The 70,273-nt window shown below is 48.0% G+C and overlaps 2 protein-coding genes across 4 annotated transcripts in view; both read right to left on the bottom strand.

Annotated features, from left to right (window-relative positions):
- Window positions 1-7,554, bottom strand: part of UPK3B (uroplakin 3B) — a 13,124-nt gene extending 5,570 nt beyond the window's left edge. Inside the window, exons 1-3 of the mRNA XM_074264137.1 lie at window positions 7,207-7,554; window positions 3,886-4,035; window positions 3,264-3,483 (exon numbers count right to left, since the gene is read on the bottom strand). Of these exons, the coding sequence (XP_074120238.1) occupies window positions 3,264-3,483; window positions 3,886-4,035; window positions 7,207-7,285 (449 nt within the window). The 5' untranslated portion in view covers window positions 7,286-7,554. The remainder of the gene's footprint in view (window positions 1-3,263; window positions 3,484-3,885; window positions 4,036-7,206) is intronic.
- An 8,205-nt stretch (window positions 7,555-15,759) lies between these two features.
- On the bottom strand, window positions 15,760-54,021 carry DTX2 (deltex E3 ubiquitin ligase 2). 3 transcript variants are annotated; one of them, XM_074264134.1, is made up of 10 exons: window positions 53,790-54,021; window positions 44,865-45,195; window positions 40,389-41,019; window positions 28,375-28,508; window positions 24,589-24,729; window positions 19,788-19,858; window positions 18,790-18,948; window positions 18,289-18,450; window positions 17,964-18,053; window positions 15,760-16,527 (listed from the first exon to the last, which is right to left on the bottom strand). In XM_074264134.1, exons 2-10 carry the CDS (start codon window positions 45,103-45,105, stop codon window positions 16,303-16,305), a joined length of 1,854 nt encoding a protein of 617 aa, XP_074120235.1. In that variant the 5' UTR covers window positions 45,106-45,195; window positions 53,790-54,021; the 3' UTR covers window positions 15,760-16,302. The 3 variants fall into 3 exon arrangements, with proteins under 3 accessions (XP_074120235.1, XP_074120236.1, XP_074120237.1); XM_074264135.1 differs by having other exon boundaries at window positions 28,375-28,505; window positions 53,790-54,018; XM_074264136.1 differs by lacking the exon at window positions 24,589-24,729 and having other exon boundaries at window positions 53,790-53,959.
- Window positions 54,022-70,273: the final 16,252 nt, after the last annotated feature.

The following is a 70,273-nucleotide window of genomic DNA, read 5'->3' as shown; positions in this document are numbered from 1 at the left end:
TAAGTATTTCAGGATCCCAAGTCTAGAGAAGGAGGGGTCTTAGGGATCTAGTCCATTGTAAGTATTTCAGGATCCCAAGTCTAGAGAAGGAGGGGTCTTAGGGATCTAGTCCAATGTAAGCATTTCAGGATCCCAAGTCTAGAGAAGGAGGGGGTCTTAGGGATCTAGTCCATTGCAAGCATTTCAGGATCCCAAGTCTAGAGAAGGAGGGGACTTGGGGTCTAGTCCAATGTAAGTATTTCAGGATCCCAAGTCTAGAGAAGGAGGGGTCTTAGGGATCTAGTCCATTGCAAGCATTTCAGGATCCCAAGTCTAGAGAAGGAGGGGTCTTAGGGATCTAGTCCATTGCAAGCATTTCAGGATCCCAAGTCTAGAGAAGGAGGGGTCTTAGGGATCTAGTCCATTGTAAGTATTTCAGGATCCCAAGTCTAGAGCAGGAGGGGTCTTAGGGATCTAGTCCAATGTAAGCATTTCAGGATCCCAAGTCTAGAGAAGGAGGGGTCTTAGGGATCTAGTCCATTGCAAGCATTTCAGGATCCCAAGTCTAGAGAAGGAGGGGACTTGGGGTCTAGTCCATTGTAAGCATTTCAGGATCCCAAGTCTAGAGAAGGAGGGGTCTTAGGGATCTAGTCCAATGTAAGCATTTCATTTATTTTTTTTTAGCTTTTTATTTTTAAAATATATACATAGTTTTCAACACTCACCCTTGCAAAACCATGTATTCCAAACTTTTTCCCTCTCTTCTCCCCACCCCTTCCCTTAGACAACAAGTAACCCCATTTTTGTTAAACATGTGCAATTCTTCTACATATATTCATATACTTTTTAAAAACTAATTTTTATTGATGCCTTAGTACTGATGCTTCCCAGTAAGAGAAAAGCAATGAAATATAACAATAACTATGCCTGACAATGAATATAACCTGTTTTCTCATCTGTAAAATGGAGCTAATAGTAGCACCTTATATGAGTAGAGCCTGTTCACATAATCATGGATTATGAGTTGGAATGGACTCCAAAGGCTAAAGTTCATACCCCTCAAATTTACAGATAAGGAAACTGAGGCAGGCAAAAGTCAAATGACTTTCTCAAGATCACACAGTTAATAAATATCTGAGACAATATTTGAAGTCAGGTTTTCCTGGCTCCAAATCCAGTAACCTCTCCACTATACCTGTGAAGAGCAAATGATATAGCATGAAAAAAGATATTGCAAGCCTTGAAGTGCTCTATAAATGTTGTACTGTCTCTTGGCAAAAATACTGGCGTGGCTTACCATTTCCTTTTCCAGCTCATTTTACAGACAGCTCAAGATCACACAGTACTAAGTATCTGAGAATGAATTTGAACTCAGGTCCTCCTGACACCAGAGCTGGTGCTTTAGTCACTGGGTCACTTAGCTGCTTCTTGATAAGTATTAGCTAGCTACTCTGTACATTAGTCTCTTTTCTGGTTCCTTATATTTCATTTTTTTTATCAGTTCATTAAAATTTTCCCAAGTGTTTTTAAGTTCCTCAAAGAAATAATTTTTCATAACACAATAATATTCCATTCTAAAATAGAGAATTTACTCAAATTTATAAGGATTCAAGCCATTCTCCAATTGATAAACGGTCAAAGAATATGAACAATTTTCAGATGAAGAAATTAAAACCATTGCTAATCACATGAAAAATGCTCTAAATCACTATTTATCAGAGAAATGCAAATCAAAACAATTCCGAGATATTTCTACAAAACTCTCGGATTGCTTAAATTGACAGGAAAAGATAATGATGAATGTAGGAGGGGATGTGGGAAAACTGGGACACTGATGCATTGTTGGTGGAGTTGTGAACAGATCCAACCATTCTGGAGAGCAATCTGGAATTATGCCCAAAAGGCTATCAAACTGTGCATCCCCTTTGATCCAGTAGTGTCTTTACTAGGCCTGTATCCCAAAGACCTCATAAAGGAGGGAAAGGAATCCACATGTGCAAACATATTTGTGGCAGCCCTTTTTGTAGTGGCCAGAAACTGGAACCGGAATGGTTGCCCATTGGTTGGGAAATGGCTAAATAAGTGATGGTATGTAAATTGGAATATTATTGTTCTAGAAGAAATGATTTCAGAAAGGCCTGGGGAGACTTACAAGTACTGATGCTGAATGAAGTGAATAGAACCAGGAAAAGAACATCGTACACGGCAACAACAACTGCCATGATCAATGCTGATGGATCTGGCTCATTTCAAAAATGAGATGATTCAGGTCAATTCCAAAAGGCTTGTGATGGAAAATGCCATCCACATCAAGAGAGAGAATTATGGAGACCGCGTGTGGATCACAACGTCGCATTTTCACTCTGTTGTTCTTTGCTTGCTTTATATTTCCTTTCTCATTTTTTCCTTTTTGATCAGATTTTTCTCGTGCAGTATGATAATTGTGGAAATATGTATATAAGAATTGCACATGTTTACCATACATTGGATTATTTGCTATCTAAGGGAGGGGATAGGGAGAAAGGAGGGAGAAAAAAATTGGAACATAAGGTTTTGCAAGGGTGAGTTTTGAGAACTATTTATGCAGGTATTTTGAAAAGAAAAAGCTAAAAAAATAATATCCCATTACATTCATATACAGACATGAAAGCCAGCATTTATAGAGCTTTAACTTGCAAAGCATCTGGCATGTGTTCTGTCACCTGTTCCTCACAGCAACCTGGGAGGGAGGTGCTTTAATTAGCCCCATTTTACAGATGAGGCATCTTTAAAATAGATCACAGTTTATTCAGCCATGCTCCAGTCAATCAGCATCCTCCTTGCTTCTAGTTCTTTGATAAAAGAAAAAGGCTGCTATGTATGAAATGGGGACCTTTTATTGTGTATGACAACTTTGGTGAAGATAAGGATTATTAGGTCAAAGGTGAGCTATTTTCTCCAACATTTCCAGAATGGCTGGGCCAGTTCACAGCTCCACCAACAATGTATCAGTTTGCCTTTTTTCCCACAGCTGACTATGGGAAGTCCAACACTGTATTTATTTTTACCTTACCTGCCAGCTTTCCTTTTGCAGAGGAGGAAGCTGAGGGCCACATACTTAAATCTGAACCAGAGCCCACATGTCCTGACTCTCTCAGGCTAGACCTTTTTTTTTTTTATTTTTTTTTATTTTATTTTTTTTTTTACTGTGCTTTGCAGAGCTTAAATGAGATACCGTAGAGCTGCCAGGGCTACAGAGAGAGGCAGGGCTGGTTTTCCCAGGAGAGCAGAACAGTGGGACTCACCTGTAAGGGCCAGGGGCCGGGAGAGGAGCGTTACAATACTCCTGACTTAGGTTTCCGAGGCAATTGGTATCACTGCCCACGCGGAGAATGGCGATGTCTTTTTCCTCGCATGGGTAAAAGTCAGGAGACAGCTTCAAGGTCATGTAGTAAAGGCTTGTTGGCAGCATAGTGTAGGAGGGGATCTCAGCTGCAGTTTTAGGGTTCTGGAAATTCTTGGTGGCTACAAGTAGGAGAGAAAGGGGAACCTTAGCAAGTCTCAGGATTGGCCCCATCTAGTTATGGTAGAGCCTCGTCCCTTCTCACTTGGACCCTCCATCAAGTACCCTTTTCTAGAGCCTAGATTAGGTAGAATTCAGCCACTAGGATAATCCCCTCCTTGCCATTGGATGATCTGGTTTTAAGATGCCCTCCCACATAGAAATTGCTGTGTATTATTTAAGGAGGAGAGAAATATCTTAAACTCTCAAAGGAATGAATCCCTAATGATTGAATTTCAGCCTTAAAAAAGTTGGGGCCTGAGGCCGTCCTCTGGCGGGCATCTGGCTACGTCAGCTTCTGGTAAGGCCCATCCAGTGCTGGGAGAATCCGCCTCCTCCCTCCCCCCCCAGCCCACCGGACATACCGTTGCTGAAGGCCACCACCAGCCAGATGGCATCTGTTGAGTTGGCGTGCTCTGTGAAGACGCATCTGGGCTGGTCCAGGGAGAAGGTGGCTGAAGTGACCTTCCCCTCAAGGGCATGGGAGGAGATCTGGGGAGTGTACAGGATCTGATCTGCAGAAAACCGGAGAGGGGCGTGACTCTGGGGAATGCTCCCAACCAAGAGAGATCTGGGGATCTGAAGGATCTGGGAGATCAAGGGGATCTGAAATTCCCAACTCCAGGCCCAGGGCATCATCCATGACACCGCAGGGCCTCCTCAGTGGACTCCTAGGTGCCCTGTAGGCTCAGGATCAGGGTTTCAATCCTGTCACCTTCTGAGCCAGAGATCCTCAACCACAAAATGAGGGATGGGTCCTTTCCAGCTTTGTCTCTGCCTCTGAACTCCAAACCACCTCATGCATGTTTGTGCCTCATCTCTCCCCCTGGACTTGTCCATCTGCTTCCTGCCTCAAACTGAGACCTGGGAAACCTTAATAAGGCCAACGTCTCCCACTGTCTCCAGGGCCATCTCCAGGCAGCTTGGTCTCTCTCTGGCCACTGGACCTGGATGGCTCCGGAGGGAGAAGTGAGGCTGGTGACCTTGCCCAGCCTCCCTCACTTCAGTCCAACCCACTCACATGTCCTGGCATCCCCTTCCCAATATCACAACCGAAGGACAAACAATATTCCCTCCATCCAAAGAAGAGAGCTCTGCTTCAGCACTTGCCGGCCGGGGACAGCTCCTCATTAGGACACTTGTGGGAGTCCCACCCAGGGGAGTCAAGTGTATGAGGTTAGATTCAAATTCAAGTCTAGCCTTTCTTTAATTATTATTATGACTAATAATATAATAAATAACATATAATATAACAGGATATAATATATATAATATAATCTGATATAATATAACATAATAAATATAATAAAAAATAAATAGTGCCTTAGTTCTAATATCACAGGAACTTTGAGCTGGAAGGAACCTTAGGGGCTACAAAATCTATCTCTTTCTACAGATATAGAAGCTGTCTAATCCTCTAGTGTTTATTCTACTCTTTTCTCCTTGTTGGGGAGGACTCAAGTGAAAGAAAAATGGAGGGAGGAAGAAGAAGAGAGGCTGAGAGGGCCCCTCCTAATTCTATTTTGCATGGCTGGGCAGCATGCACTTCCCCTGCCGCCCATAAATCTCCTTTAGAGCCAGTGGACCATGGGGCATGCACGGGGCAGCCCAGGAATCAAACACTTATCAGCGCCAACAACTGGACTTTCTTGTCCCTGTGACCCTCAGCCTACTTCCTCTCTGGTCTCAGGCACTTTGCAGAAAACACTTTGCAGGAAAATAGGATCTTGGATCTGGAAGGGACCTCAGAAGGCCGTCTGATCCAATCCCCTCATACAGATGGGGAAACTGAGGCCAGGAAGTCAGGTGAGATTTGTCAAAGATCACGCTGGTGGGCAGTGACAGAGACAGGACAATCCGGGAGGATGCACTTCAGAGATCCCAGACCCAAGGTATCCTAGGCTACCCTTGCGATGGTGATAGTGTTCAGGGATAATTTGGTGTCGTAGAAGGAGCCTCAGAAGACTTGGGAGTTCTGGGAGATAGTAGGTATGGGGTTTGGGTTTTTTAAATATATTTTTATCTTTTCTTTCTCTATCACCTTCACTCTGAATATCTCCAGGACTGTGCCAGAGCCAGATCAAACCGATTCAGGCTAATTGATTATTCAAAGTTCAGTGTAAACGAATACAGCCCAGAAACTGCAAATGCTCCAAATCCAGGTTTGCTTGGTCGCTTTCTTTAATGGTGTAGATTAAGCTTAAAAGTGTATTGTGGGAAAAAAACATGTATTGTGAAGACAACTAGATAGCAAAGTGGAAAGAGCAGAAGTAGAAAGTCAAGAGTAGAAACAGGAGGATCTGAGTTCAAATCTAGCCTCAGACACTTACTGGGTGATCCTGGGAAGGTCACTTAGCCTTAATTACCTTCCCCTAGAAAAGCATATTTTAGATACATTTTTGTGTTTACATTCTCTTGAATACATCCTTCCTAAGTCATCTACCTACCAAGGTACTCTCTGTAACAAAGATTTTTTTAAAGGTTACCAAAAGCGGTACTAAAATTGATATTGTAATATTCCACATCCCCCGCAAAGGAGGGAAGCAGATGCATTTCTTTGCTTCCTCTCCAGGGGACCTTAGATTCTAATTCCTGCTCTGCTTTTATCTCTGTGATCTTGATTGGGCAAGTCCCCACCATGTGCAGTGAAGAAGTTGTATCAGAGAATGCTTATGTTCCTTCTGGCTCACATAGTATGTGACCGAATGTGAACCTCATAAAACCTAGAACTGGTAAGAACCCCAAAATCCAGCTAGTCCTACAGCCTCGTTTTACAGTATTGGAACCGAGGCCCAGAAACTGCTGCTAATGACTAGCCTAAGGTCATGGAGCAGGTGGCAGAGGAAGGATTTGAATCCAGCCCTTTCAACTTAAAATCTGGTATCTTTCTGCTGCAGTAGGTTGTATCCGGTGGGCAGAAAGCATTAGCTCTTTTCTTCCAGATGGGAAGAAGGATTTTGTGCTTTGGGGGAACCTCTCAGAAGAACACTAAATCTGGTTCCCCCGGGGAATCTGGGTTTGGATACCTGTTATGTTCTTGAGCAAATCCCTTTCCTCAGTTTCCCCCTCTGTAAAATGAGAGGCTTGGACCAGAGAGCCTCAGTGTATCTTCCAGCTCTGGCTCTATTATCTTCTGAATCTAAAACTCAGTTTCCCCAACTGTAAAGTGAAGAGTTTGAACTGTATGAACTCCGATATACCCTCCTTAGCATACCTGGCTTGTCTACAGAGTTTTACAGACTACGTGACCTCTGGGACTAGATCCTCGGCACACCTGGCTCGTTTACAGAACGGTCCCATACAGGGATGAATTTAAACTGAACTCGACCAAGCTTGTGGAGACCCTGCATGGAAAAGAAAAACTAAAAATAATCTGTTTCCTTAAATAAAGCTCCTCACCCCAAGGTCATGTCTTCATAGCAGTTCAAAGTTTATAAAGCATTTGAGGAAAACAACCCTTGGGGTTAAGTAGCACAAAAATTATCCCATTTTGCAGGTGAGATACTGAGTTCCTTGTCCAGTCTCATTTTGTAAGTGTCAGAGCTGGGATTTGAACTCAGATCCCTCAGTCAGGAGGCCAATTGAGGCTTGGTAGGGGTAGTATTGGAGCCTTCCTTCCTGGATGGATTTCTCTCAGAGCCCCCCCAGCAGCACCAGCGCCTCCTCCCAGGTCCCAGCACACTCACCCAAGCCAGTCCCAGCATGGCTACCGATGAGCAGCAGAAGCAGCAAGAGGAGAGGGTCCTGGGCCCGTTCCCTGGCCATGGTGGACAAAGCTCTGAGGGTGGCTCCCTTGGGGGGGTGACGTCTGCTCCTGGCCGGGTCTTAGCCCGTGGGAACAGGCTCAGTCTGCCTTGAGGGGCCTCATGTGGCTCCCAAGACGCTCAGGGCCCCCTCCCCACAGACAGACACGCGCTGGGCCCGGAGGAATGGGGGCTGAGACAAGCTGGTCGGGCAGGTTGTCCGGAGGTCCGAGGCAAGAAAAACCTGTACGCAGCGCGCCTTCCCTTCCGCCTCCAGCTGCAGGAGGGTCTGAGAGAGGGCACTTGGGAGGGACCAGTACCAGGCGGTGCCATCCGCCTCCTGGGGGAGTGCCCTCGCTTTCCTGGGGACCCCTGGATACCCCCGCCCTGGAGCCCAGCTCTCCTTCTGTGCCTCTAGGAGGCTGGGGCCGGGCAGTGGTGGGCAGAGCCCCCCTCCCCCACCAGCCTCTGCCTTAGCCGGGCCTTCCTAACCCCGGGTTCACCTTAACCGGGCGTTACTGAAATTCCTGGACACTGGCACGGCGGGGCTCCGGGAGCTCTCCCTTTCACCTCCCATGACTGATCACTTCCTCTCGTCTGCTGCCCCACACCCTCATTGGCTGCTTCTCCACAGCTTCTCAGCCCTGGAGCCTCCAAAGTTGCTCCACAAGCATTTATTAAGCACCTACTATGTGCCAGGCGCCAATACAGAGAAAGGCAAAACCTCGGGGAGCTCTGGTCCCGATGGGAGATTGCCAGTACCTCCTGGGGGCTGCAAGGATCTGTTCTCATAAGTGAGAAACCTTGGGCAAGCCCCTTCATCAGACTCTGTTTCCTCATCTGTAAAATGGGGACTTGATGGCCTCTGGCGACCTCAAAATCTTGTGTTCTTCAATGGGCTTTCAACATCCCCCGTGCTCATCACATACAATCTGAGACCGCTGTGCTCTCTCACTCCGAGACTGACTTTGGTGGGTAAGGAACGCCATTGGGGGCTCTGCCCCCCGCCCCTCCCCCCATGCTGCCCCGACTGGCAGGGGCTCCCCCGGGAAAGCACTCAGCCGACTCGTCAACTCCCTTTAAAACAGGGTCCCCAACCCAGGGAAGGACACCAGTGACACTAAGGGAAAAAAGGCTGAGAAATCTCAAATCCTCTAAGTCACCTCATCAAAGTCGGACCAGCAAGAAAGGCCAAGGGCCCTTTCCCAGAATCAAGGAGTCTGAATATCCACCAGCTGCCAGATTCCCCAGGGATGAGTCACCCCACTCCCCAGGTCCTGGCTCCCCTCCCTCAATGCCTGGTTCCACTTCTCTCTCTCTCTCACCTTCTCCTCTCCTTCTCCTCTCCTTCTCCTCTCCTTCTCTCTCTCTCTCTCTCTCTCTCTCTCTCTCTCTCTCTCTCTCTCTCTCTCTCTCTCTCTCTCTCTCTCTCTCTCTCTCTCTCTCTCTCTTTCCTTCTCATCTGTCTGTCTGTCTCTCTGTCTCTCTCTCTGTCTCTCTTTCTCTTTCCTTCTCATCTGTCTGTCTGTCTCTCTGTCTCTCTCTCTGTCTCTCTTTCTCTTTCCTTCTCATCTGTCTGTCTGTCTCTCTGTCTCTCTCTCTGTCTCTTTCTCTTTCCTTCTCATCTGTCTGTCTGTCTGTCTGTCTGTCTCTCTCTCTCTCTTTCTCTTTCTCTTTCCTTCTCATCTGTCTGTCTGTCTCTCTGTCTCTCTCTCTGTCTCTCTTTCTCTTTCCTTCTCATCTGTCTGTCTGTCTCTCTGTCTCTCTCTCTGTCTCTTTCTCTTTCCTTCTTATCTGTCTGTCTGTCTGTCTGTCTCTCTCTCTCTCTTTCTCTTTCTCTTTCCTTCTCATCTGTCTGTCTGTCTCTCTCTGTCTCTCTCTCTCTCTCTCTCTCTCTCTCTCTCTCTCTCTCTCTCTCTCTCTCTCTCTTTCCTTCTTTGTCTGTCTGTCTCTCTGTCTCTGTCTCTCTCTTCCCCTTCACCATCTCTCCAGTCTCTCTCTGTTCCCCTCTCTTTCTGTGTTCCTCTCTTTGTCTCTCTCCCACTTTCCCTTTCCCCCTCTCCCTCTCTCTGTTCCTCCCTCTCTCTCCCTCTCCCCTTCCCCTCTCTCTATGTGTCTCTTTCTGTCCCCTTATTCTGTCTCTCTCTCCTCTCTCTATCTCTCCCTCCTCCCCCTCCCTCTCTCTTTGCTGTAATGTCTGTTTTATTGCAAAATGAGACCTGACAGCGATACACCAGAAATTCTTATTTTTGACACTCCCCAAAACAGTCACTCGGAAAACGTCCTTTTTGTAACAAAGTACAGAAGTTTCGGCCACACTGAATCATTGAGAACTAGAGAGAAATACTATTACAAACTCTATGACACATTATAGCAATAAAAAATGTTTCCCAGTGCTTACTGTAATATAGCACAGTGCAACTGCTACATGGCAAACTAGTGTAGCCTAGAAATAAATTGTTACCCAGGTAATATTTAAAATTCAGTAATCAAGTCTACATCATTGGGTTTGTTATCTTATTATTATTTATTTATTATTAATTAATTAATAATTAATTATTATTAATATCTTATTATTATGTGACAAGCAACTGTGATGGATTCAGCTCTTCTCAGCAATGCTGTGATCCAAGACGATTCCAAAACACGCAGGATGGAAAATGCCATCCGTGTCCAGAGAGAGAACTATGGAGACTGAATGAGGATCAAAGCATATTCTTTTTTTTGTTTGTTTTTTTTTTGCTTTGTTTTCCTTGTTATTTTTTCCCTTTTGGTCTGATTTTTTTTAATAACATAACAAATATGGAAATAAGTTGAAAATGATTAGGCACGTATAACCTATATCAGTTTTCTTGCTGTCTTGGGGAGAAGACAGGGAAGGGAAGGAGGAAAAAAATTTGGAACCCAAAATCTTGCAAAAATGAATGTTGATCATAGAGAAGAGCTAATCCAATTCCAATTGATTAATGATGGACAGAACCAGCTACATCCAGAAAAGGAACACTGGGAAATGAATGTAAACTGTTATTTTTACCTTCTGAATCCAATTCTTCCTGTGCAACAAAAAATTCGGTTCTACACACATATATTGTATCTAGAATATACTGTAATATATTTAACATGTATAAGACTGCTTGCCATCTGGGGGAGGGGGTTGGGGGAGGAAGGGAAAAAATCTGAATAGAAGTAAGTGCAAGGGATAATGTTGTAAAAAATTACCCATGCATATGTACTGTCAAAAAATGTTATAATTATAAAATAAAATAAAAATTTAAAAAAAAAGAGTTGGGAAAAAAAATGAATGTTGATGTTTGGACATGTATATTGTATTTAATTTATACTTTAATATATGTAACATGTATTGATCAACCTGCCATCTGTGGGGGTGCGGGAAGGAGGGGAAAAATTAGAACAAAAGGTTTGGCAATTGTCAATGTTGTGAAATTACCCATGCATATATCTGGTAAATAAAAACTATTTTAAAAAATGAATGTTGAATGAGGCAATAGACTTGTGATGGACAGAGCCATCTACATTCAGAGAGAGGACTATGGAGACGGAATGTGTAATTTCACCTTTTTTGATTTTGTTTTTTGCTTGTTTTTTTTTTTTTCTTTTCTCAGTTTCCCTCCTTTTGATCTGATTTTTCTTGCACAGCATGATAAATGTGAAAATGGATTTAGAAGAATTGCACATGTTTAACCTAAAAAAAGTTGAAAACTATCTTTACATGTATTTGGAAAAATAAAATACTATTGAGAAAAACAAATAAAAATCAAAAATGCTCCCGTGACCCCCTTTTCCTTTCTTTTTTTGCTATCCTAGCCTTCCTCGCTCCCAAATTGTCGTCTTTTCCAAAATGACTAAAAAGAAAAATAGAAACTTTGCAAAAATAGAGTGAAGCAAAATAAGTTCCCACATGTGCCTGATCTAAGAAAGGATGCCTCATTCCATTCTCTGTCAGGAGATGGAGCACAACATCCTGGAATCATGGCTGGGCTTTGCATTGGTAAGAGTTCTGAGTCTTCTGAAGTTGTTTGTCTTTGCAATAGTATTGTTTATGCATACATTGTTCTCCCGGTTCTGATCACTTCATTCTGCATCAGTTCAAACAATACTTCCTGTGTTTCCACAAAACCACCTCTTTTGTCATTGCTTCTGGCACAATCCCGGGTCGTGATTGGCTCAGCCATTCTCCAAGAGAGTTACCTCTGAGTTTCCATTTTTTTCCAAAAGAGCAGCAATAATTCTTATGCATCTGGATCTTTTTTTTTTTCCTTAAGCTATAGGCCTGGTATTGGTATCATTGGTTTAAGGGGCATGCACAGTGTATTGAGAAATTAGATGCTTCTTGCCAGTGGGACCCAGAGGACCCATTTCTACCACCCCCGACTGCTTGGGTACAGCTCCAAAAGGCTTTCCAGCGCGCCACCCAATTTGCTCAACCCTGTCCACAATGCATTAGTGTACTTGCTTGGCTAAAGTTCTTCCAACCTTTGTCATTTTCCTTTCTGGCACCTTTGCTCATCTCATGGATGCAGATAAAGCCTCAATTACTCTAATTTGCATTTCCCTAATTATTAGCGACTTGGAGCATTTTTGTATATGGTTGTTAGCTCGGATTTATTCCTTGAAAACTCTTTTGACCACATCGTGGAATGGCTCTTGTTCTTATAAATTTGAATCCGTTCCTTATCTACCTTGCACAGAAGACTTTTATCAGAAACTTTCCGCAAAGTGAAATGATTCCCTTCTGATTTTCACTGCATTGTTTGTTTTTTCCACAATTCCCTCATTTTCACAGATCAGGAAACTAAGGCCCTGAAAAGTTATGGCATTTGCCTGAGTTGACATTTAAAATAGGTGATAGGCACTGATTCCAGACTTTCTTCAATCTTCTTGTCCCCGTCACACCTAAAGAACTCTTAGAATGCCAAACAGAGGTCTTCCTGGACAGCTTCAATCATTCTTGTTTTTTTTTTTTGTTTTGACAAAGCAATTGGGGTTAAGTGACTTGCCCAGGATCACGCAATTGTCTGAGACTAGATTTGAACTTGGGTCCTTCGGATTCCAAGACCAGTGCTCTATCCACTGTGCCCCCAGGCTTCCTCAGCTTCAGCTCACTGAGTCAGCAGTCCTGATGCCCTTCTTCCAGGAGCACTCTAACCTGATCCGACCTGGTTTCTATCTTCTACATGTCTTTTTGAGATCTATGTTGACTGCAAAGTTCCACTGGGCCTCCACACTGGCCACCTTAGATAGCTTCCCCTTCTTACTACTTAATGAATTTTTAAAATTCAGAATTAACTTGAGCGTTCTGTTCTGGACAGTTTCCTGTCCCCCTTGGTTGACTTTCTCCCTAGATGTCTCTATACTTTTGGAAGCTACTTCCCCCAAATTGAGGGCACCAGTTGGATTATGTCCAACCATCTTCTTCTGCATCTCTTAAAAATTCCAACTGAGTCGGCACTTTTCACCTTTAAGGTAAAATATTTTATTTTATTATTTGTTTATACTCAAGGAATCGTTTTTTCTTTGTTGGTAAGAATTTTCTCTTATTATTTCTTTAGTCCTTTAAAAATTTTTTTTATTAATCCTGTATTTTTATATTATCTATGCTTCCCAACATAGGATCCCCTTTCCCTCTAGAGTTTTCTTATTTAAAAAAACTAATTTTTAAAATAAAAAAAATTAATAATTAAAAAATTTTAATTTATATTTAAAATTTTAATTTAAAATTTTTAGAATAAAAAAAAAAACTAGTAAATTAGGGGGGAGGGAGAAATCAGATGCACAAAACTAATCAATATAGCTAAAAGATCCAGTAGAATACAGTGTGCCACCTTACCTTCTCCCACCTGCATAAGGACATGTCTTCTTTGGGTCCAAGATGGGTCAGCACATCCAGCATTCACTTTCATCGCTTTGGTGGAGGTGTCTATCATTTTCCTGGTCCTGCTCATGACTATTGTTTCCCACAGCACAGTTACAATGCTTTACGTTCACGTGCTGCAGATTGTTTAGTATTCTCCCTTTGAGGGGCATCTATTTTGTTCCCAGGTCTTCACCTCCAGAGGCTGCTATAAATATCAGGGTGTACATGGAGTCTGGGGGGCCATTCACCTCCTTGACCCAGGCAGTCAAAGGGAACAGATACTGGGCTGACTTTCTCAGGATTCCAAATCGCTTTTCCACTGTTGCCATTTTGCTGTTTCCCGTTTTAACTTTTAAATGATCATTAAGGCAAGCCAGTAAATTCTGAGCGGTCTTGCTTTTGGTAATTAAAGGCCTTTCCCCCTATAACTATAGTTTCCCCTGATTGCTTTTTCCTTTTGAGTGGTCTGCAATGACTTCCTGGACATCCTCACCCTCATCCCTTGCGTCCAAGCTCTTGCCAGTGTTGGTCCTTTCTGCATCCCTTGAATTTTTCCCATCCTCCCCTTTGCTGGTGCAGACCCTCACTAAGCACCCCTAAGAGTGGGCCCCAATTCCACTCCCCTGCGGCCGTCAAAGGCAGGTCCCTTCCGCGGTGTTCTCCAGAGGCCCTGGCTACCTCGATGATCCAAAATGAGACCCTCCGGCCTTCTTCACCCCCCCGAATCCTTCCAACCCCCCAACAGTGCCGTGGTCCTTTCCAGCTCCGGTTCTTCTCAAGTTCCACTGAGTCCCCCCCAACTCCTTCCATTTAAATACTGACTCTGCCTGCCAGCTGTGACCTGAGTCAGGTCGTGAGCCCTCTGACCGTTTTCTCACTATAGGACGAGGGAAGCACATCAGGTGTTTGAGGTCCTTCCCAGCTATCTCTTCTATAAAGAGGGCAACATCCGAGATCCCCCTGCTCCCCCCCCCCCACATTAGCCTTTCTGCTACATTTGTTCTCTTTCTACCTGCCCATGTACGTGATGGTTTCTAAGTTCTAGAGAGGAGCTTTTAAAACTTGTCTTTCTGTCCCAAAGCACTGCTGACTCCTCAGGCCTCTGCACTTCAGGATCAGCCTTTAGCTCAGCCTTGTGCCGGGCGTCTGGGGCTGTGCCAGGCTCTCACACTGTAAAACCGACGGTCAGCAGTAAGGGAGAGACTTGGAGGGGTTTGCAAAGTTCCCAGCAGGACTTGCCCCTGGTTGCAGCATCAGTTAGCGCCTCGTCTGACTCCGCTAGTTCTTCCCACAGTCCATGGCACGTACTCAGCCCATCCCTCATTTGGCACCCCCTCTCCAAACTCTATAGCTATGGCTCCTCAGTCTCTGTCAAGGTACCACGAGAGATTCCAGCACAAAATGTGGCTCACGTGGTGTGAAAGGGCATTGTGGGACAGGCTCTGTACCAGTGCCTTGGGGGGAGGGGGCAGGGGGACTGGGATCTTTTGGCTGCTTGCTTACTCTGCATTACAAGAGCCTGAGCCCCAGCCCTCGCCGCTCTGACCCTGGTACAGGGTCTTGAACGTGTCTCTATGTACTAGGGCCCAGTGTTTTATACAATACCCAGTGAGCGGACTCTGGGCTTCCCAGAGGGTCAAGGAGAACTGACTGTGGGGCACCATTTCTATGGCTCATTCCTGCCTTATCCCCTTCCCATCCCCCATATAAATGTCCTTCAAGGCTTGAGGTCCATCCGAGGGCTCCGGAATGGGGAGCAGGTGATCTTGCCCGGTCCTCCCTTCAATTCACTTGCACATCCTGGCACTCCCTGATGTCACAGAGAAGGACAAAGCACCAGCTCCTCAGGGGGCTGGACCGGCACCCTTTGCCCACCTCCTGGAGTTTAGCCCCAGCTTTAGTTTTGGTTTTTCCACCTCTGGGGGTTAGGGGCCGACGCCGGCTAGCTCCATCCCTTTGGATTAGACCAGGCATCCTGAGCCATGCTTTGTCTCCATGACCAAGTCCCAAACTGCTGATGGGCAGCCAGCCGTACGGCTCCTAGGGGAGAGGGGCGGCAAGGAAGATCAGGGGTACTTAAAACAAACAAAAAAAAGAGGAGCAGCATTTAAAATGCTCATGGATGCTTCGGTTCTGAAGACCTGTTTAGGCCCAGGTCTCGCCTCCCTGCCTGCCTCCCTGACCACAGACCTGGTCCCAGTCGTCCACTACTGGCTCTGGCCATGAGGTTCCGCAACAACTCCCAGAAGGGCATTTGCCCGGGCCGTCCCCGAATGACGCAGCCGGAGTGTGGCAATGTGGGGTAAGCAGACAGGAGCCCCAAACTCTCTGACCCTTCCCCCCTCAGAGGGAAAGTGCCAAGATCTCAGAGCAAACTCCACCATCCTCCACCCCGCTCTTGGAACAAGCCAGCCTATGAAAGGGCCAGAGGAAGTGTGCGGGCTGAGGAAAAGTCTCAGGCAGCTTTTGGGGAGGGGGAAAAGCAGCTGCTGGGGTCAAAAGGGCAGCTCAAGTCTCCCACCCGAGCAGCTGCCTTCTGGGCCCCGCGCTCTTGGCGTTTCTGCTGAGACAACAGCCACGAAAAGTCCGTGTGCACGGACGCAAGTAACGGAGCCACGTGGTTATAGGTATTTGGAGTTTATTGCAAGAAAAAAGTATAGAAATTCCTAAAACCAGCAGTGAGGTATGAAGGAAGAGCCGACCCGGAGCCCCCCAGGACGGCTGGGCCGCTTGGATCTGCAGGCCGCAGCCGAGTGGAGCCAACCACAGCCAGAAGACAGAACGGGTCTGGATTAATCGAGGTAGCTGCATCTTTCGGACCCGCCAGACGACTACCCGGGCTCACGGCCTTCTCTGTGGACAGATCGAGTCGCGTAAGTCACGATGTGCAAACTAGAAAAACTTCCAGGCATCCAGTGTAGCAAGACACCCCCGGTGTACGGCATCGACGTCGTGGGAAAGAATCGAGACCTTAGGTAAAAACGAGCTCCGGACTGCTTGGTCACAGACCAACCCCCAAGTGCGTTATTGCTCCAAACGGGATGAGGGATGAGACGGGGACGTAAGGCGGTGTGAGCTAAAGAGCATGAGTGGGTCCCTGGGGGCAGAGCCCCGAGAGACCGCAAGGCCCCGGCTGGCGGCTCCGTCCTGGGGGCTCCAGGGCGTCACTGGTCGAGACAGTCCTCGGTCACCCCCTGGGCGGCCAGCTCGGCCAGCACGTTGTCCAGGTAGTTGGGGTCAGGGTAGCCGTGGCCGGTCACATTGTGGCCCATCTCGGTTTTGTGGTGGATCTCGTTCCACACCACCGTGTCCGTCTCGCCCGTGGTGCTGGAGGTTCCCACCGTGAAGATCAGGCGCCTCTTCCAGGCCACCTTCAGGAGCTCCAAAACCTAAGCAAGAAGGAGGGAGCCGTGACCCGAGGGCCCGAGCCCATCGCTCATGGAGGGGGCAGGGCGTGACGGGAAGGGCGGGGCCAGCCCCAGGTACAGCGCTCCCCCTGGCGGGGGTCCCCTGCAGCCTCACAGAACTTAGCTCCCAAAGGGCTTTTCTTCACCCCAGCACACTACATGAGCCTCACAACAAGACTGCTGTTCCTCTTTTTACAGAAAAGGGAACCGAGGCTCAGAAATACGGTCAGAGCTGGCCAAGTATTGGGAGCAGAATCCAAAATAGGTTCTCACAAATACGTTTCCATGGGAAAACTCAAGTTTCCACCGGCCAAATTTTCAATGAAGCGAAAAAAGGTCTCGGGGGGGGGGGGGGGCTCTCCTCAAGTGGGCACTGGGAGGGGGGGAGAACAAAGCCGGACACCCCAACGGGCTCCACAAAGGCAGGGGCTTGTTTTTATCTCAACCTTCTACCACCCCCGATGCCCGGTTCTACACACAGTAGGCTCCTGGGAACGAGCAGTTCCTAGTTCTCTCTCCCAATTAATTCTTCCAAGCCCAAGTTCAGTTTAAAGACACAGAGGCTAAAACACTGTCTATAGATGTATGTCATTAAAGTGTGAACCGGGGGCAGCTAGAGGGCGCAGTGGACAGAGCACCAGCCCTGAAGTCAGGAGGAGCCGAGTTCAAATCTGGCCTCAGACACTTAACACTTCCTAACTGTGTGACTCTGGGCAAGTCACTTAACCCCAATTGTGAAATGAAATGTGATCCAATCTGGGATAATTATGTAAAGTGCTCTACAAACTTTCAAACAGGATACACTGGTTATCATTGCTATTGTTCAAAAACCCAACACTAAAACATCTAAAACATCTCCTCTCCCCTTCCTCCTCATCTTCCCCACCCTGACAGGGTCAGGCGGCCTGCGCTGGGCCTTGGGCAGGGGCCCCTCCCTCTGGATGAATCGAAGGCAGGGTACAGGACATCCATGGCCCAACGCACAATGGCCCACACTAACCACTGAACAAACCAATGGAGGCTGCTCATGATTAAAACCCGGGAAAGCCAAAAGCCCGAACCCAAACCTCAAACTTTTAAGGGAAAGAGTAAAAGAGTAATCTACTGCAGGAAGGATTCCCAGACGCTGCTCCCGATTCTAGGGGCTCCAGCAGAGGGTGGGGCAGGCCCGGGGGAGGCTCCCCTGGAGTGTCTCTAAGAGGGGGTGACAAAGAGACGCACGCCGCCGGCCTCCTTGCACCAGGCAGGTGATGCAGGAGAATTTCACTGCACCTGAATCAGTCGTGGAACCCGAACAAGCGCCCCATTTTCCTGAGGGGTACCTGAGGCCCCGTGAGGCCGGCCAGGCAGACCCAGGTCTGTATTCTCTGGGCCCGACCACTCCACACCCTAAATCCATAAGAGAACGCCTTCGTTACCTTTCGTCCCTGGGCGTTGTCAGGCAGGTAGCAGTGGCGGGGAAAGCCCCTGGCTGTGAACGGCTTCCCTGGGTTCGGATGCTCGGGGCCCTGCAACAAGAAAACAGACTTGCAGCCTGCACCCCTTGGTGCGGTTCTATCTCATCCCATGCCCAAAGACGGGCCGGCCACCAGGACATCTTAACCACCACCACCCAAGTCACGGCCTCACTCGCCCCCGGCCACCCTTGCCCATTTCTCTGAGCGAGCCGGGCGGCCGGGCAATGCCCGAGCCAGGAGCGGGGGCCCCACAGCTCCCGAGGACCCCAAGTCCTAACCACGCTACCTGAATTCCTCGAGGGATGTTGTAAATGATTTCTATCGTCCCACAGTCTTCGTGGCCGGGGAGGGAGGCTTTGAACACGGCAAAATCCATCTTCCCTTTGGGCTGAGTTCCAGTTTTCTCCCCATAGATCGTTTTACAGGAAGGGCACTGAAGACTTCCATCCTACAGCAAATCAGCACAGAGCTGCCGTTACTCACTGAACCACGGGCAGTGACTGTGGCTCTGGCCCAGCTCCGACCCCTGGAGACACGGGAGGGGGGAGAAGGCAAAGGCTACTCGTCCATGACCATGGCCAGTCAGCAAGGGCCAAGGTCTTTGGGGTCACCTGGGATCTCTGGGAATGGAGCCCTGGTCTTAACTCCCAATACTGGGATCTTGACCTTCTTTGGGGGGGAACTGGGCAGAGCCAGACAAAGGCCATGGAGCCTCCAGAAGCCGTGGGCTCTGTGTCTGCCCTCTGAAACGTGGGCAGCGGGACAAGCTGGCAGTGCCCGGGCACACCTTGTTACCAGTCTGGTACATGGCCAGCATGCAGAGCAGGTGAAAGGCGTGGCTGCATCTGGTGAGCCGCCCCACGGTGTCAGGCCCGATATTCTTGCTCTCGATCACGTCGCCGTAGCCAGAGGGGGTGGACAGCTTCTCCATACAGATGATGCAGTCCTGCGGACAGACCAGGAAGGAGAGGAGGGGCAGTGAGGGCCGCTAACGTCCAGGCCAGGAGACGGCCGATAGTCCACCCAAATCTGGACGCAGCAGCTCTGAGCCTTTAACCTTCAGGGGAAAGGACCAAGTGGCCAGGAAATGGAAACCAGTGGGAATTCAGAGAGAGAGGGACGGGTCCAACTCCCACACAAAATGCTGGAATGCTAGAGGGGGATGAGGAGCAGGGCCTGGCCCACCCTGTGCTGCTGAGAGCCTCATCAACTCTGTGACCCATCTGGGGTTTCCTTTATACCGGGGCAGTTGGCCACTTCCTTGTCCAGCTCATTTTACAGATGAGGAAAGTGAGGCACACAAGGTGAAGGACTTTGCTGACTACCCAGCGAGGCCAGATTTAAACTCAGAAGAGGCCCAGCACCTCCTAGCTCCCCATACACACACAGCTGGCGCTTACTCCACAGTGTCTCCTAGGAAACTTCCAAGCAGGGTCAGGAGGGGGCCCATAAGTTAGTTTCCAGTGACAGGAAACCCTGGTTCCTGCACCCAGTAAGCACTCAGTACATGCTTGTGGACCTGCCTCGCTAACTGGGGTGTACCAGGGGCCTGGTTACACTGGGCAACCAACCCGACTTCCTTCGGTTTGCCAGCATCTGGGGGCTTAGTGCCATCTAAGTAAAGGAAGATAACGGGCGGAGAAGAGCCCTCCAGCCCCAGGGCTAGCAGAGCCCCCGGCGTCCTCTATGGGAGCGGTCCAGGCCCGGACCAGAGAGAAGGGAGACCCAGGCCCACGAGGACCCCACGCCGGCGCAGCCACAAGCTGCCCCTGACGGACGGCTCACCTCATCAGGGGGCGTCTTCAGCTCCTCCGAGTAGTTCCTAACGACCTGCTCAGGCTCCTGAGACGTTGTATCTGAAAAAAAAAAAGCCCGAGAGAAGAAGAGCACAAGGTTGCCTAAGGTTCGTGGAGGGGGAGGACTGAGGCCAGAGGGAGGAGAGCAAGTGAGAGAGGTCCAAGCTGCCAGGGGAAAAACGTCAGTTAAAAGGGAAGATGGGAGAAGGTTAATGGCCGACAAAGAGAAGAGACATTCCCAGAGGCCCCAGGCAGAACGGGCCAGAGAGCCGCCCTTTCCATGCACAAGACAAGGGCCACGACCGGCTTTCGGGGAACGCTCAGGTGGCGAGAAGAGAAGGCAGCAGCAGCTGAGAGCAGCCCCAAGCCCGCGCCCCGCTCAGCTGCACCCCAGGCCTCTCCCGGGAGGAGACGCTGATGTCGGGGCCCCCGCCCGGACTGCCCAGCAGGTGCCCTCCACCCCGCCCTTCCTGGACCAGGATCTCCTCCTGCCCTAAGGCCACTCCTGCCTCAAAGTGGCCATGCTTCTGGATGGACTCGGGGCCACCTACACTTTATTTTCAAGCCGAGGCCCTTTTCTCCCAGTCCTGTCCCCTAAGGCCCAGCAGCATAAACCTAATCCCTCTTCATAGAGCAGCTTTTCCAGCACAGAGACTGAGCTTCTTCCCCTTCCCTCTGCCCCAGCTACATTTAAGGGGTTCTTCCGGTGTGAAACTGGGCCTCTTCCCCATCCTCATTATTCCCGCGCTACAGACACGCAACACTTAATCGATGGCCTTCCTAAAGCGCAGGGGTTAAAACAAAGCAGGGGCGGCCGGCTGCGAGCAAAGACTGCATGGGAGAGAGACCGAGTAGGGGCTTGGACCTCGCTGAGAGCCTGATTCCACTTCTCTAGCCCTGGTCTCAGAACCACCCAAATGGGCCACGCCCAACCCTATCTTCCAAGTTCAAGCAGTGAGTGAAAGGACGGACACCAGAAGTCTGTAAGGTAACGTCTAAGTCGGGGTGGGGGGTGGGGGGGGGGTGGGGGGTGTCTTTTACCACCAGGACAAAGAGAAAAGTCTGAAGCCTTAAGAAAGCTGATCAATGGTTTGATCAACCACAATTCCATCCCACGAATCAGGAAACCCGTTGCCCACTTCTCCCAGGGAAGGGCCGGCCTTGGGGGCAGAACAAGACCCTGGTCACGGCCAGCCTGGAAACGGGTTTGGCAAATTTTACACATTTGTTACAGGGGCCTATATTTTCTCTTTTTGATCAAGAAGGAAATAAATGAGTGTTAATTAAACAAAATTTTAAACAGTTAAAAAGAAACTGACCAGAGAATAAATGACTGAACTGGCAAGTAGGGCCTTAGGAATGAAGCTCGATGACCCCTCTTTCAGCAGCTGAGGTGCTAGAGCAGTGGTCCTCAAACTTTTTAAATAGGGGCCAGTTCACTGTCCCTCAGACTGTGGGAGGCCGGACTAGAGTAAAAACAAAAGTTTACTCTGTCTCTGCCCCTCAGCCCATTTGCCATAACCCGGTGGGTGCATAAACGTCCTCAGTGGGCACATCTGGCCCACGGGCCGTAGTTTGAGAACCCCTGTGCTAGAGGCAGGCCTGAGAATCTGTGGGCCCAAACACTGAGCAAAGCATAGAAAGTCTAGGAATGAAAGCCAAAGGGAACTAACTGTTGCAAGAGGTTTATAGATTAATGAAAACTTAATAGAAATTGAATAATTGAATTGAAGAATGGAACGGTACACAGGTATTCCAAAAATGGCTGCAAAGCTAAGTTTTAAAAGAACGACTGAAGAGGCAGCTAGGGGGCACAGTGGATGGAGCACCAGCCTTGAATTCAGGAGGACCTGAGTTCAAATCTGATCTCAGACACTTAACACTGCCTAGCTGTGTGACCCTGGGCAAGTCACTTAACCCCAGCCTCAGGGGGGAAAAAAAAAAAAAAAAAAAAAAAGAAAGAAAAGAATGACTGAAGACCAGGACCACAGATTTAGAGCTAGAAGAAACTTGAGAGCCTCGGACCCACCCTCCTCATTTACCCAATGAGGAAAGCATGGCCTAATTTCTCTTATTTCGAATTCCTCTCCACCTAGGGTGACCCTGGCTGAAACTCCCTCCCTGACACAGAACGGCTTCTGGGGAGAAGCCACCGGTGGAAGGGGGCAGGAAGAGTCAAGAACGTAAGTGCCGAGTTTCCCTCACAAACAAAAAGCTATCTTCGGAACATATCTATCCCGGGGGAGATGGATCTCTTGCCTTAGGGAAGTTGCACTGTGGTCCAGATTCTTTGGTCCCGAAAGGGCATCAGAACAAGACCCAGCAGCTCTCCCAGGCTGAGCAAGCAGGCACGAATGAGACCTTAAGGAAACCAACTGCCAGGTAATAATATTAACTGTCCCATTAACAAGGAGTTCCTTGAAAATTCACCATCATTTCTATCCCCTATTATTTATCTTTCCTCTTATGAGATTCTTGTTTTTCATCCTAAGTGGGAAGGAGAGATATATGGGTAAGTTACGCAGCTTGTCCCAGGTGCCTCAAGTAGCAACGGGCAGAGTTCGGATCGGAAGCTGGGTCTCCTGACTACAAGCCAGCCCTCTGCCCACTGGCCCCCATCTAGTTCTTTAGTATAATATAGTCAATTATAAATCGATGATGCTCATCATTCTGATTAGCCTTAAATTGGGGGTATCCCAACAGCTCCAAGCCAATAACCCCTAAAGAAGACCAAGCAACAGAGCGAAGCTGGAGGGGAGGGCACATGTGCGCGTTAAATGGTTTCCGAGGCTGATTCAATGACCAGGTCGGGCCCCCGGCAGACAGTATTCTTCCCTCCCCCCTCCAGAGCTCCAAACTGCAGTTTTTCTCTGATGGAAAAGGGGGAAAATGTTATCAATTGTTTCCAAGCTACCGTGAGTATTTTATACATTTTGTGTACCTGTGTACGAGTTCCTGGGAATTCTCTCCGCCTTCCACATTTTCTGTGGGGTGAAAATAGGCGTCCCTATACCCAGGATGCACTTGCTGCCTCCCTCATGTGTCTGTACAGGAAAGGGCTGGAAGCCCGGCTGATTGTTTGGTTTTTTGCAAGGCAACAGGGGTTAAAGGCCTCGCTCAGGGTCAGACAGCCAGTACCTGTTAAGTGTCTGAGGCCAGAGCTGGACTTTTTTTGTTTCTTTGCCTGTGGCTGCCTATGTTAATGGCAACCTAAGCACAAACAATACTTAGGGGACATTACTGTGCTTGAGGATCGAGGTGGTGACAAGTCATGGGGACATCTTAGCCACCACCAAGACCGTCTGTGACCCAGAGACTGTAGGGCTCAGTCAGGGAAAAGCCTGTAAGTGCTTATCGGGCACTGGGCAAAGCACTGGGGACACAGAGAGGCAGATGCTGTCCTCGGGGCCCTCCGGGAGCCCACGTTACATAAAGGCCGTCCCCCAGGGGCAGAAGGGACCTGAGAGGGATGGCACCGGCAGTGGGGGGGACCAAGAAGAAGGAAGGGCAGCAGCTGGGGTCTGGGCTCAGTCCTTTTATCAGATTAACTCTGCACAGGATGTGGGGCAATGTCCTGGAGGCCAGGAGCTATCGCCCCGCCCATCTCAGAACCACAGGATCCCAGGACAGGCCCGGTCCTCCGGGGGCTCAGTCAGGTTCTAGCTGAGAGAATTCAGGTTCCAGAAGGACGACTTTCTTAGCCACCTTTCTGCTGAGGCCCCGGAAGGTCAGCCAGCTGCCCATAATGTTCTGTCCTCCGGGGCACAGCTCTTCTGTGGCAAACCCTGGCACTATGGGAAACGGCTGTAGCCCAGGGGTCCCTATCCAAGCAGCAGGGCCCCGGCACACGGCCAACTGCTTAACAATGACTGGGTTTTTCCCCTACTGAAAAATGAGAGTGCGAATTCAGCATCTGTCTTGGGCTTTATAGCCTGATGCTGTGGCTAGCATTAGACTTGGGGTCAGAGCGACCCGGGTTCAAATTCTGACAGTTCTTAGCCGCGTTTGCTCTCTAAAATGGGCCCAGCAGCATCTACTTCAGAGCTGCCAGTTGGAGCACCCTCAAAACTTGGCAGGTCCAGTCATGATGCTCATGATTACCATGGTTATTCTCCATTTCCCTCCTAAGTGTTTTTTAAAATAACAGCGGCAGAAACACTTAGATCTCAGGTCAGGGTCAGGAGGGACCTGAGACCACCCCGCCCAGCCCCCTCCTTCTCTGAATCCTGCCTAAGGTCACAGGACAGGCCTCTGCCTCTCAACCCTGTTGCTCTCCCCTGAACCACAGGGAGCTAAGAACGGCTCTCAAATTTAAGCCAAGAGGTTTCCGGGAAGTGGGGCTGAATGTCTCATTTGGTGGACACTCCCTAGCACAAATGAGGATTATTATCCATGCCCACAATGCAGCCGGGGCAGGCCCGAGGCCGGATCTCGGGCTGTAACGGAGATGCATGGAAGGGGCAGCATTTGCCTCGCCGTCCCCTCGTGCTCCCACAGAAATTTCCGCTCAATCACCGCTACGTCACTTAGGGGGACGAGGCTGTTCCTGCCCCCACGGCCTCCCTCCCCCTGCTCCCTAGAAAAAGCTGAGACCAGGGCTCACGGCACAGAGGCAGCTGAGCCGGGGGCCGGAAGCCGCCAGCGGCAGAGGAGGAGGAGCGGCCGGCCTCTGGCCGCTGACCGCGAGGAGGCCGAGAGGTGAGGGCGCGCGAGGCCGCGTGGAGACGAGAGAGGAGCACTGCGTAAGCAGAGACAGGAGGAGACGGGGAGCGCGGGTGAACAGCAACTACCTTTCACGGACCCTTTCCTCAGTCTCTTGACTGAGCTGTGATTTTTAGTGGGCATACAGGAGGCAGGAGGGCTGGCAGGCTGTGGTGCGCGAGTAAAACACACGGGGAGTCCGATGGCTGACATCAGAACACTCGTCATGCCTATACGGGGTGGGGGTGGGGGTGGGGGTGAAGGCAAACATGCAGACAGGGAGAAACAGGGGGAGAAACAATAAAAGGAATCAATTAAGCAAGTAAAAAGTAAAAGCCCCCCAGCCCCAAATTAAACCCAAGCCAAAGCCAGTGACTTCTGGGAGCCCCGACCCTCCCGCCCACCAGGCCAGGGGCCCGGCATTCCGGGGGCACAACCTGGGGCGGGGAAAGTGGGCGCGAGCCCCCGATCCCCATCGTCACTTAGCGCCCAGCTCGTGCCAGCCATGCCGCCGGAGGCCGGGCCCCTTCGTGCTGCCGGCCGGGCCTGGGCCGGGGTCAGAGCAGCTTCGACAGCGACTGTGGCAGCTTCACTGAGGACGGAGCGGTCAGAGACGACAGAGAGGAGGCGGGTTAGAAGCACGAGAGCCAGGGCAGCCTCGGCTGGGGCGGGAGGCCCAGGACCCTCTGACCTGAGGCTTTCCTTCCCCCCACTCCCAACCACACTGGTCGGCTAGGGCAGGGGCAAACTGGAGGCCTTTGAGAGACTGCCCCGCCCAGAACCTCACACCCTCCAAGATCTCTGGATGATTCCCCTTGTGAAGAGGGGGTGGGGCACAGGGCACGGAGACCACCGCCCCCAAAGGCCTGTATTGGCCAGCACTCTCACCTTACTACTGCTCCCGGGTCGCCAGAAAGAGATGCCTGGACTTCAAAAAATTACCAGCGGACCAAGCTCACAGAAAGCACTAATTACTCTTCTGCTAACCCTGGGCTAAATGTGCGGAAACCGAACCCAGCCCCTCTCCTATCCATCCTTTCTCTTTCAGAAGGAAAATGGAGTCATCAGAGATTGACGTGACCGTGACCGGCTAAGGGACCAAAGGCCTGGGACTCTAATCTAGAACTAACGAAGGAAGAAAGCTCTCACTTCTTGAGTAGCAAAAGAAAGAAAAATCAAAGGGATCAGTGGGACCAGAAGCCTAAAATCAGGCCACAGGACAGGGGATAAAAGAGCGACAGTTTCCAAGTCCCCGCTGCCATAGGGACTACAATCCCTCAGCCCCATCCAAAGCCTCCCCTGCACCATCCCAACTCTGCTTCAACTATTCTGTCCACTTGGGCCCCTTCTGCTCACCCACAGAACCTCCCTCCAGTTTGGGCCCCGTTAACTTGGATTATGGGAAAAACCAAAGGGGGCAGCCCACCCGCAGTCCCTCCCCACTCCCCAGCCTGGCCGGATGAGTCCCTTGCTCAAGTCTGGGCCTCGGTTCTGGTTCCCGGATCAGCTTTTCAGTGAAATTGAGGCAGAATGGGCCCCGAGCCCCTGTGTGGCCTCAAACACTTAGCAGAGTGACCCCGGGTTGGTCACTTCTGTAAAAGGAGCTGGACAGAGAAGGCAACGAGCAGCCCCGCCCACCCCAGTATCTTTGCCTAGAAAACCCCTAACGGGGTCACCAAGAGTTGGACATGACTGAACAACCAGGACATGGGGGGGTCTTGAGCCACGCTCAATTCCCCACCTGCCCAGGCCCAGGCCCCAAGAACAGCCAGCATGGCCATGAGGCCTCCAGAGTCCTGTAGAGAACCCCCTCCCTGGCCTAGAGACGTCTGGCCCGCTCTCACTTCTCAAGGGTTGTGGCTCCTCTGCCCCCACCCTGAAACCTAAACAGTCAGAGGAGGCGGGCAGGGAGGCCCGGGGCCGGTGGGCAGAGTCCGGTTTTAGACACTCCTGCTGCTCCAAAAAAGAAAAAAAGTCAAGGGGTATTTTAGATCGCCCCAGATTGCCCCTTGTTTAAGTACTTAATTGTCATTTAACAAATACATGACTCATGGGGGTCCTCTCTGCCACCCTACACCAGGCTTGATCCTTCTGCACATGCTCACACCTGGGGTCGTGACCTGTGCTGTACATCGCATCCCTTCATCGCAGCCTGGCCGTGCTGGCCATGTAGGGGGGAGGGGTGGACCCCCTTTCTGTCAGTGTCTCCCCGGGTTCCCCCCCCCCAGGACAGCGGAGGGCCCTCTGGCCAGCCCCTCCAGGATCTCGGCTGCTTGTTCTCTGTCAGCTTTGCCAGCCCAGCCTCTCGCCCTCATACCTTTTCTCACTTCTGAATCTGTTCACACCCCTTCTCCTGCTGCACAGAATACCCCTATCTGAATATCCTTTCGGGGCCAGCTCAGCTCTCTCCATCCTGAACTTCCACATCCCTCAGAGGACTGCCGCTCACTGACCTCCCTCCATTGGATGCATGACCTCCTGGGAGGCCTCTAAGTGCCCTGTGTTCCCTCAGATTCTGAGTCTCAGAAAGAGCCCTGGATGCGGCTCAGGGGTCCCGTCCTGCTGCTGCCTCCTCTTCCTGTGTGACCCGATCCTCCTGAGAAGGTGGGTCCTTTGAACCCCAGACCACCTTGTCCATGTTCGTGCCTCATCCCAGGCTTGTCCACCTCCTGCCTCTAACCGACCCTGAGAAAGCTCGGTTCAGAAAGCCCCAGCTCTCCCACTGCATCTGGGCCATCTCCGGCCGTCCTGATGTCTATCTGGCCCAGAAAGCCCTGGAGGGACAGTGACCCTGCCCGGCCCCCCTCCCTCCCTGCAGTCTGACTCACTCCCACCTCCTGCATCACCTCCTGGGGATCAGGGCCCTCTGAGCGCGGGACCAATGACAACAGATGGCCAACTCCTGGAGGACGGAGGCTGCTGCCTCCTACCTCCCAATCTCACCCACGTACAGCCTTCCGGCCTACAATTAGGTGTTTTGCAAAGAAATGCAGGAAAAAAACAAAGGCTACAGAAGACTAGTTAATAAGGAGCTAAGACTGAAAGCTTACTGGGGGGATTCCCTGGCAATCAAGAACTATGAGATCTTTTTTTACCGAGCCCCGGTCTGTGATTAACAAAAGAGCTCTGATGACAGAGAACACAGGTTCCCATGGCTGAAGTGAGGCTGCCTCTCTCAGCTCCCTCCTGAGAGACATCACCTGGGAACATCAGATGACCACAAAGGTGAATCCTGGAAAAGGATCCAGAGGCCTCAGAAGCTCCCTCGGGCTCCGCCCAGTCCCGCTGCCGGCCAAGATGTGTCCTGTGCCCCTGAGATGCTCTCTGGCAGCCTCCTAATTACAAGCCCCTTGCTGCCCTACCATGAGGCCTCATAAACATATAATAAGCAATCCTTCAGCAAATCCTTATGAGGGAAAAAGGGAAAAGGTGCACGGAGAACGTGGCCCCGGCCAGATTGGGCTTGTCGGGCTACAGCAAGGTCACGCCATCCCCCCAGTGCGGATTTTTTCCAAGCTCTTGCCACATCTTCCAGACCGAAGCGTCCCACTGTATCCTGCAGAAGGGGAAGGGGCGGCTTCCCGCTCTGATCTCTGTATAAAAGCCCTCTGGCCACAAGAAGAACAGTCCAAGACTTGAGGTCACAACTGTTCAATTTCTCAAAAAGGAATCTTTTGAATACACAATCCTTTAGGAAGAAGAAAACCGCCAACCCTTGATCTGACTTTTGCAGATCACCCAGGAGCATGAACAGGTCCCCGGAGGTCACGCCATAATGAAGAAGGGTTCAAACGCTGTTACTTAGAAAGCCTCTGGGCTTCATCAGAAACCCGAGAAGCCAGGCCCCACTCCCCCCCAGCACCCCCAAGCCTTACCTGCGAGGGCCTGCTGGACTTTGCTCGGCTTCGGCATCTGCACAGGCACGCTGGGGACGCTAGCAGGGGCACTCACGGAGGTGTTGTTGGGAACGCTGCTGGGGACGGTCACAGGGAGGCCTGGGAAGGAACTACTGGAGAAGGAAGAAAACAAGGAAAAGTTTGTAGTGGGTCTTCAGTGGAATCAGAAGCAAGCAATCCGGACCCTACTCCGACATGTCCCAGCGCCAGGACCAGAAACCCACGAGCCAATGCAGGCCATCCTGACTTTGCCGTCATCACCTGAGAGGCCGGGAAAGATAAAGGAATCTACCCTCCTCTGAGACCGCCTTCCTCAGGGCTATTTCAACTGAGGGCAGCCATCACCTGCCCAGATGCTGGAAGGACAGGGAGAAAGCCAGGCCAGCAAATACCCGCTGAGACGGGCAAGAGAAGGAAGCCCAGAGAGACCCGCCTGGAGGCTGGGAGCAAGGCTGACCCGATGCCGGACCCACAGCGGGTCAAGCCTGGCTCCCACCAACCCGGCAATGATGGGGGGCCTCGATGTGCACTTGGAGAAGTTCCATGAGACCAGATAATTATGAAGTGTCTCTGGCACCGTGGAGTGCAGACCAGAGGACAGATATATAGATTTAGAGAAGCCCCTGTGCTCATAACTTAGGCTAATAAAAGAATAAAGCGAGGAACTAGCACTAGGGTTCCCTGGAAAGGAGAGGTGTCATGGAGGAGAGGAGAGAAGAGAAGAATGGCAGCTGAGATCAGTTTAAAGAATGAGTAATGGGCAGGGAAATAGGGGGGTAAGAGACCGCAGACCTGATGAAGGGAAAGTGAGGAGGAGAACACAAGAGGGGGGGTCCTAAGGGATGGCCCCAAAGTGGAATCGTTCATGATTCCGGACGGCCACTGTGCAGGGACAACAGGGAATCTGGAAAGGTCTGAGCAAAACAAAATTCCCCATCAACAGAGAGGCAAAGAGTAAATGTGGGAAAATGCTGGATCTGGAGTCAAGAGGCCCGGGTTCAAATGCGGCGCCTTACTTAGATAAACCACTCCTCTCTCTGAGTTTCCAGGAATTGGAGCCAAGGACCACGAAGTTCCCTTTTGTCTCTAGAACTGTGAGCTCCAAATCTGGAGGGAGAAGAAAACTCCAAGTAAAGTCCAGGCTGATCCCAATGAGAGACCAAGCCCAGGGAGGAGGGCCAGAGGCCTGAGAGACTCCATTTGGATGGACCTTATCAAATAACAAAGGCAAAGAGAAGCAAAGATCTCCAACTGGGAAACAAGGTTGCCCACTATCACCATTACGGTATTAAAATGTTAACTTTAGCAAAAAAAGAAAAAGAAATTGAAGGAATTATGAGTTGGTAATGAGGGAACAAAATTATCACTGTTTACAGATGGTATGATGGTACACTTAGAGAACCCTAGAGAATCAACTAAAAAACTACTAGAAACAATTAACAAATTTAGCAAAGTTGCAGGATACAAAATAAATCCATACAAATCATCGACATTTCTATATGTTACCAACGACTTCCAGGAGCAAGAGCTAGAAATTCCATTTTAAATAACTGTAGATAATATATCCCGAGAGTCTACCTGCCAAGACAAAGCCAGAAACTCTATGAGTACAATTACAAAATGTTTTTCACACAAAGCTAGATCTAAACAACTGGAAGAATATCAAGTGCTCATGGGTAAACTGAGCTAATAGAATAAAAATGACAATTCCGCCTAAATTAATCTACTTATTCAATGCCATACCAATCAAACTGCCAAGAAGTTACTTTAGAGATCTAGAAAAAATAACAAAATTCTTCTGGAAGAACAAAAGGTCAAGAATTTCAAAGGAAGTAATGACAAAATGCAAATGAAGCTAAGCTGTACCAGGCCTAAAATTTTATTATAGAGCAGTGGTCATCAAAACTGTTTGGTACTGGCTAAGAAATAGAGTAGTTGATCAGTGGAATAGTATAGGTTCTCAAGACACAAAAGTCAATGACTATAGAATCTAGTGTTTAATAGACTCAAAGACTCCAGCTTCTGGAATAAGAGCTCACTATTTAACAAAAATTGCTGAGAAAATTGGAAAACAATACGGCAGAAACTAGGCACTGTCCAACACTTACTACCCTACACCAAGATAAGGTTAAAATGGGTTCATGATTTACACATAATGGGTGATATTATAAGTAAATCAGGAAAACATGAGCTAGTTTATCTCTCAGATCTGTGAAGAAGGAAGGAATTTATGGCCAAAGAACTAGAGAACATTATGAAATGCAAAATAAATAAATCTGTTACATTAAATTAAAGTTTTGTACAAACAAAACCGACGCAGCCCAGATTAAAAGGGAAACAGTATCCTGGGAAAAAAAAATTTATGTTCAAGGTCTCTGATAAAGGCCTCATTTCTAAAATATGGAAAGAACTGACCCAAATTTCTAAGAATAGTAGCCATTTCGGAACTGATAATAAAGTACATGAATAAACAATTTTCAGATGAAGAAATTAAAGGCATTTTTAGTCATATGAAAAAATGATGTTACTATTGATTAGAGAAATGCAAATTAAGACAACTTTGAGGTACCTCTAAAGATTGGCTAAGATGACAGGAAAGATAAAGATAAATATTGGAGGGAATATGAGAAAACTGGGAGAGAGTGGTTAGAAAAGATGGGCTCTGCTCTCCAGAAGCTCAGTTCTGATGAGGGAAACAACACGTGCTGGGGCTTCAGCCAGGAGTCAGTTGGAAAGGTCTCCTGGTCCTCAGGGTGCAAGGAATGGAAAAGTAGACGCCCTTTTTGGATGTCATTCCCATTGATGAATCCCTATCAGCTGTGGGGTTTTTACACTGCATTCTGGATAGCTGGAACTCCTGCAGAAACACCATGACGACGACGGGTTCTTGGGTCAAGTCTCGGGTGGTCTCCATCAGGGTCTGAGCAGTCTGCCATGTGCTGCCCCTGCGTCTGCTAAGCCGGCGTACAGGCCAGAAGCTGCTGTGGATAGCCGGCAGCTTCTCCAAAGGCCTCTCTTGATGACAGCTGAGGAGGGCCAGAGGTGGGACCGGGGTTGTGGGAGGTGCTACTCCTCCAGGCTTCCTCTGCTTCTCCGCCTGCTGGTGATGACTGGTTAGCAGCTGTCACGGGCAAGGCTCCTTTCTCCTCCTCAAGGACAGCTGCAAGGGCTGGAAACTGGGCCGCTGGTCTGGGGCCCACCGCTATTTCTGGGGCTCTTAAGTTCAGGACCTGGGCTGTCTTTGTCAAGGTCTGAGGGGAGATGGTGGTGAAGGACTTGTCTCAGGTCTCCATCATGCTTCCCCCCGGCCCACTCAGAGAGTCAATGCACCAGAGTGGAGGCGAGGTGCAAGGCAACAGGAGAGCTGCTGTGGAGCAAGGAATAACCCCAGAAAAGTGGGCTGCAGGGGAGAGAGGATCTGACCCCCGAGCTGCCGAGCTAGGTAACCAGAAGGAGGCTGGGGAAGGCTGGATGGGGTCTCTGAGACCCGCTGCATCTGAGGGGCTTCCAGGTGGCACCGAGAGACTCCAAGGCAGGGATCCATGGGCCTTTTCCCACCCGGTAAATCCTGTTTCCCCTCATTAAATAAAGCAAACCGAACCCCACTCCCTCAGTGGGGAGATTCCTTTCATGACACAAAGCGCTAGATTCATGCAGAATGGAGACCCTCCAGTGGGCCTCGTCCTGCTTAGAAGGAGCCTTTGTTCCTGCAGCTGTGACCTAGTATACACAGGGGGACACCCCCTTCCCCCAATCACTTCTGTCAATTATCACTGCTAAGAACAGAAGTGTGGGCAACCCTGTCAGGAGCCTCCCTTACCCCAAGCATTATTAGCAAGGGACCAAGTGCAAACTGCCTTTGTTTTCCTCCACTTCCCACAACTCCCCCTTCTCCCTTCTTGAAGACACCTTTGGGACATGGGGGCAAGAGTTTTAAAAGCTTTTTTTTAATCTTGTTTTTCAAAAAGAGGACAGACACACCAGAGCGTAGCATCTCTATGCGGTGGAAAACGTGCACACGTATGCGTGAATTGTCCACAGAAGCAGACCTCAAACTACACTGCAAAGCAGCAGTCACCGGAACTGACACAGAGGTTAAACTGAGAAGCAGACCCGGGGAATACACTAAATAAAGGAGAATCAGAAAGAATGGAACTCAATAACCCAGTTTCAATAAACCAGAAAACACAAATTTCTTAGGAAAGAACTCCCCCTTTGATAAAAACTGCTGAAAAATGGGAATGCCCAACTCCTTCCACCCTATTCCACAACAGATTCTAAATGGTTACGTGACTTTAATATCAAAGATTGCATCGTTAAGAAATTAGAAGAGAAAAAAATTTAAAAATTGAAAAATTGAAAAAAAAAAAAGAAATTAGAAGAGAAACAGATCATTTAATTTTCATAGGTATAAGTAGGAGATGTATTTTTAATCAAACAAGGGACCAGAAGCACTTAAAAGGATAAAAAGAATTTCTAATAGAAATCTGAAAAGCTTTTGCATGAACAAAATTAAGTGTTCAAATGGGGGAAAAATCTTTGTATCAAATTTCTCTGATAATTGGTAATCAAGATATATATTTAATTGATAGGTAACAGATATATCTAATCGATAGATAACAGATATTTCTAAGAATAAAAGCCGTTCCCCTTCAGACAAATGATCAAAAGATATGAAGAGTTCTCCAAAGAAGAATGTAGTTATTATTGTTTTAAGTTGTTTTTCAGTTGTGTCTGACTCTTCCTGACCCCATTCTGATTTTTTTGGTAAAGAAGATATTTCCTTCTCCAACTTATTTTGCAGATGAGAAAATTGAGACACACAAAGTTAGGTGACTTGCCCAGGAACACACAGATAATAAGTGTCTGAGGTTGGATTTGAACTCAGGAAGAACTCCAGGTCCTGAACTTTATCCACTGCCACCTAGTGACAAACTATTAATAACCATGCAAAGGAATGCTCTAACTCACTAATAATAAGGGAAATGTTCATCTAAACAATCTGAGGGTTTCACCTTCCATTCTGCAAATGAGTAAAAATGATAAAAGACAAGAAGAGTCAATGTTGAAAGACACTAATGCATTGTTGGTGGAGCTATGAATTGATGGAAAGCAATTTGGAATTATGCAAATAGAGTGACTAAGATGTCCTTGTTAATTCCACTGTTAGGTATGTACAACAAGGAGGTCATTGATACTATGCATTTAGAGGCACTTTTTGCATTAGCAAGGAACTGGAAACAGACTAGGTATCCATCAATTGGGGAATACCTAAACAAACTATGATGTGTGTGTATGTATATGAAAGGGGGGAGGGGGAAGAGAGGGAGGGAAAGGGGGAGAGAGAGAGAGAGAGAGAGAGAGAGAGAGAGAGAGAGAGAGAGAGAGAGAGAGAGAGAGAGAGAAGAGAAGAGAGAAGAGAGAAAAAGACAGAGAGAGACAGAGGCAGGGGGGGAGAGAGACAGAGAGAGAGAAGAGAGAAAGAGACAGAGAGAGAGGGGGGGAGAGAGAGAGACAGAGAGAGAGAGACAGAGAGAGGGAGGGAGGGAGGGAGGGAGGGAGGGAGAGAGAGAGAGAGAGAGAGAGAGAGAGAGAGACAGAGACAGAGAGAGAGAGAGAGAGACAGAGACAGAGACAGAGAGACAGAGACAGAGAGAGAGGGGGAGAGAGAAACAGACACGGAGGGAGGTCTGTGAATGAGATACACTGAGATAGAATCATCAGGCTGATTTTTTTTCACTCCTTTTCTGTATTTAAAAATACTACTTGCTATACGGCTTGACTTTCTATTTTTAATGAGAAATAGTAGTTAATGTGTCCTTACTCACTCTGGAGGAAATCGGTGCTGAACTGTTCAGGTCACTTGCTTTCACCGTCTCCCACTGTTCTATCTCGTGATGAGACAGGTGTGGAAGAGGCAAAGACCTCTGTGACCAAAACTGTCAAGATGGAGCTGCTAAGTAGGGAGAACATTGACAAATTCACCATGTGATCGACCCTCTGTATTTCTTTTACGTGGAACTATTTTAAGTAGAAATAGAAATGACTTTTATTGGTTGATTTTTATGATGGTGTCTGACAAATGTTCCAAAGGGATTAGCCTTTGTTCTTTATGCCCTTGGATTCCCAAGGTGAGTCTCTGACTCCTGAGCTCCAAAGTGACAGCATTCTATGCCAGGGAGCTTATCTCTTCCCCCTCTGCCACCATCATTGTTCCTGGGGGCTGGGTGAACCAGCTGGAAACCCCACAGGCAGGAAAAGAGAAAGGCGTCTCTCAGAGAAGCCGCGACAGAACCTCAACATACATAGCCTGGCTGTGCGGGACTCCACAGGGCCTTCCGTGGAGGAGTGTGTGGTTAAATCCTCTGCTACTTCTGCTGATTTTCCAGATGCCCACTCAGACAGAACCGCACAGGATCATGGTCCTAAAGCTGGAAGAAGACTTCTGAGGACTTCACTTTACAGGCAAGAAAGCAGATCTGCCCAAGATCACACAGACGGGGAGCAGACTTCAGCCCAGGCTCCTTCTATGGTGTCCAGGGGCTGCTAAGTAGACAAGACAAGCGGGCAGTCTACCCAGCCAACAAGCCTCTGAAGAGCTCAAGCTAAGTCATTTCCAAATTACTTTCTCATTACCTGTGCAAGGTTTGCGAGCACTTAACGAAGGCTGTTAGAACGCAATTCCCTTTATCCTAAGGCGGGTTTTGCGCACAGCCCAGAAACACACAGAAGCCAAGTTCCGTGTCTGAAAACAGTGGCTCAAAGGTGAAACTCTCAGCTTCAATCCCAGTCTTTCTCAACAGAACTGGCTTTTCCCTTATTGGTTAGTTCATAGTAACAATTATTTAGAAAAATAAAAATAAAAAAACAAAACAAACACAAAAAAAGCACACAGAAAGACAGACAAAAAGACCAAAAGAAAGAAGGAAGGAGCAAAATTCAGCTGTCAGCTACCAGACAAAGCGGGAGCTGCGAAGGCCAGGTGTGCCAGTTACAGAAGTGGGCACCCGGACCCCTCCCAATGGGACTCCTCCCTACCCCTGCCCAGAACTGAGGTCACCGTCAGTGCAAGGTTACCTAATCCCAGATGGAATCTCTTAATGCCCTGAAATCTGGCTCCCCCAATCGGGAAACGCCACCTCCCAGGTACACAAGCAGGAGACTCAAGGCCCACCCCCAAGCCCTGTAAGCCAAAAGGATCTGTTGCTTGGAGAAAGAAAAGCAACAAACTCTTCTCACCCCGAAGAATGAAGACTATTCGAGAGGGGGAGGATGGGAAAGCTCTGGAAGAAAGGAGGAGGGATCCCCAGGGCCCAAAGCAGAGGGTTCTCGCTCACACCACGACTGGTTCTAAGGTCCAAGTGACTGATGATTTCTATTCCTTCTGCAAAAGGAAGCACGGCCTGCCACAGCAGTTCAGAGCCTCAGAGTCTGAGTCTAGTCCTGGGGGGGAGGGGGGAATAAACACGCCAGGGACTGGCTGTCTGCCCCCCAAACGTCCCCTCCATGGACGGCTCTGGATTTCCCAGCTCTAGGCAATCATTTAGATGCTAAACATAAGCAAATGTACTTTGTAGGGCACTATTTTTTTGAACTTGCCCGGGAAATTAATTCAGCCAGGAGTTAATAATTAACCAAGAAGAATGTGTTGGTTCCCTGGGGATGGGGCTAAGGTGGACTCCTGGCCCCCACCCCCCAAAGCAGCAGCAAGGGCTGCATCCAGACTACCGGTTCCGAAGGGGTCCCAGCAAGGGCAATCTGGGGGCAGCTGAGCTGGCTCTGGGGGAATTAGGGAAGCACTTCTGCCATGGCCCCAGTCCCAGGGGCCTCCCCCATGAAGCATCAGGGCCTCTTCTCCCAGGTCAGGCCCCACAGCGCTAGAAGCCACACTAGCCGTGGCTCCGGAAAAGCTCCCTGAGCAGCGCTATCCCACCTCAGAGCAGCTGTGCTCCATGCCGGGAGCGCATCCCCTCAAGTCTTAGAGACCCAGCTCCAGCAACACCTTCTGGGCGACGGCTTCATCCTAAATGTTGGTGCTCACGCTCTCAAGTCACCACGTATAGCTGGCGGCTTCCTATTTACTTGCATTGTTCTTTTTTTATTTATCTGCATGTGCACGTGTGCATGCTGGCCGTTTCTCCCACCTGCATGCAGCTCCTTGTGGAGGAAGGGATTTTATTTTTTGTTCTAATCTCCTCAGACCGTAGCACAGAACCTGACATACAATAAGTGCTCAATAAATGCTTCGAGACTGAAATTAAACAAGCAACCTAATGTGCAAAAGTATTACCTGCCATAGGAGGCACAAGCTGAAAGTTTTATCGCAAATGAATCACCCACCACAAGACTCCACACAGACTTTCCACCCACGCAAGAAAACTGTAACCCACTCGGTCCCTAACACCACAAGGACAGTCAGGTCCCTTCCTCACTGACACATGGGCCACCAGGCTCCCCACCAGACTGGTGAAGAGGCAAGCAGCACTCCACGCACTTGCCTGGCAAGGGTGGGCCGGGCCTTCTCTGCTGCCACCCGTCAGGCCACCATTCCTGGGATTTGTCAGCCCTGACCTAGATTTCCTGCCCTCGAGGCCCTCTGAGAACGTGGCCCAGCCATCAGAGCAGCATGTGGAAACGTTTCATGGGTGTGTCTCTCTGCCCGGCCCCCACAAGGAGCAATCAGGGAGCAGGGGCACAGGAACTCCAACTAAAGGCAAGGCCCAAGGCACCCACCACAAGCATCACTGCTCTGGAGGCCCCACTGCGGGGTGGGGGTGGGTGGGTTCCTGAGCATCCCTTTAGGCCTCGGCCTGCTTCTGCTCATGACAAAAAAAGCTGAGTTATCCAAGAGCGGCCCTAACCTCCCTCCAACCTACTGAACATCCCAAATTGTTTCTCGGTCAACTACTCAGTCTAGCTAGACTACCTAATTAACTAGTTAGGAGGGAAAATGGGCAGGAACTCCAAGCTGGTTCCAAAGAGAACGCTCCTGGCTTCTCCAAGGTCCCAGAAGCCAGGCCCACCTGGGCCCATCCAAGCCCTCCGCCCCAGGCTTTCCAGCCCAGCTCCCCACTGCCCTCAGCCCCACCACACACAGCACTCAAAGCAAACCGTTCCTACTGGGGTTTCTCCTTTCCCAAAAAGACTGGATCCTTGAGGCAAAATGTAGGAATAAATATCTGATTACCCTTCTGCAGGCACGTAAACATCAAGCAAGAGATTTACACAGCACTTCACTGGCCCCCAGGACTACCCAGGGAGGCCTGGAGAACCATTCGGAGCCTCTCATACAGAAGTCATGCAATCTGGACCGGGCATCAGAGCCAGGAGGCCTCGAGAACAGAGAGCCCGGAGAACTTTTCCTCCCCCTTGAACCTCCTGCCAAGCCAGGGGCTCCCCCCTTTGGGGGTAGACAATGCAGACCCTAGCTGCAGGCCGCTGTTGGCTGGCCTGTGCTGGGCCAGGCCACCGAGGGCAGACAGCTACACTCCCAGCCCTGCAGCGGGGAACCCAGAAGGTTTTGGCAGAGAATTAGCTTCCCGGGATTGATATTTGTTCACCCAAAAGTTACCGAAGCATCCAGGGCTGTGGGCTAAAACCACAAACTCCAGCCGCTGCCAAGCATGCTGGGGCCAGTCTAACAGCCTGAGCTGTCCCCGAGTCACCTCTGCATCCAGCCCAGGCCCATGGCCTCCAATGGACAGCCAGCCACCTTTCTCTCTTAGCCAGCACGGCCACAGACACAAACAAGAAAGGCCGCTGGGTAGCCCAGCGGGTAAAGTACTAGACTTGGAATCAGAAGACCCGGGTTTGAATCGCCTCCAACATTAGCTACTTTGGGAAAGTCCTCCAACCTTTCTGATTCCACTTCTTCACCTGAAAATGAAGTAAAAGAACAGCCATTACCTCGCAGGGCTGTTGTGAGGCTCAAATAAGATGCCTTTGCAAAGAACTCGGTGACCTTTGAGAAGGGAACCCTGGCTTCCAACATCCCGCTACCTTCTTTCTGTTAAGAAGGATCATCTTGGGGCAGCTAGGGGGCGCAGTGGACAGAGCACCAGCGCTGAAGTCAGGAGGACCCGAGTTCAAATCTGGTCTCAGACACTTAACACTTCCTAGCTGTGTGACCCTGGGCAAGTCACTTAACCCCAGCCTCAGGGGGAAAAAAAAAAAAGACAAAAGGTCTTTTTGTCCATTTTAAGAGGGAAAAGTTGGGAAATATCCATAAACAAGAATCTGGCCCCACACTCCCTTCTCAACCTTATTTGCCCCCAGAGGCCTGATACCGGGCATTCCTGCCAGCTGGGCAAGTCGCCTCATTGGCTCCTGGCGCCATGTTTATTCCCTGGTCTCCACTATTTTCATTAAGTAGAATGATAGATAGCCACTCTCTCCTCTTCACTCCTCTAAATCAGGAGGCCTGAGCCTGGGCTCTGTGAATTCAGCTTTAAAATATCCTGATCACTGAATTTTAAAAGCAGCAGCTTCCCCTGTATTTGCAAACGTGACCCGGGGCAGTTCTTTGTCCAGAGGCTGCACCGGCCTGCTGCCAAAGGGTCTGTGCCACGGACAGTGAAGAAGGCCTGCCATGGATCCTACTTCTGAGCTCCCTCCAGTCGGACATCTTCAATGGGAGAAGCCTCCGCTTTCGCCCAGCCCAGGGCTCCCTTCTTCCTTCCCTCTCTAAGTGCCCTGAGGCAGCATCACGTGGTTTGACGGGTCACCCCACTCTGACAGACTGTATCCCACCCTTCCCCAAATAATCTGGCCTAGAATAAATCCAGAAGGCCGCCCAAAAAGGCTTCCAGTGAATGTCACAGCATCTCAAAATCGAATCTTGTCCAACAAGTGCTCGAATATCTTTTCTACAATTATAATGATGATAATAATGAAGATAATAAATAGGGCTATTTATCCAGCACTTTGAAGCTGACCTCATTTGATCCCCACCTTACAGGTCAGCAGAGCTTAAGAGACCTGCCCGGGGTCATACAGCTGAACACTCCCAGACAGGGTTAAAGCCCCGGTAACTACGGGCTCCAAAGGCCCTGCCCACCGGCTGGGTCACCCCCACCCCCGCTCCTTGCTCTGTCCAGCCCCGGCCTTCGGAGCCCTCTTCCACATGACAGCCCTGTAGGTGCACGGAGAGTCTCCCCTTCCGGCTCCTCAACAAGCCCGACCCGGCACGGCCCCAAGACCTCCAGTCCTCCTGGCTGCCCCTTTTTGAGGCCGTCCAGCTTGTCAAACTCGGTGCCCAGAACTGAACCAGAATCCTCTGGTTGGCTCTGATCAGGTCAGAAGCCAGAGTGGGCTCTGAGCTCTCTGGGCCTGAAGGCAACACTCCTGGGAAGGCAGCTCAGGAACACCCCCTGAGTCTTCTTTGGCCGAGCTTCTACACTGTCTGCCAGCTATGACATGGAGATTCTGGGGGACAAAGCCCATGTTTGGGCCAAGCCTGACTGTGCCTACCTCTTCAGCTAGCCCGAGGGGAGAAGGGAAGGGTAGGTGGGCATCATCTACAAGGCTGGCACCCCTGCCAAGCACACCTGTGCAAGCCAAGAGCCTGGCTCCAACTCTCTCCCTGGGATCCCCAATAACTGGTCAGAACCCAACCAGCAAGTGCTCCCCGGGCCCCTGCAGCAGCGGGCACCGGGCCAGGCAATGCGGAGAAGCAGAAGCACCCCTGCCCTCAACTTCCATTCCCTAGAACAGGGCCCAACAGTCGAGCCAGCAGCCCGGCCAGCCAGGGCTGGACACAGGCAGTGGAGTCGGAGCCCAGGACCCTCCGCTTCACAGAAAGGCAAACAGAAGACGAGGCCCATGGGTGGCGGAGATGCTTGTTGGGGCTCAGAACCCACTCCGGTCACAAAGCCGCGGGCCCATGCCCTTAAACGTGCTGGCTCGGGGTGAAGCTGCCCAAGACAAATGGGTGGAGAGCCCGACTCACAGGTAGATGGGCAGGGGAGAGCAATGACAAGGGATGAAGGAAGTACCTGATTTTAGCTGCACTGGGTCCTGGGGGCGGGCGCTGAGGTACAAGGTGCGGAACGCTGGACGGGTAGACGGGGACCACTCCCATGACGGGGGCCACCGCGCCCCAGGGGTTGGCCACATTGAGCCTCGGCGCGGACCGGGCCCCCGACAAGGAAGGCTTGCTGTAGGGCGCATAGCCCGTGTACATGCCCATGGGGGAGGTCCGGTGGGTGGGCTGGGGCGCCACATAAGCAGGCAGGTGGGTCATCGAGTGCCGGTAGCGGTTGTTGACGGGGCCAGAGCCACTGTTGGCGAGGCACTGTTGGCACGAGCAAGCCAGCCCCGGGTGGCCGGGCAGGGCGATGACGGCCGTCACGGGGTAGGCAGGCCCCTGGCGCCGCTGCACGCGCCGGCGGTAGCCAGACGTCTTGTTGACCTGCATGTGGGTGCTGCAGTCCACCTCGTAGTTGTAGCCCAGGGGAGAGAGGTCCACGAGCTGGATCCCCTGGGAGAGCTGCTGCTCCAGGTACTCACAGATGCTCATCTCGTAGGGCGTCCAGGAGCCGTCATCGTTCAGCCACTCCCAGAGCACGCCCCTGCCCGGGGCCGACTGCTGCGGATAGAGATGGCGCCGCACTGACCGCATGGTCCCTGTATCAACACACATTTTACACAGGAGTCAGACATCACCTACACGGGAAGGTTCGCAGGAATGGGTGGCAAGCGGCGGTTTACCTTACGGACCGCCCGCTTCCCTAAAGAGTAAGCTGTTAAAGGAAATCCGAACTTGGAGGCTCTCGGCAGCTAAGAAATTCCCAACTGGGCCCGTCCCTGGCCATAAGAGCACTCAATCCCCACAGGGGGTCTGCCTACCTGTGGGGGATGGGCTAGACCCAGGCCTCCCCCCTCCCCCAGAGGATTAGCCTAGGTTCCGCCTTCCCTGGCAGGAAGGAATGGCAAAGCATATGCCTTGGGGGTTATTCTGGAGCGAAGGGAAGGTTACAGAAAAAAGGGTAATGAAGAGAGCTATGGGGGACCATATGCACCAGGATGGGATTGGGAGAAAAAAATGCCAATGTCCATTTTTTCCCTGGAGTTTGGTGACTTTGAGTCTTATTTATTGCCATCATCATCTCAAACTGTGGACACTCCTTCCCCATTCTAGAAGAAGTAAAACTCCAGGTCAGAGATGAAGACAGCAAGAGGGACTCAGGGAGGTGAAATCCCCTTGGTCCTAAATGGCAGGGCCCAGTCCTGCCCGGGGGTTCTGCCTCCAACACCCTTTGAACGCCTCCAGCCCCAATTTACAAAAAGAAAAGAGAGACTATCTTTAATTGTCTTTTCTTTTCTCACACTGAACATCTTCAATTCTCTAAAATCAACTTCCAAAAGACTTACATGCACCGATGCTGAGTGAAATGAGTGGAAGCAAGAGAAGATCGTACACAACAAGACTAGGGGATGACCAACTGTGACGGACGGGGCTCTTTTCAGCATGAGTGATGAAAGGCAATTTCAATGGACTTACTATGGAAAGAGCCACGTGTATTCAGAGAGAGAACTATGGAGACTGAATGTGGATCAAACTCAGTATTTTCACCCTTTTGTTTTGCTTGTTTTTTTCTTTTTGATCTAATTTTTCTTGCGCAGCATGACGAATATGAAATGTTATATTAATATATATCAGATTGTTTGTTGTTTGAGGGGAAGGACAGTGGGAAAATTTGGAGCATAAGCTTTTGCAAAGGTGAATAGTAAATCTATTTTTGGATGTATTTGGAAGAATAAACTACTACTTAAAAAAAAAAAAATCTACTTCCAAGATCTTTAAGTACTGCACACAATTCGTTCTCTATCCAGCTGAAAGTTATAGAGCAAAGAGAGCCTATAAGTCCCTTAGACAACCCTTCCTTTCCCCTTCTCCTTCTTACATCACAACGTGAAAACACGCCAGACCCAGGCCTCGAGTCTTCCTCCCTCGACCTAGCCTATCTATAGAGCTTCCATTCCTCTTTTGAACACTGTTTTGTACTCCTGACATTCAGAATGACACTAGATTTTCAGAAAATGAGCCCAATGGCAAGAGAGAGATGCAACAGAATAAAAACCACGGAAAGAAGTGGCCCATTTACACTTTCATCCTTAACTATAGGTGGAGGGCCTTGGAAGAAACTGCCTGCCAGTTCTTTTCCCATTGTGGTCATTTGGATTCAAAAGTAAGGGGGTATCTCTGGGGCTTGTCAAAGGCCTCCTATACATTAATTAGGTAAGAAAATGGAGGCGGATATGTTTATTGAACTGAACCAAATATTCACCCCTAAAGAGAAAGAAATACTCACCATCTCTTGGGACATCTCATGATCCAAAGAAACTACCAGAGCCAGCGCCTCAAGCCTAATTCTTGGAACTCTCATGTTCTAGGTCATAATATCAAGTATTTATTTTTGAAATGTTTTTCATTTCATCTAAACTAGTCAGAGAGGAGGCACAGAGCTGGGTGGACAGCCCGGTCTAAAATGGCTCTGGATAAGCATCTATTAAATCCCTAGATAAAAGACCCTTTGGTATAGCTCAGAGACAGTGAAAACAACAGGCTAAGAGTTATATTAGGCCAGAATAGCAAGATTGAGACAAGTCCCGTGTAAAGTCACTAGGAAAAAAAGGACTCAGGAAAACTCGGGGTACTTTCCTAGGGTAGCCAAGCGTCAGCTCACAGCAGAGTCAGATCCTGGAACAGGGCCACACACCAATGCAGCCGGGTGGGCCCATCCTCTGGCCAGAGTCAGATCCAAGTCTATCTAGTCCCTGGGAGGGAATTAACACTATGGCAGTCTAAAGAAGGAGAGAGGCAAGAGCACATCCCACTGAGACCTGCAAGAGAAACCCTGAGTGGGGAGGAAGCAAGCAGACCCAGCAAGAAGCACCATCAACTACAATGAGCCCTCCCCAAAGAAGGAAGGGGGATCAGGGACAGGAATCCTGCTGGACCCCAAAGGGCTGGAAGAGATTATGTATCAATCAACGGAGGGATAGACAGAGAACACAGGAGAGCCGCCCCAGCTGGCTGCTTCTCCTCCATTTGGGATGGCCCAGGCCTCTGTTTGCGGCTGTCACGCTGTTCTGCGGGGACGCTGCTAGCACGGCCTAAAACCAGCTTCCTGTTATCACTTCCTTTCGAGAGACCCAAGTGGAGTCAGGGCAAAGCAGACGCCACCCTCCGAAACCAGCACAGAAGATGCTCTAGGGAGAGAGTTCTCCTCTGTTCTATTTCCAGCAGGAAAGGCTGGTGCTTTATCAGTAGCAACAGGCCTGATCCAGCCCCAGACCAAAAAGTTCCAAAGCCAAGGCTAAGATACCCAGCCTGTGCCTCAGTTTTCCCCATCTATCAAATGAAGACATGAGCACTTCCTCACTCTAAGAGCTCCTAGACCTGAGCACCAGACAAATGTCCGCTCTCGTCTCTTACAGAGGAGATGAAGTCCAAGGAAAGAGCGGGGCTTGTCCTGTGTCCCCCTACTGGGTACAGCAAAGCAGTGTGCACCCAGCAGGTGCTCAATAAAGAATTCTGTCAAATGAACAAATGGGATCAGTCATCCAATAGAGCAAAGGGCAACACTAAGGAGAGGGGAAGGGAAAAGCAGAGCAAGAGCTCAGCATCTGCCAGGATCAGATGTAACATCCAGACTCGACCAAAGCTTGCTTGTGGAAGAGAGGGAGAGAGGGAAAAAGAGGAGAGGGGAAAGGGAAGAAGAAAAGGGGGAGAAGAGGGAGAGGAGAAAGGGAGAGGAGAGGGGAGGAGAGAGGGAAAAAGAAAGAGAAGAGGGAAAGAAGAGAGAGAAAGGAGGAGAGAAAATGTAGAGAAGGAAGGAGAGGGAGAGAAGGAAAAAGAGGAGAGGAAAGGGGAAGAAGAGATGGGGGAAGAAAATGGGGAGGGGGAGGGAAGAGAGAGGGAGAAGGTGGAGAAGGAAGGAAGGGGAAAAGGGAAAAGGGAGAAGAGGGAAAGAGAGAAGGCAGAGGGGGACAAAGAGAGAGAGGGAGGAGGGGGGGAGGGAAAGAGGAAGAAGAAGAGAGACAGAGAGAAAGCACTCGAAGGAAAGGGGAAGATTTCCAGTGCTGACAAGAAGCTACCCTTGCCCCTGCTCTCTCCTAGTGCTCCATACAGGGGAGCTGCAAGACCAGCTACATCAGGCAAAGGATGCTCACTCCTCTCTCAGTCTTCCCGTCAGCAGCCTCCTGACTCGGCTCCTTTCCTAGGCATCCCCTCCCATGGGCCATTCAGGCCTGGGTGATTTCTCAGGGGAGTCCGGCCCTGTCAGATATCCCGTCTTTGGAACCATTAAGATAGAAACTCCCACTGTTTTGCCCAATGCAGAACCACTAGACAATTAGTTGCATCTTTCCGTTCCAAAGCCTTGCAAAGGAGCCTTTTAGGAACGAGGCAGCTTCCCAGCCCCCTGCCCGCTCCCCTTCCCATCGGTCCATCAGGCATGTCTCACCTGTGTCCTGACGAAACTGGGTCCAGCTGGGAAGGTCGATGATGTAGGGCGCCAGCATGGGGTCAGCTTGGCCCAGGGGGATGCTGCTGGCCAAGCTTCCCAATCCAAAGCGCTGACCCTTCTGAATCATGAACTGCTGCTCTATATAGTTACACACAGTTGCGCTGTAGGGGTGCCAGGTCCCAAGCTCATCCTGCCATTCCCACACAGCCACCACGACAGGGCTGGGGTACGTGGCCATCTTTTCAGGGGCTGGATTTTCCAGAAGGTCTTCACGCTACGTTGGCTTCGGGACCTCTCTGAAGCTCATTGCTCATCACTTCCTTAGGATCTGAAAAGTGGAATAACACAGAAATTTTTATCAATCTGCATGAAACTGAGGAATAGGGTGGAAACTATAAGAACAAAAGTTATATTCCTGGTGCCTAATAATTGCACCTCAAGAAGCAAAGGCAGTGAGACAGATGACTGGAGTAAGAACTCCAAGATCAATGGGAAAACGGCAAAGTCATTTAGAATAAAATCCAGTTAGAAACACCTTACACCACTTCCCCGGTGAACTCCAGATGGAGAAGCAAGCTAAATGTAAAAGGTCACCACTTAAAAAAGAGAATGGAAGGAGGCAGCTTTCCCAACTGCAATTGAGCGTAAAAGCAAAAATAGACATTTTTGATGACAAAATTAAAAAGCTGTTACGTGAACAAAACTCAATGCGTAGAGAAAAGGACAATAAAGATCTCTAATAAACATCTGAAATCAAATATAGATACAGAGAATGATTATAATGTGTAACAACACAATAGATGGACAGAGGATATGAACAGCTTTCAAAAAAAGACTTAGCAACTCACCAACCATTCTAGAGAACGCTCCAAATCAGTAATAAGACAAATGCAAACCAAAACAACTGAGGTTTCACTTGCAGATGCCCAAAGAGAACAGAAACGGGGAAGAGTGAGAAGGGTTATGGGAGGTCAGGCACAATTAGGGACCGGTTGGGGATCTGTGCTTTGGTCCAATAGTTCTGGGGAAAAGTGTAACATTAAACAAAGACAATCACTGACCTGAACATACTCTCTGAACTAGTGATACAAAGGTTGGGTATATATTAAGGAGCTCAAAGGTAAAAGGGCAGAGCATAAACATCAATGCAAATTCAGCGACCAATTTTGAGTTCAAAAGACAGCAAGCCAAACTTGCTTTCCTCCTCCCTCTTCTTAAAGAGGAATGACACGCACTTTATGAGACAGAACCAAAGTACTGAAGGGCCTGGTTTAGTTTCCCTATTAGCACACCTCCTGGACCTGGCCCTACCATCCTTAAGTCACCCTTATCACCTCTCATTTGGTCCAGGTCTTAATTTGGCGGCCTTGCCAAACCAAACTTCCAGAGGTTCCCCATTCAGGACACTTCCATCCCGTCTCCAAGCCTTTGCCCAGGTCTACAAAGCACTCCTTCCTTCTCCCAGGTCAATTCGAATTTGGAGTTTCCTTCCAAATTCAGCTGCAACTGGTGCTCTAGGGCCTTTCCCCACAAAATCATCTTGGATTTGCTTTTCCCGTATTCTGAAGACATTTATGTTCACACATCTCCCAGCATCCTCCCCAAGCAGATTAGCTCTTCCTGGATAGGGACTGTTTAGTGTCAAATGCATGTGGATTAATTTGTTGTCCCGGAGGGGGTCAATGTGTAGGGAATGGAGGTTAATGGACCACAAAGTAAGAAAATAAATACCTGTTAAACAAAAGAAATTTAATTTAAAAAAAGAAAAAGGGTTTAGAGGGTTTTTTGGTTATTTTTTAAAGAAAAGTATATACAATGATAGAGGCACTAAATGGGAGAATGAGCGGCTCACAGACTTAGCTCCAAGGAAGTTGGAGATCACCTAGGGCAAGCAAGCCCAATGACAAGGCCCAAGGGACACCAGTAGCCAATTGTAAAGGCAGAATTCAAAGCCAAACCAAAGTTAGAAATGGAGACTATGGAGATGATGAGGAAGTGGAAGAGTCCCGAGGTCTTGCTAAGCTTTGTTTCCATATGAGTAAAATAGGGATGGTGTCCCCTGCCTCCGAGAGGGAGATGCTAGCTGGTCTGGCCATTAGAGCCATTCAGGCTTGCTAAGCAAACAGTTTAACTACCTAAAAGAGACTGAGGGGAAAAGCACTCAGCATTAGCTTTTAGGTGCCCTTAAAATGGGCCTGACAGCCAGAACATCAATTTACAGGGAACTGAGGCTGAGGTGGAGCTGAGAACCTGCAAAAGGAAGGAAAGGATACTTGCCCAGATTCAAGATCAAGGACTTGAAGCTCAATAAAATCTTCACCATTTCAAAGCACAAGAGTGAGAAACGAGAACTCAGAGCTGGCTCGCCGTGCTCAAAATCAACCTGGAAGATGAGGAAAAGGGCACACCTGCCAGCAGCAGACTGCCCCTGTAGGGGCCTCCTGGATCCTCCAACAGAAGCTCCTCCCCCAGGAGGCCCTACGCCCCAGGAGTAAGACAGCCTGAGGGGGGCCTCCGTGACTGTCTGGAGTTAGCACCTTTACTGGGTCCAAGGATAAATCCTAGGGCTGGTTTTAATCCAATTCATAAAGCTTTCACTGTGAGCTTCCTACAAGGCCGGGCCGGGCTGAGCTTTGGACAGACCGGGATGTCTCTCTGGTGTTGTCGGAACTGAATCACCCTGGATGTTCTGTACTTCCCGTTTTACTGGAAAAGCAGCCTGGAGAACACTTCATGGCCACCCAGTGCTTTCACTGATCCTCAACCCTGGGAGGCAGGGAGGCTGGCTGACCATCGTTCCCATTTCACAGAGGAACATGGCAGAAGGAGGTCTTCAAAGCCCGACCCTTCCCGCAATGCCACAAGGCGTCTCAGCTGCCCTTGGAAAGCTTCGAGAAACTGGCCAAAGGTGGGAAGAGGCCAGAAAGCCTTTTGACCACAGAGCCCAAGGGAGTTCTTGAGGGGACTTAGGGATCATGGGGTTTCTACTGTCTGCTCCTGAAGATCCCTGCCCCCAATCCAGTCCTTGGAATTAAAGAGAGAGACAGGCTGGGATGATCCTGGCCTGACTGGCCTCAGCCCAGCAAGGCCGACCAAGGGCCTCCCAGAAACCTGGCCACGAAGACAAAAGACAGGGCCTGGCCTCTGATGGGCCGGAAGAGGCCTCCTTGCTGAGGCAGTATGGCCATCCCCCTCCCCTCGGCAAGGGACCACGAGGTGTCTGCAGATCGATATTCTTCACGGGAGGAAATGCCGAAGCAGGTCCAGGAAGCGGCTCTCCCAGTCGGCTCATTGTTAGCGCCCTTCACGTGGGCCTGGCAGAGGAGCATCAATCCACAAGGGGCGGCCCGGCCAACACCCTGAGGTCAAGCTGAGCACTTGGAAGGGAAGGAAGGAAACCTGAAATAAAGCCTTCAGTTTCTCAAAATGACCCTGTCTTTCGAAAGCTGGAGGAAGACCAGAGAGAGAAGGCGGGTGGGACAAGGGTGGGAGATGTCTGAATACAGGCAGAGGCCCTCGTTCTGGGCCGGGGTCAGAGCGGGAGGCAGTCAGGCACAAATTTGGGGTTGGAGCTGGAGTGGTGTGGGGTTAAGATTTGGGCTGGAAATGAACTTAGGGTTAGGTCAGAGGCATGAATTTAAGGTCAAGTTTACAGAGTCCGAGGGGAAGGTGGAGGAGCATTTGGGTTGAAGGCAGAGGCACAAATTCAGGGAAGGCGGAGCACCCGTTTTAGGCCTGGCGCATGAACAGTGAGAGTCGGCGGCTTGCATGTAGTTTTGGAGTGAGACATTAGGGTGAGCAGGACTTTCAGATTAGGGCTAGGGCAAGGAGAACAGGGAGAACACAAAAGGGAGAACTACCCAGGAGACTGAACATGAGGTGAGTGCACAAGGAGGGAGAGAGAGAGAGAGACAGACAGACAGACAGACAGACAGACAGACAGAAAGACAGATACACACACACACACCCCCACACACACACACCCACTGGGGGGTGGTGAGGGAGGAAAGGAGTGAGGGGGCAGAGAAAACCAAAATCAAGTTTTGCAACCAATGGGCCTGACATGGAGGCAGGGACCTCTTTAACCACTACACCAGCAGCCCCCAGACAAGAGTGGCTCTGTGGGAATTCTTGGGATACTATCAGTGTTAATCATGCAATCACTCTCCCATTAACTTCAAGTATCATTAAATCTCACTCCAAAAGTATCTCAGGCCCTAGAAATGGGGATTGTAGTTTTTAAGAAGAGAAAATAATTCCAGGGGCAGCTAGGTGGCGCAGTGGATAGAGCACCAGCCCTGAATTCAGGAGGACCTGAGTTCAAATCTGGTCTCAGACACTTAACACTTCCTAGCTGTGTGACCCTGGGCAAGTCACTTAACCCCAGCCTCAAAAAAAAAAAAAAATAAAGAAAAAAGAAAAAGAAAAAGAAAAGAATTCTGAGTCAAGGATGGCGAGCCAGGGACAAGTTTCCACATTTCCACCACTACTGGACAACCTCCTTTTGCGAGCTTCCCATAAGCAGTGTGGCCAGGCCCATAAGATACCTGAAAGGCATCTTCATTAAAAAGAAAATGCAGCCAAGCCCTTATCGGCCTAGAAACCTTAAGGGAGCTTAAGGGTCTTGGGTCCCCCACACAAACCAGAGGGGGGCGTCACCTCCCCAGACACCACAGAACATACACCCGTCCATTCCTCATTGGCTTCACATCCAGAGTGGATCTACCCAAAAGCCCTGAGGGGAAACGACAGTGACAAAGCTATTGTTTGGCCCCAACAGGAGACCCTCTGCCAGCTCCGGCAAACCTTTGTAGTGTCCGGCGCTTTGGGACCCCTTGTTCCCCAGCAGCCAATGCTGTCCTGGGGATCTGCAGAAACACGGGAGTGGCTGGCCATTTCCTTCTCCAGTGAATTAAAGCAAACAGTGGCTGAGTGACTAGTCCAGAATGACACTGTCTGGGCTGGATTTGAATTTGGGGCTTCCTGACTCCACCCAACAGCAATCGTCTACACATGTTTGTAGTTCAAGCTAAGCCCACCGGTCTGTCTCGAAGGACTTGGAGAATGGCTCTGGGAGGCAGGAGGCCAGAGCTCTAGTTCTGGTTTTGCCAGTTAGTTGTGTAACCTATGAGTAAGATACTAAACTTCCCTGTGCCTCAATCTCCTCATCTGTAAAATGAAGCCCTGGCTCTAAGGTCCTTCCACCATTGTCATTCTAGACTCTATGGCTGGGCACTTCAATATTTAAGAGCAAGGCATTTTTCCAGAAGGAAACTTCTCTTTTAAAAATATGTCAATAATCAATAGTTGGGACATATATCAGCCCAACGGTAATGGCATTGCAAACCAATCTGCCAGAAATTTCTGAGCCTTCTTGCACACGGCAGCTCCAAAAGGTGAGCCGACGATTCCGTCAGGGAGCTCCACGTGGCCGAGAAGATGCCCCACCTGCTTTTGCCATGCCAGTGAGCCTGGAAAACAGCAGGAACAGGGTTAAGGGACCTAGCCAGCGCCACCCTGGCATCCTTGGATCGAGGGAAACTAAGCGGTTCTATCCCTTTTCTAAGGCTCCTTCCCCTGACAGGGGAGCTGGATCTTCAGGACAGCCGGCTGTCAGAATTACATTCTGTGGTTTGTCTGGGATCTTGGCAGACCGAGTGAGGCTCCCAGGATTCAGTGCAGGAGTTCTAAACCATAACCTCAGTGCAGGCAAATAAAGTTCCGGACCTCTTCTCTGAATAACATTTTTAAATGTGTAAAAGATTACAAAGAAAGCCAGTTATTACTCAGAGAAAGGACTGTGGGAACCGAGCGTGGATCAGAACACAGTATTCTCACTCTTTTTGTGGTTGTTTGCTTGCAGTTTGTTTTCTTTCTCATTTTTTTCCTTTTTGATCTGATATTTCTTTTTGTGCAACATATTTATGGAAATATGTATAGAAGAAATACACATTTTTAACATGGATTACTTGCCATCTAAGGAGAGGTGGGGGAAGGGAGAGAAAAAATTTGAAACAAAGTTTTTCAAGGGTGAATGTTGAAAATGATCTCTGCATATGTTGTGAAAATAAAAGGCTTTAATAATAACTGGGGGGAAAGAGCCGGTTACTTTGAATTGTAACTCTTTTCCCACTCAAGACCAGTGGTCCCCTAAAATCTATCCACAGACCGCTCATGAATTCCAGAAAAGAACCCATCATCTGTTGCCGATCCTTCACAAAGGAGGAAATGCTTGTTCCCTTGCTCAAGGCCACAGAGCTGGGGAGCAGCAGAGGGCCCGGTGCTCTTGACCCAAGTCCTCCTGGTTTCGCTCTAAGGATCAGCAAGGCTCAAGTGACCCGAGGCCTAGGACGGCTTACCGCTCCTCGGCCCCAGACGCCCAACTTCCCCCTGGCTCAGTATAACTCAGGAGCAGTTGCCAGGCTGGGCCACAACCACTTGACAACCTGGCCCAAGGTCGCTGAGAGCTGCAGGGACAGGAGGATTCAGCTGGTGCTCAGACTCTCCCGGCCTGTTCGGCTGCTCTCTGGACAACAGAAGCAGAGTCCAGGCGGGTATTCGGAGCCTTCCAGCTTATCTTCAGTTGGCACGGTCTTTGAGGGCCCAGGAGGGGCCTGCGTGCCATCAGGAGGCACGAGAGAGGAACGTCGTGGAAAAGGAAGCACTTTCACGGAGCTCCCGGACAGCCCGGGCTCCTCTGATTCTGATTAACAGCTCGGCTCCTCAATCAAAGGGCCGCCGTCCGCAGCGTGGTCAGTGCTGTGCCGCCCTGGAAGTCAAGGCCGGCCCAGGGAGATTAAAGGCGACTCAACATGATACAACAGGCCCGCAGATGATTACAGCCCAGCAGCGTGCCCCTGAGCTTCGCCGGGCAGCCGGCACGGAGGGAGCACTTTGTTTTAGAGCGCACCAAAGCTACCAGAAGGAAAAAACCAGAAGAATACACCTTTCCTTCTAGACTTCCAGGACAGCTGTCCCTCAGCTGGGGGAGCCCGTCTCGGGGAAAGGTAATCCTCCAAGGCTAGTTCAGCTGGCAGAAAGCCCCGGCCCAGCCCCCCCACATGCCCCTCCCTTTGCCAAAGCCACTTTGGGCAGTGTCCTCTCCTTCCCGGCCTCTTCCCTCCAGAACAGCGGCCCAGGCACACAAACTCCTACTTTGATTTGCATTTTGATATAAAACAAGAGCAAGGGAGAGCAGACTAATCTGGAAGGCTCGCTGACTCAGCCCCACAAACTCCAAGGCCCGTCTGGGTCTGTCTGCCAACCAAGACCAGCGAGCTCAGATTTTGATTGAAAAACAGCACACACAAAGCCCAGCTGTCAGGCCGCCTCCGGGACGCCGGGCTTGTGACCCCGGGGCTGTTCCCCAAATCCGGAGCATCGCACCCGGGTACAGCGACCCCTCCTCTCCTCAGCTACACACCGAGGGGGCCACCCGAGTCCTGCCCCGGCGCCCTCCGCCTGTCCCTGCGCGGGAGGGGAAGCCGAGTCCAGCCGAAGCCACGGGGCAGAGAGGCGGGGGACTCGATGTGAGGCCGCCGGAGTCCAGGGCTGGAGGCCCACGGAGCGCCGGGGGAAGGCGCCCCTTAGACGCGGATGCCGCCGATGCTGCGAGTGAGACGCTTGGCCGGCACAGGTCTGATGGGAAGAACTTCTCCCCCCAGAACTGGCGCAGGACCCCCCTCTTCGGGGGGACTTTGTGATTGGTTCATGAGCAATAACAGTCGGCTTTCAGGGAAGGGAGGGGAGGAGCACTCATTCATTGCCAACTACATGCGGGCACAGCGCGATCGCTTCACACACAGAACCTCTTACTCCTCGCCAGGGCCCGGAGGGGGGCCGTTAGTTACCCCTCGTCCGGCGGGGGGAGCAGGTTAGAGACTCGCCACATTCACAAAGCCGTGAGTGACGGGGGTCTTCCGGACTCAGGCCGGAGCTGGGGGCCGCACATCCGGGGCTCTCTCTAGCTGGATCCTGGGGCTGTCCCCGAGTGAAACTTCCCGGAGGAAGGCAGAGCGCCCGGAGAGCGCTCACCCTGGGCGGTCACGCGCGGGGGAGCTGGCGACCCCAACTTTCTGCACACTCTCCCCGGACTACGTTTCTAGGTGTTTTTGCTTACAGGGACCTCGAGCTCCTGGGGGGCGGGGCTGTTTCGGTGTTTTTTTTTTTTAATTCTCATTCCCAGGCCCGGGATAAGAGCACGTCCCTGCGCTCCACAGTATCTGCTGTACTGGAAAATGTGCAAAATCAGCCTTCCCGCTAGCCCTCAAGGAAGTCGCATTTGCAATTCTGCAAGGAAGTCAGCTAGCCCACAAAGGAGCTTAAAGGGGGAATTCTGGAACAAACCCGAAATTTCCAGAAGCCTCGGTGGGTCCGGAGCCTTTCCAGCCCAGTTTCGAATCCCTCCCCCAGGGAAAAGAAGTCCGGCGGAGGAGAGAAAGCGGCAAGCCTTGCAAGCCTCCGGAAGGGCCGGACGCGGAACCGAGAACTGACCCTAATCGTCCCCAGGATGCCCCCTCGACCTCCGGGACCCCCGGCCCCCGCTGAGCCCCTCCGGAAGGTCCGTCCGATGTCCAGCGCACTAGTCCCGCGGCCCCCAGGTGGCCCCCAGCTCAGACCTCGGGGGCTCCGCCCCCTCCTCGCGTCCCCCTCCCCACCCCGGAGAGATTCCCCCCACTGCTCCGCCCCTTCCAGTCTTCCTCCTCACGTGGCCCCTCCTGGCAGCCCCCTCCTCAGGCCGCCCCCCCCACCCCCGTCCACTTCCTCACGTTCCTCCCCACGCCCCCTCCCCATCCCGGCCTTCATCCACAATCCTCCCCTCCTCTGGATCCCTCTCCTCCTCCCCAGCTCTCCCCCAGCAGCCCCCTCCCCACCCCGCCCCCGGGACAGGGCCTGTGCCTCCGCGGCCGGGCGCTTTCTCACCAGGGCTCGAGGGTGCTTTGGGACACCGGGCTTCAGTCGGCAGCAAAGGCCGGTCCGGTCCAGGCCGGGCTCAGCTCTGAGGTAGGGCCGAGGGACCGGACCGACAGAGAGAGGAGGGGAAGCAGCCACACTGAAACTCCGGCGTCGCCGCTCCGCAAACCCCTCAGCGCGCATGCCCCGGCGCGCGGCCCTCTGGGACTTGTAGTATCAGGCGAGGCCGACGGCCTCCCTCACCTGTTCGGACCCTTCCGGGGCAGGAGGAGCCGAGCGCGCGTGCGCACTCCCGGCTCGTGCTCGGGAAGGCGGGGCTTACTTGGCCGGAGACCGGGCCGAAGCCGGGCCGGCCCGACGCGTGCTGCTGGAGGCAGGGGCAGGGGCAGGGGCAGGGACTTCGAGCCCCTCGCGTGCACCGCGCGCCGCCTCCACGCTCTTTCCGCAAACTTTCTGAACTCTGCAGCCTCTGACCTCGCGGTGCCACGGAAGCTGCCCTTTCCAAAGTGAGGCGCGATCTCCGATGCCCCAGTCGGGCCCTCCTCGGGTCCTGCTCGGCCCTGCCACCTCACCCGCCTTGGGTCTTCTCGCTGGGCGTCCTGGTCCTCCTCCTGCCTTCCTTCTTGGATGGACTCTCCACATCACCCCTCCCCCCATCAGAGGTCCTCCTGGGCCCTCTTCTCTCCCCCTCTCCTCCGTCACGTGGTCATACGGACACACCCAGGGAGAATGACCCTCCCGGTGCTGATGACTCCCAGACCTGTTACCCCTCCTGGGCCGCAGGCTCCGCACTGAGCGTCTCCAAACCGAATGGCATTAATATCTTAAACGCAAAATGTCCTCAACCCAACTTAGCCTCTTCCCCCTAACGCCCCGAGCCCTTCCGCCGGACACATCTTCCTTCGTAATTGAGCTGATTCCGTCCCTGCTGACCAAGCGCTGTCCAGAGGCTCCGCGGCCCCTGTGGTCCGGAATCTGAGACGGGCTCACGATCTGGCACCGCGGCCCCTTCTCCGCACTGTCCCCCATCGTCCGCCCCGACCCAGGCTAAGCTGTTCTCAAAGGCCTAGCAGAGCCTGCTCTCCCTCCGCTTCTCACTCCCGAGGGGGCGCAGCCCTAGGAGGGACGGAACTAACCCTCCGGTCACTCTCTATGACCAAGATGCCAAAGCCACAGACATTGCAGGTTCTCAGACAGAAGCGGGTGGGTCAGTAGCTAATGGGCAACAATGATGAGGTTCTTAAAGTTTATGCAAATCCGGAACAAAGTTGAGTGTCAATTACTTGACCTGGCCCAGAGAATTGTGGGTATTGCACGTTACACCCCACCCCCAGCCCTCCTGGAGCTTAAACTCCCCCTATACGGCATACACAAATATATACAAAATAGGGATCTAAGGATGACTAATATGGAAATATACTTAACATGACCGCACACGCATAATCTATATCAGATTGCTTGCTATCTTGAGGAGGGAGGGAGAAAAATTTGGAGCTCAAAAACTTACAAAGATGAATTTTGAAAACTAACTTTCCATGAAATTGGAAAAAATAAAATACTATTAAACAAATACTAACCCAAAAATTGTTCTTAGCTCCTGCCTATTACCTCATTTGTTTTTGCAGGGGGTGGGGGAGGAGCAACTGATATACAGCTGATAAGGTTCCTCTGCAGCTGGGGAAAGTGGGGTGACTCCCGACAAGGCCCATCCTGCCCTCTCTGATCCTCAAGGAATGCTACCTTTCTGTGAGATCCAGCTGCCTCTAGTAATGGGGGCCAGAAAAAAACAACAATCAGGTCTCCCCAGCTTGGTCTCCCTCTCGCAGACAAGCTCACCCCATCTTCGATGAAGAAAAGGCTACGAGAAGGGATATCCCTGAGAAGAGCTTTGATGCTGAACAGAATCCAGGATCTCTCTTGGGAGGGGCTCCGCTGGAGCTGGTTTGAAGCAGACGCCCTGAGGGCTGAGTGTGAACACCCGCTCTATTACAACCTTCCCAAGAGGAGTCTGACAAAACAAGAAAAAAGACGGACCAGAGGGGGATGTCCACTATCAAATGATACAGCATAACATTAATTTTCCTCAACCCTGAACCTTAGTCGGTTGGGAATACATCTCAATCAACCAGCCAATCCCAGGCTTTAGATTAAGTGAGGAAAAAGTCTTTGATCAACTTGAATAATGTGCATAGAAGTGTCCTTATTGACTGAAGAAGCCTTTCCATGCCTTTCAAGGCGTGTTGTATAAAGCAAACTCAGAACTGGGGAGATAAAATATTTATTAATCCTGATTAGGTACCAGACACTGTGCTAAGCACTGTGAATACAGATATGGAGGGAGGAAAGAGAGATAGAGACACTGTATCTAATGACCTCTTGGTCCTGCTCATTTCTTTCAATATCAGTTCATGTAAGTTTCCCCAGATCTCCCTGAAATCATCCTGCCGGTCATTTCTTATATATATTCCATTCAAAAGCCATCACTTACTCAGCCCTTCTCTAACTGATGGGCATCCACTCAGTTTCCCATTCCTGCACTACACAAAGGGTCACCACAAACATTTGTGCCCATGTGGGCCCTTTCTCCTCTTTTATGATCTTTTTGGGATTCTGGGAGTATTTGTTCCAGAGTGTGCTGCAGACATTTTGGAGGAGACGGTGGGGGAGGTTTTTCCCTCTTAAGATCTTGTGAGAATTGGTCTATCACTGAGTTCTAACTCTTGCCACATTTGACCTCTCATTCAACTGCCCATGTTCTGGGAAGTTCCTTTGTACCCAGTATCTAATTTAAGTCAGAAGGATCTGACTCATCCACTCTGGAATAGAGGAACCAGATTAATATGTAATAGGGAAATGTTTAAGAAAATAAATAGAAAACAATAAAATAATAAAAAAAATCAATAAGTAATAAAATAATAAAAATACAACAAACGGTGATTTTCTAAATCAAAATGAGGCATGAATCCATTTATATTTGAGTGTGACACCTCTGGTTTAAACCAACTTCATTTAGACTCTTAATTATAATCAGTTTAGGGAACTTCATCTAATCCTTTTACTCAGGGTTAGCAAATTTTCTTAATCCCAATAACCCTGAGGTTGTTAGAGGCTCTGTAGACCTGGCCACTCACTGACTGACTGTTCCTAAAATCCTCCTCCTTTGGTCCCTGTGAATCTGCCCCACTACAATAATCAGATATAAGACAGAGACCCAGAGGAGTTCTGTACTCTAAATGGGGGCCACCCTAGGCCTGCCCCTTGCTGCCCATGCTTTCCTGTGAGATTAAAGGGTTAAGGACCCAAATGCTTGGGTACCTGTGAATAATCACTATTATTTGTGTTCCCCGGGCACTTGTGATTTTTCTTGGGACTTTCCAAGATCTCCTCACAGATAACATCTTAATAAATACTCCTATAAGTGTAGCTAATTATGTCAGCTGATAATCAAGGGGAAAAGCCCCAAAAGAATTGAGGTTTAAGAAGATATCTGTATTAAAGCTATCTTCTTACTAGCCTCTGAACTACAGGAGGGCAGATTATGTCTTATCTAAATTTCCCATCCTTTCTAGACACAGATGGTGCTTTGCATACAGTAGCTATTAAGAAATGTTTGTTGAATCAAGGCACCCCCATACATCAATTTAGAAACCAGGCCCTTGGCTGGCTTTAGTGCTCCAGTGTGCCCTAGGAAGTCAATAAAAAGGGGCCCTGAAGTCAGGAAAGCTTTGATCATGAAGGTGGGAGGCGAGCTTGGCTTTGAAGAAATGTACAGAATTTGAAGAGACCCAGAGGAAGCCAGAAGTCATATCAGAGTAGATTAGAAATTAATTAGTTAATTCGAGATGAAAGAGAGAAGGGACAAGTGAGCAATTCTCAAATTCCTAAGGGGACAAGTCATTTGCTTTCATGAGGGATAGATCTCACAGAGGGTTTTTCACAAAAACTAGCATTATTCTGCCCAGCATGGAACCATGAGCTCTATTTGAGCTGAGAGCTGTGTGAAGGGAGATAGAGAGTCTGGGAGATAGTTGGGAAGAACTCCCCCTTCTTTCTGCACTGTCTGCGCTTTATTTCACAGACTGTCTGATGCATCACAATGGGGATTGGGACATTGGGTTTTCCCAGAGAGATGGAGTTTTTCTGGGGCATTTCTCAGTTTTCTCCAAAGCTGTCTGAACACGGTAGCCTAACACTAGGTGGAAGGAATAGGTTATCGGGACAGAGTCTCAGCTAATATGGATGTTTTCAAAGGCCAGGGCAGCCTAGGAGAACTGTGTCATGGTGGAAGGAAAGTTAGTTACAGAACCAACTTACTAGAATTCAAGTCCCAGCTCTGAAACTGATTTTGGGCAAATCCTCTGTAAAATGAGAGGTTTGGCTTGTGAGGTCCCTACAGCTCCAAATCGAAGCCTCTTCCCATTGTTCTCTCAATCAGCCAGTTACCTGCAAACAGTGAGTTCTTACTATAAAACACTGAGTCTCACTGGGGCCAGTCTTGCAAAAACTGCCATCTTGCACTGATTCCTGTATGACATCCCAGCCAGTGTGGTTTATGCACTGGGGTCAACTCAAGAGAAGCCAAGCATCTCATTAGGGAGTTTAGACTGCTAGTTATAATTCAGGGTCGATTTTCATACATTCATCATCTTGATATCTCCCCAACCTCTACTTCCCCAGTAAATCTTACTTATAATAGTAAAGGTCACAGCTATGAAAGTCTAAGGAATGCTTCAAAGGGGAAGTAAGATAAATATTCAGTGTACAATTTAATTGGGCAGAGATCAGGTGATGTAAGACTTCACAGAAAGAAAGGCTAAATAGAGAATCATGGATGATGTTACTTAACTACTTAAACAGGATTTAGTAGATTAACTGATAAGCTACAATCTTCTAGGAGGTTAGAAAGGCTACTAAGTTAGCCAAGGTCAATAGTGTTTTAAAAATATAAATATTTTCCAGTTACATTAAAGAATTTAACATTTTTATTTAATTTTGAGTTTCAAATTCTCTCCCTCCTTCCCACCCCTCAAAAAGGCGAACAATGTTATCCATGTAAAGTCATGCAAAACATATTTCTCTATATATTAGCCATGTAGAGGGAAAAAAACAAAAACAAAAAACAAACAAACAAACAAACAAACAAAACAAACACGAACACAATAAAGTAAAAAAAAAGTATTCCTGAATCTATACTCAGCTCATCAATTCTCTCTGTGGAGGTGGATAGCATTTTTCACTCCAAATCCTTTGCAATTAATTATCTTGGATCACTGGCTTTCAGTTGATCATCTCTACAAAACTGTTGTCATTTTGCATTTCGTTCTCCTGGTTCTGCTCACTTCATTTTGCATGAGTTCATGTAATGTGAGTCTTCTCTGGTTGTTCTAAAAGCATCCTGCTCTTTCTTTTAGCACAATAATATTCCATCACAATTATATAGCACAACTTGCTATTTCCCAACTGATGGGCAACACAAAAAGAAGCTCAAAAGTCTTGATGATGTTCTCTCTCTCTCTCTCTCTCTCTCTCTCTCTCTCTCTCTCCTCTCTCTCTCTCTCTCTCTCTCCTCTCTCTCTCTCTCTCTGTGTCTCTCTGTCTCTCTCTCCTCTGTCTCTCTGTCTCTCTCTCTCTGTCTCTCTCTGTCTCTCTCTGTCTCTCAGTCTCTCTCTCTCTCTCTCTCTCTCTCTCTCTCTTCTCTCTCTTCTCTCTCCTTTCTCTCTCTCTCTCTCTCTCTCTCTCTCTCTCTCTCTCTCTCTCTCTTCTCTCTCTCTCTCTCTCTCTGTCTCTCTCTCTCTCTGCTCTCTCTCTCTGTCTCTCTCTCTCTGTCTCTCTCTCTCTGTCTCTCTCTGTCTCTCTCTGTCTCTCTGTCTCTCTCTCTCTCTCTCTGTCTCTCTCTCTCTCTGTCTCTGTCTCTCTCTCTGTCTCTGTCTCTGTCTCTGTCTCTGTCTCTGTCTCTCTCTCCCTCTTTCTCTCTCTCTCTTCTCTCTCTTTCTCTCTCTCCTTTCTCTCTCTCTCTCTCTCTCTCTCTTTCTCTCTCTCTGTCTCTCTCTCTCTTGTACCTCTGCCTCTCTCTCCAGTGGTATGTTGCTAAGTGTTTAATAACTAGTTCCCAAGAAAGAAAACAAAACACCTGTATGCCTTTCATCTGTAATATTAAGATTTTTCTATCACCTTATTAAATCTAAACTATTAACAAATAATAAATCAAGCCTAGCTTCTGAAGTATAAATGTTCACATTGAAGATTTAACAATGGACTCCCCGAGTCAATCCACCCCCTACCTCTATCTCCTAGGAAGATAATTCTAACTCTTGCAATAACAATCATTCTGGTAGATGCTGTTACCACCAGTTAATCAAATAGCATTTATTAAACACCTACTATGTGCTAGGCACCCTACCTCCAGACATTCCAAAGTCACCTGTTCAAGGAAACGAGACATTAAAGTAGCAGGGATTATCAGTCCAGAAACTCGGGTAAAACTGACTTTTGGGGCTAAGTAAACATCTTGGAGATTCACAACAAACAATTAGGAAGAATCTTTTTTTTTTTTTTTTTTTTAATAGACGGTGCCCTTGTTCCATACCATAATCAGGGGACTGAGAGATGATTAAGGAATCACTCAGGATCTATCATGGCTTATTAAAATGTTTTCCTTTCAGTAGTGGATCACTACATGACTAGAAATAATCCCAGAGCTCCTGTTAATTCAATTGCTTGGAATCCAGCAGGGACTATCTATTCATGCTCCAATGAGCGTGTATTATAGGCTTTTTTTAACCTTGATACTTATGAAATATTGTAAAATGGAGATAAGGCTTGTGGCCCACTAGGGAATTAAGACCCAGATGATAATAATTGCTTCGTGACATAAGTGAAACCTAGGTTGGAAAGGTGGAGAGAAAGAAGGAGCACCACTAGGCAAAATGATGTCATGGAAAGACTACTGCATTTGGAATTAGAAGAGCTGAGTTCAAATCCCACCCATAAAATTGCCTGTTTATATGACTGTAGGCAAGGTACTTAAGCGTCTGAGTTTATTTTAGCCTATATAAAGTGTGGAGTGGGAATATGCCAGTAGTCTCCAAGTGAGAGTCCCAGCCCCTGAGGAGTCATAGCATGGGCTAGGAGTGTGTGAGAAACCAGAGTAAGGGTGGGAAGATGAATTATATCCCAGCTAATTGTGGGGCTCGTCTCCCACATCACCACACCTACCCTTCCCACACTACCTCCCAACACTATCTTACTTTATCCTCCCCTACCGCTGAGCAAACTCGTCACCTCCCTCCTTCTGGGTTATCTCCTCCAGGTAGTTATAATTTAACCCTGATCTTGGTACCCAGAGTAGCAGCTGGGCAGTCAACATTGGGGAAATCCATACCCTTACCCAGCATACACAGGGCCTGCACCCAGATGCCTCCTTGGAGAGTGGGATTCTGTGTTCTGAAGCAATGATTAAAACAACAAGCTATTCACCTCATGCCCCGTCCCCCCAAAGAGAGAGAGACAGAGAGACAGAGAGAGACAGAGACAGAGAGAGAGAGAGAGAGAGAGAGAGAGAGAGAGAGAGAGAGAGAGAGAGAGAGAGAGAGAGAGAGAGAATGAGTTACATTAAAAAAAAAGGGGGGAGGGTGGATGGGTTATGATCTGTATCTCTATGGCAGATCTCATTATATTATCTGAACCCTCTATTTCTAGACCAGATTTCCTCCTGATCACCCCAGTTTGCAACCTTGACTCCCTCCTAGATTCCTCATTCTCTGTAATCCCATATTTCAAATGAAAAAACACGCTTCACAAGTCTTAAAATCCCTATATAAATATTTGCTATTTTTATCATCCAAGGAATTTTAAATCTTGTCGTTTCCACTGCAGTCTTTTGCCTCTGACCCTTCCTTTCTATTTCTCTGATCCCTTCTCTCTAGTCGCACAGCCTCCACTCACTGCCTCAGTCCAACTGAGACCTGTTGAAGACTTTAGTTTAAAAAAAGTCAAGCTCTTCCATGTATCCAGGCTCATCTTTGATCTGTATCTGGCCATTGGACCTAGATGGTTCTGGAGGGGAAAGTGAGACAGGTCCACCCTCACTTCAATGCAATCATGACATCATCTCCCTGATGTCATGAACCTCTAGGAGAATGAAGGACAAGCAATAGTCTGGGTAGGACTGTTGCTGTAGCTTCAGGGATCTCAATCCCTCAGTCCATCTACCACACAGCTGCCAAAGAGATTTCCTAAAGCTCATTTCTGCCTTTTCACTCCTTTAACTCAATAAACTCCTGTAAAAGCAAAAATATTAATATTGTACCACACTCTGCATTTTAGGTGCAAATCTGCCAGAAACAACTTTATCTAACATTAATATTCAAGATATATTTTTTATTTATTTAGCAAGGGCTATCCAATTTAGCATACATAGTACTCCCATTGTCTCTGATACAACTCTACATCAATACAGTTTCAGATAACATTTCTAGGCATTTTGAACTAAGGAAATAACAATATGCAAAAATACAGTTCTGGGGTTCACATTCAAAAATAGTTCAGATTTTAGTCAATTTTACATAATTGCACATGTAAAACCTAAATCTAATTGCTTACCATTTCAGAGAAGGGAGGAAGATAAGGATGAAATTTGGAACTGAAAACTTTAAATAAAAATGTTTAAAAAAATTTTAAATAATTCAGAGCATCGTCTCATTCCTTCTGATAACATTCCCATAAAGAAATCAGTTGTGACAAACAAAAGGACTTCTTTCTTTGAATCAACATTTTAATCTTTTCTCAATGGAGGTTTTTTTGGTTTTGTTTTGTTTTATTTAAGGAATAAAGAATAGGAAACCCAAGACACATTGCACATTATCTTTTTCTCCACCATTTTCTTAAATCTAGACAACCAATAAAACAATAAAGCAACCCTTGATTTGTAGCATCTGCTGATCTCTGAGGTGTAAATATTCACATGGAAAATGTAGCCATCTGTTCTCCACTGTCATTTATAACCTTTAATCTATTTCCATTTAAAAAAAAGAAAGAAAGAAAGAAAGAAAGAAAGAAAGAAAGAAAGAAAGAAAGAAAGAAAGAAAGAAAGAAAGAAAGAAAGAAAGAAAGAAAGAAAGAAAGAAAGAAAGAAAAAAGAAAAGGCTTAGCTTTCGTTCTACTCATTTTCCTAAGGTAAGAAATTGGGATAGATATTAGGATGGGGAAAATATAATTTCTTCATGTTCCCAGAAAAACCAAAAAGGAGGTTTTAAAATATACTTCTATAATCTTCATCAATTCAAGGATCAAATAAATATAAGCTATTCTGTTTGGTATTTAAAAGCCGGCCCAAAGAAGAAATATATGAAGAAATTTCCTTCTGCTCTTTTCCAGAGGAGGGTTTTACAGGTAGGAAAATCTGCATGTAATATCAGACTTGTAAATCAGTAATTTCAAACTCAAATAGAAACCAGGGGTCACTAAACCTAACCTAAGAATCCTTATGTTTACTCAGAAAACCACAAATTAACATTATCTGTGTCTTGTTGTATTTTTATTTATCTTGTTAATTATTTTCCAATTACATCTTAATCTGATAGTGCATCTTGCAGCCCCCGGGTATGTTTGACACCTCTGTTTTAGAGTACCAATAATCAAATGCAAGTTTATGGACCATGACTTATTAGCAGTTTCCTTTCTCAGTACTTAGCTCCCTTCACTGCAGACACAGAAGTGGTCTCATAAAACTGAGCACTATTTAATTTTTTTTTTCTTTGTTTCATACGTTGTTGTGGAGAAAAATAAAATCATCTCCTGGTGGTCAGCCTCCTGAAGATGTCCCTCTGTTGTTAACTAGGTTGTTTCTGGGAAAGCAGTTTAGGTCTGGTACTGGAGCCATACTCAATATTTCTGGCATCTAAGAGACTATATTCCCTTAGTTCAAAGCCTTTGAAAAGCCAAAATCAATCAATCAACAAGGTTGTTAATAAAAAAGTTAGTTATTCATATTTAACATGTATTGGGGAAGGGGGTGGGAGGAAGGAGGGGAAAAATTGGAACAAAAGGTTTTGCAAGGGCCAATGTTGAAAAATTACTCATCTATATATCTTCTAAATAAAAAGCTAAAATAAAAATTTTAAAGTTAGTTATTATGTTCCAGGAACTACGCTAGAATGTAGATTTTAAAAATAAGACAAAATACTCTCTGCCTTCAAGGAACTTACATTTTCTTTTGGTTCTAGACCAATGATCTTAAGATCATAGTGAGTGTTAGAGATGGATTAGAACTCAGGACCAGTCTTCTTTTTGTTATTATTGTGTGACTGGCCCAACTTTATTTTCAGTTGTATGTTCTCTGATGACAATCTTAATGCACCTCTCCGTAAAATTGTAAATACTAAATAAATTTATGAATTTATTTTTTAAATTATTTTATTTTCAATTCATAGAATTTATTTCAAAAATTATTTTATTTTCAATTCATAGAATTCATAATACAAGCATTTCCATTAACACGGTACAATAAAAAAGATGATTGCCTATGAAATTACACACCTATTATATACAATTTGTTATTCCTTCCAAATATACAATACAGTTATCCTGTATCATGTATCATTTTTTCTTCCTTCTCCCCGCCCTTGAGATGGCTACCATGGGACACAAATAAGTATACATGTGTGTGTGTGTGTGTGTGTGTGTGTGTGTGTGTGTGTGTGTATATATATATATATATATTATATATAATATATATATATATATAATATACCTACATATGTTACATTATCCTATACATAGTTTATTTAGCAGTTCTTTCTTGGATGCGGATAATATCTTTCATTATGAATTATTTTAAAGTGCTTACTAATTTTTTTCTTTGTTCTTTCTTTCATCATTTAAGTTTTAAAATTCTGGACTTACCAACCCCAAATAAAATAGTCATTTCTATATTCATAGCAGAACATGAAAGAGAACAAAATCTCTCATGTGGCTTCCATTTCAGAGAGGAAGTAATTCAGCAGGAGAAATGTGGAAGGTACGGCTTTCTGGCATGGTGAATGGTCAATGCAAATAGAGAAGCAAGAGAGTACTGCTGTTCAGAGACTGCCTGTTATTTAGGAGCAACCAGATGGAACAGTGGATAGAATGCTAGGCCCAGAGTCAGGAACATCTGGGCTTCAAATATGGCCTCAGACACTCATTAGTTGTATGTCTTTAGGGGAGCCATTAACCTCTGTTTGCCTCAGTTTCCTTAAGTGTAAAATGTACACGATAATAACACCCACCCTTTATGGTTGTTGTGAGGAACAAATGAGATAATAAAAGCACTTAGCTAGTTACTGTAATTATTGTTGATTTTATTTTGATTTAGAGAGTTTTGACCCACAGGCCTTAGGGAGCTTTTGAAGATTTTTTTGAGCAGGATGGTGATGAAATAAGCGCTAGGAAGATGACTTTGGCAGCTTTGTAAAAGGATGGGTGGGAGAGAGGAGAAAATGGAGGGGAGGGGAGATCAGTTGAGAGAATAAATAATAGTCCAGGTGGGAAGCCCTAAGGTAACGACAGGAGAAGGGAAAAGGAGGAGGAAGAGATGCCAGGTATTGCCAAAGCAGATTTAAAAAAAAATTTCTTGGCCACTAATGGGGTGTAGGCGTAGGGTGGAGTAAACAACTAGGGATGACTCAAAGATCACTCTTCCAGCAGCTCTGGTGGAAAGGAGGGATTAGCCATGTTCTGTTTGGCCCTGGAAAGTAGAATTAGGAGGGATGCACACAGATTGCAAGGAGGCAGATTTAGTGTCACTGGAGGGGAAAACTTCCGAAAAATTAGCATCCTCCCAAAGCGGAATGGGTTGCCTCTGGACTAATAAATTCCCTTTTCCCAGGAGGTCTCCCAGCACAATTGCCAATGGCCCTTCCACTACCTAGTCCAGGGGCCTTTTCTGTCTTTATTTTCCTTGACTTTTCTACAGCCTCCGAAAAGACCATTGGGTTTGGGCGTTGAGGGGCCACTGGGGACTTCAGAGAGTTCTTTCAGGAGAGTGGGGCAGGGATGCGGGAAGAGAGTGGGTGGGGAGGAGAAATGGACACAGCCAGTGTAAACTATCTTTGTACAAGTTGGACAGTGAAGGGGGGAAGAGAAACAGGGTAATAGCTCTGGGGAAGGGGGGGAAACAGGGATAGAGAGGGTTTTCTGAGCACTGGATGGTCCTGAGGTGCTCATGTACAGAGACAGAGGCAGCAGAAAGGGACTGATGGAAGATTTAAAAAAGTGGTCTGATCAGTGGAGCAAAGAGGACCATGGAGGAGAGGCATTTTGAGTCTTGGCAACCAGGCGGTGAGGGTCTAAGGAGAGCCAGCCTTAGAAGTCAGCAAGACCTGAGTTCAAATCTTCCATCTGATACACTCTGGCTGTGTGACCCTTACTGGAATCTCTTCTGTGGGGGGGGGGGGGGAGGGGAGAAGGGGAAAAGAGAGAGAGAGAGAGAGAGAGAGAGAGAGAGAGAGAGAGAGAGAGAGAAGAGAGAGAGAGAGAGAGAGGAGAGAGAGAGAGGAGAGAGAGAGAGAGAGAGAGGAGAAGAAGGAAGGAAGGAAGGAAGGAAGAAGGAAGGAAGGAAGGAAGGAAGGAAGGAAGGAAGGAGAGGAAGGAAGGAGAAGGAAGGAAGGAAGGAAGGAAGGAAGGAAGGAAGGAAGAAGGAAGGAAGGAAGAAGAGAGAAGAGAGAAGAGAGAAGAGAAAGAGAAAGAAAAGAAAGAAAGAAAGAAAGAAAAGAAAGAAAGAAGAAAGAAAGAAAGAAAGAAAGAAAAGAAAGAAGAAGAAGAAGGAAAGGAAAGGAAAGGAAGGAGAAGGAAGGAAGGAAAGGAAGGAAGGAAGGAAGGAAGAAGGAAGGAAGAAGGAAGAAGAAAGAAAGAAAGAAGAGAAAGAAAGAAAGAAAGAAAGAAAGAAAGAAAGAAAGAAAGAAAGAAGAAAGAAAGAAAGAAAGAAAGAAGAAAGAAAGAAAGAAAGAAAGAAGAAAGAAGAAAGAAAGAAAGAAAGAAAGAAAAAAGAAAGAAAGAAAGAAAGAAGAAAGAAAGAAAGAAAGAAGAAGAAGAAAGAAAGAAAGAAAGAAAGAAAGAAAGAAAGAGAAAGAAAGAAAGAAAGAAAGAAAGAAAGAGGGGGCAGGGAGAGAAGGAGGGAGGGGAAAGACAGAAAGATAGGGAGAGAGAAAGGGAGAAGAGAGAGAGAGGGAAGAAGGGAGCGAGACATGAGGTGGGGGGGGAGAGAAAGGACTTTGAAAAGTGACAAAAGTGAAAAGAAGACAATGTCATAAGATGTCCCCAGTTCCCAGCTTGTCTTCCTTTGGGGAGATCAGGAATGCCCCCCCTCCCTACCCCCTCCAGCTCTTGACTTGGTATATCTCACAGCAAGAAATAGAGCTCATTCACTCTATGTATCAACTATTATATTCTAATCTGAATATTTTCTCTGCTATTTTGTTTCATTCACTGGTCACTCTTTGTGACACTTTTTGGTTTGTTTTTGTAATCAGCATTAAGCAGGAAAGGATAAAGCCTTAAGATATAACTTTGTAGTACTCCTTTCCCTTTAAGAGATAATAAGCAGGAAAGCAACTTGAACTAGAAAAACCCATGTGTACGTACGTGGGCAGTGCACACATACATGCTCTACATATATAGTCAGCCTGAAATATAGGCGAGAATCAGATAGTGAAGTGATTTGAATATCAAACAGAAGCATTTTAATTTGATGCTAGAGGCAAAAAAGTGTCCCAGAGATTTCACAAAAGAGATTGATGTGATCACACCTGCTCTTTAGGAAGATTACTTTGGCAGTCACCTGGGAGATGATTTGGAGACATTTGAGGCAGGATGGCCAGTTAGGAAGCTCTTACAATAATCCTGGTGAGAGATGGAGAGGGTCTGGCCCACAATGAAAAGAAAGGAATTAATATGAAAGATGCTGAGAAAGTGGACTTAACAATTAATTGGCTTTAAGGGGAAGGGAAGTAAATAAAGAATGAAAAAAACTCCTAACTTGCAAACCCAATTAACTAAAAAAAAAGGTCCTTAATTAAAAAAAAAATTAGGGAAGTTAGGAGGAGCAATGGGTTTAAGAGGAAAGAGAATGAATTCCATCTTGGATATATGTTGATTTTGAGATGTCCATGGGATATTCAGGTTGAAATATCCAATAGAAACTGGAGATGTAGGATGCTAGCTCAGGAGAAAGAGGTAAGGGCTGGATGTGCAGATTTGAGGAGGCATCTCTTAGGCACATCTAAGAGTAATGGGTAGAGCACTGGACTTGTATCAGGAAGACCTACATTCATAATCTTTGAAAATACCTAGTAGGTCTATGATGCTGGGCAACTCTGAGCCTCAGTTTCCTCATCTGTAAAATGAGGGCTTGGAAAGTTATCATCTGTTCAGTCAAAAAGAAAATTTTGGAAGCCTGTTTTGGGTGTTAGTTTTTGAGAACATTAAAAACATAAATAAATAAATAGCTTCTGGGCTCAACCCTATTTTCTTTCCACCAATGGGGATTCATGACACCAGCCCATTGGCCATCTCCTATCTGGAAGAGCTCGAAGTTTCTCTGAGAGAGGATAAACACCTAGAAATTGTCATCTATAAATATATCACCAACTGTTTGGGGTGAGCTGATTTTCTGTTATGCTTTAAAAAAAAATCTCCAGAATGTTAGAGACCCTGATATTCCTAAATCTTGACTATGGGATTTACAAATCTTTTTTTATTTGAGTTGCTTTTTAAAGCTTACTTTTGAATTTACTTTTTTAAAAATTATCTTTCTACTTTCTCAGTTGTTGTTTGTGCTTGTCTTCAATGGTATTAATTTTGTCATTGAGTTTGTTGATGTTTTCAGATTTCCTATCCTCTGTATTCTGATGGAAGTGGATATCTTCAACATAGAGAAGATCTAATCCAGTTCCAGTTGATCAATGATGGACAGAATCAGCTACACCCAGAAAAGGAACACTGGGAAATGAGTGTAAACTGTTTGCATTTTTTGTTTTTCTTCCCAGGTTATTTTTACCTTCTGAATCCAATTCTTCCTTTGCAACAACAACAACAAAATTCGGTTCTGCACATATATATTGTACCTAGGAAATACTATAAGATATTTAATATGTAAGGGAATGCCTCCCATCTAGGGGAGGGGGTGGAGGGAAGGAGGGGAAAAACTCGGAACAGAAGGAAGTACAAGGGATAATGTTGTAAAAAATTACCTATGCATATGTACTGTCAAAAAAAAAGTTATAATTATAAAATTAATTTTAAAAATTTAAAAATAAAAAATAAAATAAAAAAATCCGATTTCCTATCCTCTTTTCCATAAAGAACATTTTTGTTATAAGTTCCTGATTTTACAATTTTTTTGTTTTGTTTTGTTTTTTAGCACTGGGCAGTTCTAACTTCATTTCCTCTGGAGATTTTTTAAACTTCTCCAAATTATTCTTTCATTTCCCTTAGTGATACATATATTTTTAAGAACAGGAGAACAGTATGAACTTTTAAGATTCTTGTAATGTTTTTTATGTACTTCTGAGCATGTCTTGGGTTATCTTATAATGCTTCTTTTTCCATTCAAATCTCTTGAGATGCTTCCTGAAGATTTATATTTATTTTGAATTTATCTGGGCTCTATTACTTCATCAGTTTCCTTTATCTTTTAAATTTTTCTTCAGAAATCTGTTTCCTCATGTGCATTTCTTGCTGTTCTGCTTCCTTTTGTACATTTCCATTCTGATTTTGGAAGGTGATGTCAGGAAGTTGGCTTGCCCTTGACAATATTTTAATATTTCTTAGCTCAAATGCTTTTCTAGATACTGAGGAACAGGGCCCTGAGGGCAATGTTCTGCCTAAAACACTTTGCTGACTTAAGGATGAGCTCAAAATCCTTTTTCCTAAATATCTGAAAGGCAGGAATGTGGCTAGGCAGAAGGAAGTTAAGTCTTTTGTCTCCTAGGTTTAGCTTTGTCTCTGGAGCTTTCCTCCATCTCAGTCTATATAGGAAGAGTTTTAGAATTGAGAAACTGAGCTACCTTGAAAACTCAGAGCCCTTGTCCATTTGTTTTGAGAGAATAGCCCCTAAATGAATGATAACTACATGCAGTCTGGTTATTGGAAATTGTAACACTGATTACTGGGGTCCCAATTGCCTAAGAGCCAGAAAGGTTACATTTCACCCCTTCTTCAGGGTTCTCTGGTACTTTTTTAAAATTTTCAGTAGCATTTTATTTTCCAAATCCATGTAAATATAGTTTCCAGCATTTGTTTTTGTAAAACTTTGTGTTCCAAAATTTCTCCCTCCCTCTCTTACCTCCTCCCTTCCCAAGACAGCAAGTAATCTAATATAGATTAAATTTGTGCAATTTTAAAAAACCAATTTCCACATTTGTCATGTTGTACAAGAAAAATTAGACCAAAAGGGAAAAATCCAAAAAAATACAAACAAAAAGTGAAAACACAATGCTTCAGTCCATATTCAGTCT

Source organism: Sminthopsis crassicaudata, chromosome 4 (genome assembly GCF_048593235.1).
Source record: "Sminthopsis crassicaudata isolate SCR6 chromosome 4, ASM4859323v1, whole genome shotgun sequence".
NCBI lineage: Eukaryota > Metazoa > Chordata > Mammalia > Dasyuromorphia > Dasyuridae > Sminthopsis > Sminthopsis crassicaudata.
This window is presented reverse-complemented; position numbering and strand designations above follow the sequence as displayed.

What these genes read in the sequence shown, in the direction of transcription:
- DTX2 (XM_074264134.1), bottom strand. Translation starts at nt 45,105, where the DNA reads ATGGCCACGTACCCCAGCCCTGTCGTGGTGGCTGTGTGGGAATGGCAG. An exon ending in CCAGTTTCGTCAGGACACAG is followed by an intron (nt 41,020 to 44,864) that starts GTGAGACATGCC and finishes GTGTTGATACAG; the next exon opens with GGACCATGCGGTCAGTGCGG. An exon ending in TGAAGACGCCCCCTGATGAG is followed by an intron (nt 18,949 to 19,787) that starts GTGAGCCGTCCG and finishes GTCTGTCCGCAG; the next exon opens with GACTGCATCATCTGTATGGA.